At 39.9% G+C, this 72,089-nt stretch overlaps 2 protein-coding genes across 8 annotated transcripts in view; one reads left to right on the top strand and one right to left on the bottom strand.

The window, feature by feature from the left end:
• Window positions 1-13,106, bottom strand: part of FRMD8 (FERM domain containing 8) — a 16,454-nt gene extending 3,348 nt beyond the window's left edge. The window contains exons 1-9 of one of the 2 annotated variants that reach the window (XM_075187798.1): window positions 12,908-13,106; window positions 12,204-12,316; window positions 11,967-12,048; window positions 11,048-11,215; window positions 10,843-10,944; window positions 6,833-6,891; window positions 4,189-4,355; window positions 1,035-1,247; window positions 824-947 (exon numbers count right to left, since the gene is read on the bottom strand). In XM_075187798.1, the coding sequence (XP_075043899.1) occupies window positions 824-947; window positions 1,035-1,247; window positions 4,189-4,355; window positions 6,833-6,891; window positions 10,843-10,944; window positions 11,048-11,215; window positions 11,967-12,048; window positions 12,204-12,206 (918 nt within the window). In that variant the 5' untranslated portion in view covers window positions 12,207-12,316; window positions 12,908-13,106. Of the gene's footprint in view, window positions 1-823; window positions 948-1,034; window positions 1,248-4,188; window positions 4,356-6,832; window positions 6,892-10,842; window positions 10,945-11,047; window positions 11,216-11,966; window positions 12,049-12,203; window positions 12,317-12,419; window positions 12,443-12,907 lie in introns of those variants that run through there. The other variant, XM_075187800.1, reaches the window with a different exon arrangement.
• Window positions 13,107-25,132: 12,026 nt separating this feature from the next.
• On the top strand, window positions 25,133-57,710 carry SLC25A45 (solute carrier family 25 member 45). Of its 6 annotated transcripts, XM_075187804.1 has the most exons (9): window positions 30,839-30,902; window positions 32,728-32,803; window positions 40,269-40,289; window positions 40,627-40,693; window positions 42,572-42,615; window positions 46,312-46,383; window positions 47,478-47,660; window positions 48,756-49,023; window positions 57,362-57,710. In XM_075187804.1, the coding sequence occupies exons 4-9, from the start codon at window positions 40,657-40,659 to the stop codon at window positions 57,628-57,630; spliced, it is 873 nt and encodes a 290-aa protein (XP_075043905.1). In that variant the 5' UTR covers window positions 30,839-30,902; window positions 32,728-32,803; window positions 40,269-40,289; window positions 40,627-40,656; the 3' UTR covers window positions 57,631-57,710. The 6 variants fall into 6 exon arrangements, with proteins under 6 accessions (XP_075043903.1, XP_075043907.1, XP_075043906.1 ...); XM_075187802.1 differs by lacking the exons at window positions 30,839-30,902; window positions 32,728-32,803 and adding an exon at window positions 25,133-25,208; XM_075187801.1 differs by lacking the exon at window positions 32,728-32,803 and having other exon boundaries at window positions 30,838-30,902.
• The last annotated feature ends 14,379 nt before the right edge of the window (window positions 57,711-72,089 follow it).

A 72,089-nucleotide genomic window follows, 5' to 3' on the forward strand; every position in this document is an offset into this window, starting at 1 on the left:
ACTTAGATCATGACACTGCCTCCTATAAGATCGCACACTCCTTTCCTGCTGCTGTGAACATTCGATGATCTTATTGGTTACAAGTATTCTATCTTCTCCAACTTAAGGATCTCAGACAAGAAGGGGATGAAGACTAAACACTATGGGGTGCTCTAACCTAAGTCAAAAGCACTATAGAAACTGGTCTATCACCATTGTTAAGTTGTAAGGCACCAGAAGTCAAGTTCCAAATCATCGAAAATACAATCACACAAAAAAAGAGGTGGTGCAGATGTGAGACAAAGGGTAGCGAGGGCCCTGCTTGTGAATGCTTACAGTCTAGTAATTGGACACGTGTCAAAATTATTTACGGATCTACTAATTCTAAACTGAACCTTCTACATTATTCAAACATACAATAAATTGTAACAAATAGTTTATTAGCATATTTTTAAAAATAAATAATATACTTATGCCACCATTAAAATGAGGCCCATCACCAGATTGAATGTATAATAGCTGGGCAGGTAATTAATATTAATTTCAATTGACCCACCCAGCATTTGACATAGAACCAGTGCATCTCTTTGCTGATCAGTGAGAAGTCACAGAAGCACTGAGGAGTCAAACTATAATTCTCTAACTGGATGTAGCTTTACCATAGTGCGAGGGGAGACAGGGCTTCAAAGTGCTAGGAGAGGAATTTCAGATGACTGTTCATCGCCGACCCAGATCTTACACATTCTACATATATTACTCATTTACTGTATATAAAAAAAACAAACACACACACAAAAACAAAACAACTATAAAAAGAGCTCTTGAAGTCATCATATACAAGCACCTTTTCCTTTCGATCTATAACAGATACACCTTCCATATTAATAGCCACGGATACAGTCTTGCGTCCATTCCTGTTCAGGATTCCTTGGGCAGGCTTTTCAACTTCCCCCAGGAAAAAGGCACACCTGAAGACAAACAGAGAATACAGTGCTATGTAACATATAAAATACTCCATTAGTGCTCTCCCTTTTATCCACCCAAGTTCTCCTTACCCATAGTAGGGGAGTTCATGGCACTTCCTCAGATACTCCTTATAGTTCGTTGCCTCTCCCTCTCCACATATAACATTTTCTGTAACTGCTTTATATGTATTCAGCAGTGTCTGCTCGAAACTCGCCTGGCGACTTCCTCCAATCTTAAACACAGTCAGTAATCCATTCCTCTTTTTACATATGTGTGGGGGAAGAAAGTACTCCAGCTTGGGTCTGAAACAGAAGCACCAAGACAACTTTGTTTTCTTCAAAAACGCGTAAGGAAATTAGAAAAATAAATAAATAAATAGGCAATCTTCATAAAGAAATACTGATTGATGTGTTCTCTTAAAAAGACCAGTTAATCCAAATGCTAAAGGCTTTTGTTAGAAAACATATACCACTAAAAACTCCCCCCAAAAAAACACAAATACAAAACACAAAACAGTGAACAGGTTTTGAAAACACAAAGCTCAAATAAAAGGAAGGAATGAGCAATGTGTTTCCAAAACAATATAGCCCAAATAGTTCAAAAATCATGGAGAACATAACAGAAAATATATTAAAAGTCCAAATGAATACCTTCAATATTCTTACGGTATACACTTGTAAGAGTCCTCATTCAATCCACTTTCCTCTTGTATAAATATTCACTCCAGTCCATACATTTTGCCAGCAATATGTATTTCCTGTTGATCTAGGACTCGTACAAGTGTATAGCATAAGAACATTGAAGATAATCCTTTGGATTTTTAATATATTTTATTCTGTGTTCTATTCTTTACAAGTTTAGCTCTATTTGGGTTATATTGTTTTGGAAGTGCTCATTGTTTCCCTTTATGAGCTTTGATATTTTCACAGTTAAGTACAACTGTGATAGGTTTGTGTGCGGGCAGCATCTTGCGCCATTCAAAGGGCATCACCATTTTATCAAGATTATGAAAATAGTTTTAATAAGACCATTCAGAATACACTTGGTCAATTAGTTTATTTTTTTTATAAACCAGGTATTAGATGTTAAATGGAAAAACAAATGCTGCAGCCATCAAGCAGCTGAAAATGATTCATTCAGTATTAGTAGTTATTGCTCCTTAAACAGAATGAACAAGATAGTGATTGACGCTTGAAAGAAGGTCAAAGTTTACAGTTGGCACTCCTTAAATATAATAAGTCAGCTTTATAACTAACACAATGAAGGCCACCTATAAGGATAAAGAGTCCAACACTATCTGCCACTCCTTAGATTAGTTGTTTGAATAGAGGGAGCTTATTAGCACCTCTGCTCTCAATGAGTGTATGGGAGTAGTGCAAGTGGTTCACATATATATGACTGGTTCAATTGCCAACCATGACTTTCTCTGGACAACTGTGGCTGAAACAAGCATTTTCATTTGGTGTATATAGATGTGCGCACACATTAAAATAAATAAATAAAACAAATGAATAAATAAAGCAATGACAATGTGGCTCAGGGGAAGCTTGCTCAGTCTATTTTCAAATCTTGTACAATGAATGCAAGTAGCAAAAGAAAAAAACACTTATCTTAAGTGTGTAATTTAAAACACTCACATTTTTAACACACATATCTATCTATCTATAGCAGCCTCATCTTCAGGGCATTTAAAGTTTGGGCATTTGGACAGTGTCCTACAGTCAGTTGTAAAAACTGTAAAAATTGGGTTTTGACTAATGTTTTGAACCTTTTTTTGTGTTTTATGCCTTCCTTAGTGAAACAGTACCTAGAGGTAAGAGCCAACAAGGGATAAACAGGAAAATTAGAATTATTAATCAATTTTCCTTTCTCGTTCATCCAATTTGGGGGACACTGCTAACCATGGGGGTATAGAGGGTGCCGTGCTGGAATAGTAAGCACTTTTCAAACTGAAACTCGTTTGTATCCTATTACTTTCCCCATCCCTCTCTATAACCCTCCATACATATTTCCCCACTTTTTTGGGAGTAGGGCAGATTTTTTTATGTGCTGCTCATTGCAGCAAAAATTGTTTTATTGTTCTTTATTTCACAGTTAGCAAGCGACGCTTGTCGCATTGCAGTGTGAGCCACCAGACCGCGATCCTGGCCATTTCCCATGTCAACCACACTCCTTAAATTAACAACTGAATTATGCAATTCTTGGCTTAGCGGGGTGCCTTTTAATGAATCAGGGAGGATTCTTCTGCCCCATCAGATGGTACGAAGACATGAGGCATGGACAAAAGTAGACTGCGTTACAATTAAAAGAAAAAAAACCAGCATGAAGTGGACAAGGAGGGTTTTAAGTAGGAGGAAACCAGTCATAGGACAGAATAGGAGAGTGTGTATACTGAATAAACCTGTTTTTAAAGCAGTCATGGACCTGTAAAATCTGGTCAATGATATTGGAAGGAATTAAAAATTTAAAGAGTCATAATATAGGAAATTGGGACATAGACCATAAGATTCAACTAGAGATGTGACGTTTGGTGCTGCTGTTGTGATAATTCACCCAGTTTTATGGGGATAGACATAGATTTGTTGGTCTAAGATGGAGCATCTGCAGGGGTGAAAAAGCTTGAAATTTCCAATAGAGGGAGTTAGGCAAGCCTGGGGTATTTCTTGTTCACTATGGTTTAGGAGTAGGAGAGTGTCTACTTTTTGCACTTTCCAAATGCATTTCAGCAGTTGCACTTCAACATACAAACACACACAAAAGGAACAGCCTGATGTCACCACACTTACAACCAGTGGTTGAAGTGGGGGTGTTCTCCTACTGCCTTCATTGCAAAACTATCAAATTCCATTCACTTACATTCCCCATTACATTTTTTATACAGTCACTTCTAAATGTCCACTTTGACCATTGCTTATAACGAAATTAGGACAAAGGGGTATATTTTCTAAACTGTGGGTTTGAAAAAGTGGAGATGTTGCCTATAGCAAGCAATCAGATTCTAGCTATCAATTTGTAGATTATACTAAATAAATAAGCACTGCTGTCTATCCACTGTCTGAGATCAATAAAAGTTGTTCAGAAGTCGAGATGGCCAGAATACAGGTGGATCATAAAAAAAATTAGCAGTAGAAGATTTTCAATAGAGGAGATTATCAACAGTCAAGTTTCAAAATTTGTTCAACAGTTGATAAAAGGACATAAAAAGCTAAAAGATAAGATGAATACAGAAACATATTACCATACCTTAATGTAGAAGGTTTATGTTTTTCTTCATTATATGGTCCCAGCTCTAGCCGGCAAGCTAGACCACCCAAAAGTTCACAATCCTCCACATCACATGGGTACCTGCCCTCTAGGACATTGTACTTGGCTTCCTCATACAGTAGTCGCAATATTTCCTCATTAGAGATCTATATAAAAAGGGTCCAATCATCATGTAACAGTCAGATGCAAATACCCGTTTGCTATAGTTTTGGCTACAAATCTTACATGATTAACAGCATACTACAAAACACAATGGTCACTTCAGGCCATGTTCCACACAAGAATTAAATTCTCAAGAAGCCTATTTTATAAAAACAAAACAAAAAAAAACCTTGCACAATATACTAGACATTTTCTTAACTTTACAATATATTGCTGAGTTGTTCCTACAATTAGGAACATTAAGGGGGGGGGGGGGGGGGGAATTCAATTCCCCCAAGAATAACACTGCGCTAAACCCATTACAGTTATTATGTTAATTTTAACCCATTCTGCTCGCGGCTCTGAGCAAAAAGCCGGTGCTGAAGTTACCGTATTAATGGTAATTACACGCATTATTACAGTAATAGTGCACAGGCTGCGTTACTTTCAGCTGTAACGCGGCAAACTGAATTCCTCCCTATGGCTGCAAGTTTTAGGTACGGAAATATGATAATAAAATTTAAAAATGGCTAAAATATCTGTGGGAAAGGACTAAATTAGTGGTCCTTCATTTTTTGGGAGAAATAGGAATCCTAATTTTATTTCATAGTGTAGGTTATGGATATTACAAACATTTATGATACCTTTGTTTAAGAAGTACATATGACATATATATATATTTATATATAAACCAGTTACTAAAATTGTATTTTGAAAGAAATTCAGCTGTTTTAGTGAAGCAACATCCAGGTTACATTGTGGACCAAAACACAAGTGTGCTGACTCCAAAAGAAAGTATGAGACATAATATGAACAGGGGTCACAACTATAAGGCATAACATGTTTTTTTGTTGGTGCCCTTACTATTAATATTATATTAGCATGATAAATTAAGTAATAAAATATAATATATTGGCCTCTGGCACCAAAATGTTAGCAGCAGATCCTTTAAGTCCTCCAAGTTGCAAGGTGGAGCCTCTATGGCTCGAACTAAAAAATTTCCAGCACATCTCACAGATGCTCGTTCAGATTGAGATCTGGGAAATTTGGAGACCAAGTCAATACCTTGAAGTCTTTGTTATCTTCCTCAGACCATTTCCCGATCAAAAGTGTGGCATGGCGCATTATCCTTCTAAAAGAGGCCACTGCCATCAGGGAATACCATTGCCATGAAGAAGTCTACTTGGTCTGCAACAATGTTTAGGTAGGTGGTATGTGTCAAAGTAACATCCACATGAATGCCAGGACCCAAGGTTTCCCAGAAGAACACTGCCCAGAACATCACACTGCCTCCGCCGGCTGCCTTCTTCCCATAGTGCATCCTGGTGACATCTCTTCCCCAGGTAAACTACGCAAACGCTCCCAGCCGTCCACAGGATGTAAAATAAAAAGGTGATTCATCAGACCAGGTCACCTTCTTCCACTGATGCATGGTCCAGTTCTGGCGCTCATTGCAGGTGCTTTTGGTGGTGGACTGGCGTCAGCATGGGTACTCTGACCAGTCTGCGGTTACTCAGCCCCATACCCAGCAAGCTGCAATGCACTGTGTTACAACACCTTTCTAGCATAGCCAGCATTCATTTTTTCAGCAATTTGTACTACAGTAGCTTTTCTGAGGGTTTGGACCAGACTGGTTAGCCTTCAATTCCCATACATATCAATGAGCCTTGGGTATCAATGACCCTTTTGCCGGTTCATCAGCTGTCCTTGGACCACTTTTGGTAGGTACTAACCACTTATACCAGGAACACATCAACTTCAAGAACTGACTGTTCACATATATCCCTGCCTAATATAGCAAAACCACTTGACAGGTACCATAATACATGAGATAATCAATGTTATTCACTTCACTGACAAGTTAAGTGATTTTAAAGTTGCAGCTGATCTGTGTGTGTGTTTACCATAACAATTTCTAATTGTGCAGTTCTCAATTTCATGCGACTATAGCAACCACAGTCACATGATATAGTGAGCAGAGAGCTTGGAACTCTTTTGGAATTGTAAAAACTTCCCTCTGTCTTCACATTACATGCCAAGAGTTGCGAGTGTATGTGACTGGCAGCCATATTGGACTCCCCTCCAGAGAGATTTTGAAAAGGAGATAATGATTTGCAGGACAGCTAAGAAAAATGATGCAAGGTACTCAACTTCCTAAATACTACTACTACTACTACTACAAGAAAAAGAAAAAATAAATAAATGTGGGTTTGCTGGTTTAATGGTGTTTATTTGAAGAAAAAAAACAACAACAACAACATATGAGCACTCTGTTATTGAATCACTTGAACATTTCAGATACAATTTGCTTAAAAGTCACTCTTAAGCAATAATTATATTTTACCATGACATAAGACAGGTGCAAGGCAATCCTCTCTCCTGTTAATGTTAAGAAGACTTCAATAATAATAATAATAATAATAATAAATAAAAAATAATGATGTCTATGCTTTACTGAACGTACACAAGTTTCTCAACTCACCTGAAGCTCTCTGGATTTAGGAAAGAAAATATTTCTGCGAAACTGAAGGGATGGTTCATCTGAGTAAAGAAATAACAGAAGACAAAAATAAATGTTGCACAATCCTGCAGTTTCCTGTAGATGACTATAAAAAGGGTCAGGTCTTAAGAGTACACCTAATTTTATGGACTTTGCTTAGCTGCACCCTGAGTAAGAACTCCTTTTGACTGGGAGGGTTATATGCCTATTAATAGCTGCAAATATAAATAATTCAAAACCGGATATAGCATTTGAAAGTAGAATTAAATAACATGACTGGAAAAAGCAATGAAGACATAAAAACATGTTTTCAACAAGTATTTTCTTAGCAGTGACTAGAACAACTCTTATAATACTACTCTTATAATAGTAATAATATAAATATATAAATTAGGATTTGTATAACTTACAATAAATCATTTTCTCTTAGTCCATTGAAGGACACCAGGAAACATTGTGGTATAGTGTAGGGCAGTCTTTCCCAAACCAAGTCCTCAGGGACCCCTAACAATGCATGTTTTCCAGATCTCTTTACTGGAGCACAGGTGTATTCATTACTGACTGACACTTTGAAAGATCCACAGGTGGTTCTAATTATTTAACTTATTATCTGAAAATCAAGCACTGTTAGGGGTCCCTAAGGACTGGGAAACACTGGTGTATGGGACCTTGACATATAGGCACTTTAAGAATCCAAACAGTTGTTCATAGCTACTTCCCCGCGATACCCTTCTCCTGTTAAACTGATCGCCTATGTTTAACCAAATCCCACAGATATGGAGAGAAAAAAAAAAAAAGGAAAGAGAAACTAACAGAAAAGGAGGGAACAACTACCTCCTGAACCAAACAGGTTACACAAAAGGAGAACTTAGAGTTTAAAGGGGGAGTGCACCCAATGAGCTAAGTGAAAAGGATTTATCATAAGTATAAATATCCTATCTTCTCAGGAATCAATTGGGGGGAGGGCAGTGGAGGGAACGACATTGGAGACATCCCAAAGCTGCCACGACGGCATTGAACACTGAGAAGAAACAGCGTAAAGCACTTTTCTCCCAAAACTTGCATCCCTGATTTTACATTGAACATGTAAACTCAGGGGGATTAAAAAAAAAAAAAAAAAAAAGTGTGGACGGAGGACGAGGTAGCCGCCGGATATAGCTACTTTGTCGAGGCGCCATGCCGCGCCGCCCAGGAAGTACTTAGCAACCTGGTGGAGTGACCTCAAAGATTCTCAGGAACAGGCTGCCCTGCTCCACGATAAGCCTGATGGATCACAGCCGTAAGCCATCTAGCAATAGTAACCTTACCAGCCCCTTGTGGCCATCATAGAGGACCAAAAGATTCTCAGTCCTGTGAAAGTCTTGAGTACATACATAAGTGCACAAAGCTCTGACCACATCCAAAGAGCGCCCTCATCCTCAGAGGACCTTCATCTTAACCAAAGCCGAAATATCAATATCTTGATTAATAGGAATTCTGGACACCACTTTAGGTTGGTTGGAAGGTAAGGTCTGAAGAACTACCCTATGTCCATGGAAAACCAGAAGAGGAGACTTGCAGGGCATGACTGCAAGCTCTGAAACTCTCCTAGCTGTAAAAATTGTCATAAAGGAAGACAGTCTTCCAGGTTAGGAATTTCAAGTCCACAGAGTCCAAGGGTTCAAAAGAGGAATGTTGCAAAGCATTCAAAACTAAATTAAGATTCCAAGGAGCCACTGAAAGAACATACGGAGGTTGTACATGAAGTACACCCTGCAAGAACAGCTTTGAAAGAAGGCCAAAAGAACGGACACCTGAATCTTAAGATAGCTAAGGCGTAAGCCAACATCCAAGCCATCCTGTAACATAAGTAACATGGACAACCAAAAAGAAGAGGTAGGGAACCACTTCCTTTCAACACACCAGGCAATATATGTTCTCCAGATCCTATGATAATTTTAGGGCGAATCTGGCTTTTTAGTTAAAAGCGTGGTTTACACCGCACGCTCAGACAAACCCTTTACTCAATGGAGCATGGCTTCAACAACCACACATTAAAGCCACACGTTCTAAACCAGGCCTGTCCAACCTGCGGCCCTCCAGGTGTTGTGAAACTACAAACCCCAGCATGCTTTGCCAGTAGACAACCTGTTGATAGCTGGAAGGGCATGCTGGGACTTGTAGTTTAACAACATCTGGAGGGCCGCAGGTTGGACAGGCCTGTTCTAAACAGTAATGTGGAAACAGTCCTTGATTTAGCAGGTCTGGTGTGAGCAGCAGACGCCACGACTAACCAACTGCCATGGGAAGAACGTTGATGAATCAAGCGTTCCAGCTGAAACATCCTTTTATGGAAAGGAGCTAAAGTGACCACCTCGAAAGACAATACATCTTGGCCAGAACCTTCTTGCAGAAGTATACCAAAGTCTGTCTGACAGGAATATTTTGTAAGGCCTGAATTTTGTCCGGTGGCAAGAACACACTGTTCGGGTGTCAAAGAAAAAACCCCAAAAATATCATCAACTGAGACGGAACCAATTTGGACTTTTTGAAATTGAGAATCCAGACGTGGGATTCCAGGGTCTGTCCGATCACCTGAACATGGGACAGAAGCATCGCTGGCGACTTGGCCTTGACGAGAAGAGTGTCCAGATAAAGAATGATAGTCACTCCCTTGGACCTCAACAGAGCTGTCAATCTTGGTGAAGATCCGTAACGGAAGCATGTAAACAGGCATCCTTGATGTCCAAAGCCACAAAGAACTCGTCCCGTTCCATGCTGTGAATCAACGTTATAGACTCCATCTTGATCTTTGGCACCAACAGCTGCACACCACCCCTGGGTGCAGAAAACTACCCTCTGGAGTGCTGAACCATTGACTTGACGGAGAAGCGAAACCTGGCCATCTTAGCTTTTGATGGATTAACAAGATGGATAACAGTTTTTCCTCCTGCCATCTAACTAACAATACTGTCTAGCTCCACTCTAGGACACCCCCAGAATAAGGAAGACTCAAAATCGTCCAATGCCAGGCGCACAAAAAGCATCCAAAGCCAGGCTGTACAGAAGGCAACTTAGCATTGCAGTCGGCACAGGTAAACTTAGTCATAGAAGTTACCCCATCTTTAGCCCTCGAGAATTTCCCCTATTTTACATGATGAGCACAGATAGGAGAAAAAAAAAAATACAAGAAGAGAGAGAAGCAGCACACAATAAAAATAAAATAAAAATGAAAGTCTGCGGAAATGTGGCCTGGTCCTGCAGAGGAATCCGCCATTTGAAGCAGAGGGGTGAGGGTAATTGGGGCATTGGCGGAGTCACCCCCTCAGTACCTCCGATCCCCCACTTCAAGCAGCGCACAGCCATCCATGCTGTGTGTTTCAATACAGACAGCCGCTCCTCTGTCCTTTCTTTAACAAGGAAATATGAAATAAAATGAACAACTGTTAAGATTTATAAAGTGCCCACACACATGGAACCTGTACTCCATAAGCCAATGTTTCCCCGTGTTCCCCAATTGATGCCAGAGAAATATAAGTTTCAGAAGCTCAACACAACCTTAAACCTACTTCCTATAAGGAACCCTATTGAAAGACATTGCAGGAACCTTAGAACACCCCCCCCCCCCCCACCACCACCACCACCAAAAAAGTTGATATACGTTAGCTAAACTGTCACATATCAACAGTCTAAATGGTAGTTATCGTCGCTACCTTATTCCAAAACAGCAGAGTAGCGGGGAGGTGGGGCCGACAACTGCTCTATATAAACAGTTGTCAAAGGAAGCTGGGCTGTAGAACCAAGAAATTACTTTCGGCTGTAAAATTTCTATCACCTGCCATGTGATATGTAAATTCAAATAAACATGAGAAGGTTTAAAGACAATACATGCATGTATATTGTATTGCATTTGTATTTTAGACCCCAACCAGTAGCTTTATGTACAATACATAGCTGCAGAAAACAAATACTGCCAATGCCACAAAGTTAAGATCATCATTGAAACAATTTACCTTGCTGAATGTCCTCTGCTGAACAATTGGTGAAACGTGTCAAGAGATCATGCCATTGTCTGCAGACTTTGTATGGCTGATGTTTTGGTTTAAGTTGTACCTCTAGAAAAAAAAAAACAAACAAAAAAAAAACAAGTGAATGGACAAACTATTGGGATAAAAGTTTAGCTATGTAACATGCCAGTTTCATTTATATGCTTCTTACCCAGTAATGGAGAGATGAGCCATAATGCAAACACTTCCTGAGCAATATCAGGGAGATGGAGATAGTCACGTATGATCCTGTGCAACTCATGTGCTGTCAAGACTGAAAGGCCATCCACTGTAAGCGGAATTGCCTCATCATTCACTAAGTAAACAATCACATCCATGGCTGAGGAGAGAAAAGGTGCAGAAGTTTTACAAATATTACTTGCTCCTTTTTGAATAATAACTCCAATACTTTACTGGCATCAACACGCTGCAGCAACTTTGCTGGTTTTAGCTTTCCTTTGTTTCCAGAACAGTTATTTACTCAGGAAATATATTTTTTTACACTACATTCCTGCCACCTGACTTGATGGAAGTTTGTACATGCAAGTCAATGACTTTGGCTCTGTTAGTATATATTGGCACTATATAAGTAAATGATAAAAGTAATAGGCCGATAATAATGCATGTTATATACCCATTAGAAACTCTCCCCTCCCTGTTAACAGCTCCATAATTCAATAATTTAGGCTTCGATATATATGGATATATAATGGGCTCTCTGGTTACAGTTAACTTTATAAATCGCCAGTAAAAACAATTGGACCCAGTAATTTAGTTTTTATATAATATATGTGCCCTCTTAAATTCTGCCTCCACCCCCTTAACAAAGTCAATGATCTTTGTTATTTTATTTTTTATTCACTCCAATTTTTCTTTATATGTAGTCTAGCTATTTTATTAATAATGGCTTACAGTTTTAAGAGCACTAAACCTAAAGTTTTGTATTTTGGAATAGTTCTCTACAGAATTACTACATGTCAGGGATACATTTACACAAACAAGTGCATCAGAGTCAATGTGTGTTTTTTATTCGACAGTATTGCAATACTTGTTCTTAACAGATATTTGGAATATGGCAATTTTATACATACACCGTGTTCCTGAAGAAGAGACACTGCCTCGCAATAAATATTCATTTAACACCGATGGTGGCGATGTTCCACTTCCGTCCATCTGAGCAACAGTTTAAAAAAATATTTTGTCAGAATATTTACATTCATTATTTATACAACCATCCTAACATGCCCCAATACACACTCTAAGAACAAGCTCAGAAAATACCAGAAGCACACATTATGAAGCAGGGAGAGCAGGGCGAGTGTCCTTACCATATTGAGCAGATGCAACAGAACATAGATCCAGCAACCTTATGTCTTAGTAAACTGCCTCCTAGGTAAGTAAATGGTTACGTGAGCCAAGGTGGAATTCTTATGTAATGCACCTAACAAAAAAAACAAAAAACAAAAAAACAACTTATTTTGGAGTTTGAATTTGAAACGTTTTCTTAATAGGAAACTATAATCTGACTCGGTGATGATACCTACAAGTAGATTTCACAGCCTGGGGCAATACAGCCAGGAAAGAGTCCCTGGGGGCAATACAGCCAGGAAAGAGCCCCTGGGGGCAATACAGCCAGGAAAGAGCCCCTGGGGGCAATACAGCCAGGAAAGAGCCCCTGGGGGCAATACAGCCAGGAAAGAGCCCCTGGGGGCAATACAGCCAGGAAAGAGCCCCTGGGGGCAATACAGCCAGGAAAGAGTCCCTGGGGGCAATACAGCCAGGAAAGAGGGCAGAGATCCCTTGAAGTTAAATGCTGCCACTAAACAATAATAAAATACAGCAGAGAAAGAGGCCATGGTCTAGGACACAGAAATGTAATAAGACGACTTGATAATAAACTATAGATGATAGTATAAAGTAACGTTAATAGTTGTATTACAGCTCAAACATCTCATTAACTATAAACATCGCACAGATATCACCTAAGAACAGTTTGTGTAACATATATTCCAGATACAACAACACAACTCACCGTAGAAGAAATAGCCGCAGTTCCCGTTTTCTTACTCCCCAGGTCTGGAACCAGGAAGCTGACATCACGAAGCAATCGCAGTTACCAGCCAATGAACACTGTCCTCCTGCGTTGCACGCCTCACTATGAATGTGATATCTGATGTGGTTTAACCAATCGTGTCGCTGTTACTGCTCCTTTCCTTTAGTTAGCGAATGATATCGTGGAAAGAGCTGTCTGTTTAAAAAGACTCCTCTGCACATTACCTCAGTAATGACGTCTTTGTGTGCCACAAAAGAGTAAATTGCGCAATTGTTCCGAGTCCCAGCTGCCTTTCCGCCTTATCTGCCTGGAATGTGTGGAAAGTATCCAGGTTAGAGAGGCAGCTAGGAAAATAAAATGCCAAACTGTAGGTCATACGTGGTTTATAGTCCGATATGAAAGGGGCATTATTAATAAAGTAAAAGTAAAGTTATGTTGCTGAGTGCATCATGTAAAAAAGTACCGTTTCTTAAGGAGATGTTTGCTTAGTGTACGTTAACTGGACTGTGACATGATTTAATACAGACTGCATATAAATCTAAAGCAATCTAATGCAAAATGCACAGTTCTGCTTAAAAAATTGTATCTAGGTTTGTCCACTTCACTATCTGTTTTAAAGGCCAGGTACCTATTGCTATTGGCATTGATTTAGAAGTCTATGCATCAATAAGATGTGGTACAGCTAAATATGCATTGCGCATATTTCGGTACCGCTAAGATGCACCATGCGGCGAAGTGACCGCTATGATGCAATCTTTTTTTTTTTCATATTTACCGACAACGTGGAGGAAGTGCTGTGAGCACTGTACCGGATTCTGCAGAATCCCATAGGAAATGACAAAACCATCCTGAAATGGTGTTAATGCACAGCTTATCAAAGCTTGATGTATTGCAGAACATTGCAGCCCCCATAGTAATCAATGGGGACTGCGATGATGAACGGTATTTGCCTAAACGGAGATAATACCCAGAAGTGTGCACAGCTCACTAGACTACAATGTGACCTCTCGCTGAATTGAATTCCCCTATGGCTTTAAATTTAAATACCCAATGGGGCATATTCAATTAAGCCTGAATAGCATAGCTATACATTTTTTTTATTAATACAATACCACAACATTGCGGATTTCCCATAGAGTTGCGAAGGGAAATCCGCAATGTTACGATAACACAGAATGTCTTTGGATCCGTTGCGCTTGCACTTCACGCTTAATTGAATATGTCCCTATATATGAACTAGCCCTGTCAGCTGCAGGTATGCAGCATGTGTCTGAATGTATTACATTACATTTCTGTATATTCAGTATTTCATATGTTATAAATGGCTAACCTAGCAGCCCTAGTTCATATGAAGAGAAGGGTAGCTCACAGTATGGGTAACTGCAGATGATATCGGGATGTGCTCTCAGTTTTCTCAAGTTTTATGGGTAGAAGCCTGTTTTTAACTGCATACTACCTAGGTACACATGTTCTCTTCTTTTCTCTACTGATTTAATACTTAAATTAACGAGCAATATTAAATAATTTATATTATATTAAATTACCCCTTTTACATTAGTTACTTACAGGGCAAGTCTTTGTGCTCGCTTTCAAGTCTACTAAAGTTAATTACATTTTTCTTTCCAGACAATATTGTCAGTGGCGCAGAGAGGGAGGAGGAGCAGGTACAACGTACCGAGGCCTGGGGTAGGAGCCACCAACCTGTTGTGTCCATACCCCCTTCAGTAGCTATGGAAGAGGCCCTAAGAAATTGCTATATAGAAGCCCAAAATTTCTCTTGGTGGCCCTGCATATTGTACCTTCTGTTGGTTGTATATTGGTTAACGTTGCTGCATTACAACACTGGGACCATGGGTTCTGTTTGGACCAGGTAACCTTCTGTGTGAAATTTGAATTTAATATATATTTTTTTCTTTAGATATTTCAGGGTAAAATTAGAAAATAGGACTATAAGTACACAGTATTGCAGTGTTCTATGACTTCTAACATTTATAGGTGTACCTAATATATGTACTTTATTACAGATTCTGCCCACTAATTTTATAATAATATGGTGGCATGCGTACATCGGAGCTAGCTGCACATTAGCTCAGCTTTGGGCCCTACCACCCACTCCCACATTGCTTTTGCCATCTGCGCTTGGCTGCTGGTCCACTGGTCAACTCTCATTTCTGTTTTCCATATCAGTTCAGCTGCCACTGAGCTCAACTGTAATAGCTGTTACCATCGCTGTTTTTCTAATGGACCAACTAAGGCCAACTGTCAGCATCTTGGATCAAGGATTACCTACCCTAGGTAATCCACATTCATCCACATCACATCACCATGCACCTACTCGATTTATGTCCTCTATCCTGCTAACTCTCACCACACTTGTCGCCGATCGTTCTTATTTTTCCACTATCCTATTTCTTTATCCCCTATTTTTATTTCCCCTTCAATCACTACATTCTTCTTTGCTAGCCTGCACCCATGAGCTGTTTTGTTACCGGCACCCACCACACTCGCCTACTTACATAATTAGAAACAAACATCACATTCATAAATCATCTTCAAATCTTCCTCTTTCTCGCCTTGCGCCTTCCCGTGGCTGCTGGCTCTTACATTTGATCCAACCTTGAGCCCAGTGCATTCCCCATATTCTGCTAACACTCCTGGTTCCACCCCAAAACTTTCCATCCACCTTGTACTTCTAATCCATCCAGCCTTATCCACATATCTACACTACCTTCCTTCTCCTTTTTCTGTGCACTTTGGAATGTGAGACCTGTTGTTACAAATTCACATCCATCTACAATCTATTTGTTTCAAAATTCTAAACTTTCTTCCCATTACAGAAACTGGGCTTTCTTCACCTGACCCTACATCTCCTACAGGGGATTCCTCCTCAGCCACATTTAAAGATCCTTATACAGACAAGGAGGTGGAATAGGCATTCTACTTTTTACATTCTGCCCCTTTTGACTAATACGCCCAAAACCCTCCCTCTCTTTCTCTTCCATTGAAGACCGCATGATCTTGTCTATTCTCTCCACTCCACCTTCATCTGCTGGCATTTAGCTCCCACTCAGGTCCAGTTTCCAAATTCCTTGGAAACTTTGCTGCCTGGCTCAATTATTTTCTATAATTTGACCTGCCTACTCACATACTAGGTGATTTAAATGTTACCATTGACAAACCCATTGTGTCTGTTGCTACAAAACTTCTATCACTTCCTCCTTTGGTCTCTCCAAGTGGACTTCATCTCTCACCAACTGTGACACTCAATAGACATTGTCTGCTCCCGTTTCTGAAGCATCTCTAATTTCTCCAACTTGGCCGCCCCGCTCTCCCACTACAAACTCATGTGCATATGTACAGAGATCTCTGTACACGGAGGACACAGTGAACTCCCTCCATCAACGGGTATGCACGTGACTTCCCTGCACTATGCAGATGAGGACATGTGATGTGGAAGTTGGCTGCCCTGTTCTCATAAGATTGGGAGTCCGCAGGTGAAGGCTCAGCTAGCCGTTGGGACCCGGCGGGCCATCTGTTGCCAACTGCTGAACTAGCTGCTTCTGATTGGCTGATTGCAAAATCACCCCTGAAGCTCTTAGTAGCTTCTTCATTAATTGTGCATATAATATAGGATTGTGTCAGTATATTTTAAAAATAATTATTTTGAAACTTTCATTTATACGCAAGAAGAAGTATGATGTCTGCTGTATTATATCAAGCTTAATATTGAATGTGTTTTTTTGCTATCAAATCTAATGTTAACAAGTTTTTCTTGTGCTTATGATGCGTTGTTTGTATGCGTATGTGGATGCATGTATACTTGCGGTAAACCTGATATAAATCTGGCATATATGCTACTGGGGTACCTCTTGGTAAGTTAGCTCTCAATTTAAAAACACATATATGTATGGACCAAATATATGGGACTCTCACTGTTTAGAGTTAGGAACACCCATTAGCAAAAGCACCATGGAGTGGCGGGTGGCTTAAACATACATTTGCAAATGTGTGCAACTGAGACTTTTGCATTTTTATGTACAAATGTAGAAATGGCAGCTCCTTTGCTGGCTACAGCAATGTGCTGGGGGATTTTTTATCTGTGTATGCTACAAGTGCCAGATACATCTTAAAAAGCCTACATCTGGGCACATATGTTTTAATACGGTATTTTCATGGGTGGCTTTTTGAGTACAGACAGCATAGCAGAGAGTGAAGGGAAAGCACAGACAGCACATAGCAGAGAGTGAAGGGGGAGCACAGACAGCATGGCAGAGAGTGAAGGGGGAGCACAGACAGCATGACAGAGTGTGAAGAGGGGCCAAAGCAGCATGATAGAGTGTGAAGGGGGCCGAAGCAGCATGGCAGAGTGTGAAGGGGGGCCAAAGCAGCATGGAGAGTGTAGTGTGATCATAAGGAGGCACAGTATGGTGATGAAGGGGCATTGTAATGTGTGTGTGATGGCACAGTGGGCTTGTGGAAATGTAATTTGTGTGTGTGTGTGGTAGGTGGTGGCTTACTAATGGGTGCTATTTTGTTTGTGATGGTGGGGCAATTTAATTTTATAGCAGACACTATTAATTTAAGAGCGGTGGTTTGGGGGCTATTAATTGAATGTGGGGCTGAGTTTGCGGAGCAATTATTTAATGGCAGTGACGATTGCGGGAAATAGGTATATTTATTATACGTATATGCTATTAATTTATTGCTGGGACTGTCTGGAGAGAGGGAAATAGGTTTATTTATTACATGGGAATACTATTACTTTAATGTTGGGGCTGGAGGAAGGCCTAAGTATTAAATGTTGGTCCTATTGATTTAACGCCGGGGCTGGTTGGAATTTTCTAAATGTACCCATTTTTTTCCCCCAAATAGGGCCCCCAACATTCCAGGATCCAGACAAGCCGCAACTAAAGAAACCATCAGCCACAGGTTGTGAAATTGACAAGAACAGGTAGGACAGTCTGTCAAATGTTCTGAGTCTAGTGAGACAATCCCGATTTTTGGTGACTGTTCTGTCCAATCCAAGGGGCAGGTCAAGACTGTGTACTCTTTATATACACTTTTGGATGGATGTGCATAGCTTAATGCACAAATGGGTCTCAATGAGCCCAGATATCTGTATTAATTTCTTATATGGGCATGCTTTCATAATGCAACAAAGCAGCCTAAATGTAGTGGCATACTGGCGCTTGGTGCACCCAGTGTACACAGTGAGCATATATCTAGAAGTGTCTCTGGAATCCAGTTTTTACACTGGTAGCAATATGCAGTAATAAGGAGCAGATAAAAACTGGGTTGCTGTGGCTAATATGAGCAGAGTGGAAAAGACACTATTGCAGGCCCGGCGCTCCCATTAGGCAAGGTTAGGCAGTTGCTTAGGGTGCCGGGCTCTGGTGGGTGCCACAAAATTAAAATTACTTTAAAACTGTGCGGCGACTGCTGACAATACCTTCCATGGCCGCCGCACAGCTTCAGATAAATCCACGGGGAGGGGCTATGGATCGTCACCGCCGCCCTCCCCTCCAACAGCTGATGGGGCGCTCCGTCTCCTCCTCTACACTCACTGACTGTCGAGCGTGACATCATCATCTCGGCCCGACAGTGTCAGTGAGGGACGGGACCCGGCAGAGAGGAGCAGCTTTATGGAGCCAAGTTAAGGTAAGAAAGACGGGGGGGGGGGGATTTTAAAAGTGTGCCTAGGGCGCCAAGGACTCTAGCACCGGCCCTGCACTAGTGTGCCACTATCCAATAGCTCACACAGAAACAAAGTATGAAAATAAATGTCACAGTTAATGGCATTGTGGATGGGTCTGATTTCTGTGCAAAGTGATGTCTGTGTTAGTAGCATTACAGGCCTGTTTGGGGAATGGCACTCCACTTACAGTGTTTTTACCATTATTAAAAAGACCACTATATTTTTATATGCTAACTCCAGCAATGGATCACATTTCTGTATAAAAATAGCTGTCATCAATCAATACAACCAGCACAAAGAAGACAGCTGGTGACAGGACTATGTGGCAATTTTCAATGTACCTTTGGTATTATGCTGTTTTCACTGACATTTACCAGAATATCTTTAGGAATGGATGAGAGGCCACAGTGACGTGTACAAAGAACAGTTGCCACTGACTTTTCCATGATTCAGCAGCTTGAGTTGGGGAACAACTGTGCCATTTTCCACATCAAGTTTAGTATGCTCTATTTTTAGCTTCCACACAGTCAGTTGGCAAAGTTGTGACCAACCATAAATAACTTACCAATCAGTTAATCATGGGAAGTCTTGATAGTTTGTAAATTACTTTGTTGGTGTTCAGTTGTTATTTTTTCTCCATATCATAGAGCAAATATTTAATTTTGTCTTTTGAAAGTCTGAGCATTACAGTAAGCTGACATTTACTGTTTCAATAATATACAGCAATTCTCCACAACATACTTATTTTTGGGACAAAGTGGTTCACTTTTTGTGTAGGATCATTCCTGCTGTTCACTGATTCAGCTGGCTGCTAGGTACATAATTACAAGCTTTCTGCAGCTCTAAGTCTGTCAGCTCAGCTATACAATCACTTACCGCACCCATGAAGCTAATCATCGTGCTGTTTCTGATTGGTGCTGGTGCATTTATAAACTTCTTTTTGGCTTCATAGCAATGCTGGTGATAGTTCCTGTGTGGCCTAGTGTGCCCTGTATCCTGGCCTGTTCTGTTATCAGTGTTTGACCTGGATTGTTTAAAGGAATATGCTGTCCTCTCCACTCCTGACTTTTGCTTGTTAAACCGCATATATATTTCTGTCTGCCCTGACCCCTGGCTTGTTTATACTTCTGACCATGGCCTGTCATTTATCTGCATTAACCTCTGTTTGTCAGTTTGTAACACTACACCCTCTGGGTGCTCACTACCTGCTATTGTGTGCTGCTCACTCCTCTGGGCAAGTGCAAGTGTGATTCTCAGTTTACTTTATGAAACCATCAAGGTTGCTCACTACCTCCTACTGTGTTCTGTCTGATCCACTGGGCAATTGTAAATCAACAACTACTACTAGCCGAGCTTAAGTTCTGAGGGCAATTGAGTACTGTGGAACATATCTAGTTCCTCGGAAAGGGGGCTGCTAAAGGCGAACATCTTGAGAAGTGTTTCTAGTAGTTGAGGATTATATACACCTTGCTCTTAACAATATTCTAGTACTTTACAAAATAAAGATGGCCACTTCAGTTGGTCTTTGTTGGGAAGATAATTACAACACTTCCTTTCTTTACACAATGATCTAGTTATATAATTATTTGGAGATGTTTTTAAAACGTTATAATTTTATGTGTGGATGTTACGCCCAATAAATGACAATTTCATATACACTCTTTTTTTATTCTGGATATTGTTTTGCTCCGTTACATAAATAGTTCTTGCTACCAGCCAGGCTTGACACTACCTTTAGGCAGCTGCCCAGGGCACCGGGCTCTGGGGGGCGCCACTGATGTTGGGCACTATTGTGTAATGCTATGCGGCGGGCCACTTCACAGCTTCAGATCCACGGAGGGTGGGGCGATCGACCACACTGTTGATGGGATGCACTGTCCCTCTTCCCCCTCGCTGATTGTCCCAACAGTGTCAGTGAGAAGCCCGGCAGAGAGGAGCTGAAGAAAAGAAAGCAGGTAAGTAAAAAAATGGTGTGTGTGTGTGGGGGTGATGCAGGAGGGGGACATTCTGATGCAGAGCAGACTGTGCTGCAAGGGTAACCCAGTGTGATGAAGAGAGCAGCAGTGTGATGTAGGGACATGTTGGGGTGATCTATTCGGATTAGTTGTCATTTTCATTTGGACCAATAAAGGAAAGAAGATGCCCATTGCTTTTAACAAGTGCCTAACAGTACTCAAATCATCACAAAAAATTGTCTGTTGTCAGCTTATTGCAAAAGTCCTACTGGCTGATTTTACTGTTTCTGTGACGGCATGGGTTAAACATCCTGTAACTGCTTAAGTCATAAACCATGTGGAACCATGTGCTAGAAGTGCTTGCAAATTGTCCTGTGGTATTGTGCACCGAAATTGATTGTGTGCAAAGATCATTATGATTAGTCATATGTATTTTATATAGGAAAATAAGTACAATGGGTTATGAGCCAGAAATACCCTCCTAACCATTGTCCTTGCCCTGTGCCCTCACCCCATTTTCCTCTTCGCAGCTTATATCTTTGCCACCCTCTGGTCCTGCATGTCACCTCCCCATTCTCCCCTTGCATCACCAACCCCTCTCTGCCCCCCCACCCCCCTGTCAAGCCCCATCTCCACTTCTCTTCCACATACAGTTCACCCCTCTGTCCACCCCTTCCACTCCGGACTCGCTTCTTTCCCTCATCACCACTCTTTCTTGCCCCAAACAACCTGTCTACAACTGCAGTCACACCTTTTTCTCTGCTCTTGACTTCATTGCCCCACATGTCACTATTCGCTTTCATCCATCCCCACACCAAGCCTGGCACACCTCACTTACCTCTACCTACAAAAATGTTCTCGTATCGATGAACGCCTCTGGAGAAAGTTGCACTATCATGCAGATTTCTTCCACTTTAAATTTATTCTCTTCTCTTACAGTTCTACTTTAAGGCTTTCATTTCCTCTTCACCCCTTTCAACTTCCTCCTCTGCCCTCCTCCCCTCCCTCTCTCCCTGTTCTTGACTTTGCCACCAACTTTACCTCTAGAATCGAGGCCATATGTCACATCATCTCCTCCCATCAGTCCTATCTGACCCCACCCTCTCCCTCCTGTTTACCCACCATGTCTTCTCTATTTATGGAGACATGATATACACCCTTCTCTAGCCACTGCCACCCTCCCCCTCTTTCCCACCTACCATCTCCCTATTTTCTGCAGATGAAGTCTGCACCCTTCTCTCCTCCTGTCCCCCTCCACCAGCCTCCTCCACTCCTTCTCTTATGAGGCCTGCTCCTATCTTGCTCACCTCATCCTCAACCTATCCCTCTCCTCTAGGACCTTCCACTCCTCCTTCTAACATGCCTTTGTCCCCTTATATAAAACTGTCTACCACTCCTTTACTCCCCCATATTCATTCCCTCCCCAAATCATGCATCTCCCACCTATTGAACATCTCCAGGATGCAGACCTTTCTTACTTTGGAAACAACCAAAATTCTCATTGGCTCCCTCATAATCTTCCGATGAAACTACTGTAACCTCCTCATCTTTGGCCTACCCTACTTCAGCCTCTTCCCTCTTCAGTCTATTCTAAATGCTGCTGTCTGCCTAATTTTCCTCTACCATGCCCTATTATATTAGTCACCAGTCTCCAAGGTTTTAAATATGCCCTCAGAACTAATTTTTTTATTTTTTTTTATTTAAACATATCCTCCTCCAAACTCCTCGGCCTTTGCTATTATCTCTATTCCTCACTCAGTGCCGCCATATTTGTATCGTCGCTTTACCTCTACGAAGTAAACTATTACTATCAGGATGCTCTTTCCTTGTGTATTCCTTCCTACCATTACACATTTAGGCCTGTCTCCCCAACCCTGTTTCTCAAGACAGGCCTACCTTATTTGATTGCTACTTATCACTTTTGCTCACTGTTGTGTTAATAGCTGAATCTGCAAATATATGTTCTCTATTTATACTCTGTTAATTCGTTGTTGACTGGTCATTGTAGAATTCTGTATTGCATAATTATGTATTATTTGTAGTTATCTGTATATTATGTAACACTGTTAAATGTGTACTCTGTTCAGCTCCTATGTATGGATTTCCTGCAATTTAACCTGATTCTTCAAAATCTTGCTGAAGAAACTGCCGGCAAGATGGTTCTTTCAGTCATATCTGGTGCAACTACCCCAAAAATCATAACCTAATATGGAATATCACAGACTTGATGCTTTCAAACTGCCACTCCTATACTCTTCTGTGCAGTAGCGGCTATATGGAAGCAAAGCGGGTTCCACCCTATCACTGTTGTAATTAATAGAACATGCAGATATATCACTTGAACTTATGAGTACAATATATGACCACCACATTAAATTCCAATATATCTGGGCACCCTGGCTTAACTATTATGAGGCCCCTGTTTAAACTGATCTCTTGCGCCCTTATTTATTTATTTTGACCTGATATAGTGGATCTCTGGATAACTGAGCCGATAGATCCAACCTAGACACCACTCCATACGTACCTATACTACCATTTCCCCCTAACCACCCCAACCCACTTTTCAATGTTTTTGTTTATCCCAGATGATGATGCTTGACAGTTATTAAGAAATTGGATGTTACTTACTTTTGTACATATATTTGTAATAGATCATAAACTTGTTAAAACCACACTGTATCCTGGTATGTAATAAGCTGTTGTACTGAAAAGTTATTATTTCCCCCCACTTTACGTTCTTTACCCCTTCCTTCCTTCAAATAATTTTTGTTGCAAAAAAGTTTAATAAAAAAATATATATATTGTAAGCATATAAACACAGGAAGCCCTGCGTGAGCCACATTTTAGGTAGCGACTGTGATTGGACTGTCATAATATCCCTTGCTTCCTCGGGAGTCGAATAATTGATTATGGAGGTTTTGCTTCATTTTTCTCTTGTGTCCCTTTCATATGCTTTTCTATGGCTGGTTTTACATAGCACCAGAATCATTTAAAAAACAAACTTAAAACATTCTAGCAAATGAGAAATGCAGCAAAGATAAAAAAAGGTTTGTCTGCCAAATTGTAGGCAATTGACATTTGAATTAAAAGAATTGTTTGCTTTCATGTGTGTATCAATGATTGAAATGCAAAAATCTAAGATATATCTGTGAACCTGAGGCCTGAATGTATTGCACAATGTTCTGTTTATACACAGATCAGGGTGAGCTGGTTATGACAACCACTATTTACCGAACGATTTAGTTACAGATGGTTATGTTAACAGCTGTTGGAACAGCACTCACTGAAAATGACAGTTAATAGACGTCAATGCTACTATTTATGTTTTAGGCTGGAAAATAATATACACATGCCAACAGTATATTTAAATTTCTCTAGTCTAGATTTCCGGACTGCAAGAATATATTGCACTAGAATTTTTTTTTATACTTTTTAAATAATTTTTTTATATATTTTTTTAATTATTTTTGTATAATTGTTTTGTTATTTTTTTTATGATTTTTAAATTTTTTTAAAATAACTATGGACTTAGCAGAACAAAGCACAGGACACAGCACCACTGGACTCAGCAGGACAGAGCACAGGACACAGCACCACTGGACTCAGCACAGGACAGAGCACAGGACAAAAGCACCACTGGACTGATCAGCAGGACAGAGCACAGGACAAACTAACCACTGGATTAAGCAGGACAGAGTCACAGGACATAGGAGCACCACTAAACTACAACCTCCCTCTTCCCTGATCTGAGCCCGAATGAAGATGGCGGCCGCAAGCGGCGAATTTATGCAATCCGAGTCTTGCGAGATTTGACGCGAGACTTGGACGTCATAGCCTCGGTTTGATTTTTTTTGGGCGCCGGAAATACCCGAACAGTGCTCGGATCCCGTCGGATCCGCACTGTTCGGGTGGGCATCTTTAGTGAGGAGTGATATAAATGTTGTATCCTTTACATATCACTTAAGCTTATTTTTACCTTGTGATTTCCTCCCATAAAAAACCTAACCCTAACATCCCTGCAAAAACTCTGGGCATGGTGAGCTTTTAAGGAATGAGTTGACTTTGCAGGAGTTCACTCTTTTCTGCAACTCTGTCGATTATGCCATCCACATCAAGACTCATGAGAATGTCTTTGTCAACATTGATTTTTAGTGAAATGTATTTTGCACTTGTGATTTGGGGAGCACATACAGGCTCATTATGGCAAGTTTTGTGTACTTTCTTGTCCACAATATGGTTAATGTTGGTACAAAGAGATCTAAATGTTTATTCTTAAATTGACACTTCTGTCTGATTTATGGTATTTTGGTTACAATAGTTCTATTTTTTATCATGTGGTCGAAAGTTGGTCAAAACTTCCCTAACTGAGGTCTTGTAACATGTATTTACAAGGGGGAATTCAATTTCCCCCGAAGTACCGCTGCGCTAAAACTATTACCGTTATTACAGTAGTTGCAGCTCAGGGAGCTATGAGCAAAAAGCTGGGGTTAGAACTACCGTAATAACTGACAGTAGAGCTGGGTTTTGACATTAATTTGTTGTAGTCCCTCTCAGAGCCATAACAATGCCAGCGAGAGAGCTGCTCCAACTTTCAGTACTCACTGTCATTGGTGGCTAGTGGGCAGCAGTAAGTATAAAAAAGAATGTAGTGAAGTTGTATTCAGGCGCCTCTGGGATGATCGTCCAGCACCAGCTAGCGAGCTGTCAGTGTCGCCAACATGACAACTGTGAGGGGCGTTGGTGCACTGCCTTGGCTTATTGGGAGAACAAGCAGGCCCAGATAGAGATAACAATTACCCCTGCGTAAAAGATGTTGTGGAACTATAAAGGGGGTTCAACAGAGTATCACATGTTGAAAACAACTAAAACAACTCTGCTTTATTCATATGCAGACTCTTTATGCATGTAATAGGCATATATATATATATATATGTAGCAGACAAGATGTAAACACTGGCGCTCAACACAGTATTGTATAAATAACTAAATCAATTCAATCCCACATATACACCTCTTCCATGTAAGGAGGCAGCCTTCCTTCAAAACACTGGCTGGTAAGGCCGAAATAGAATGGCATAGGTACAACAGAATGAAGGCGCAATGGTGATGTTAACAGATATTACTGAACAAGGTGGGTAAATAATAAATAAGCATATGGATTCAGTACAAATCTCTGGGTTGGTATTCAACAAGATATACAATTCATCCAGTCTTAATCCAAATTGGATTTGTACTGAATCCATATGCTTATTTATTATTTACCCACCTTGTTCAGTAATATCTGTTAACATCACCATTGCGCCTTCATTCTGTTGTACCTATGCCATATATATATATATATATATATATATATATATATATATAGAATACCAAACAGATGGGGGCACTTCCATAGTGCGTTATCCAAATAACAAGAGGGTGACCCCTCCTGATGAAATCTGTTTAGATGAAACGTTTCATCTAAACAGATTTCATCAGGAGGGGTCACCCTCTTGTTATTTGGATAAAGCACTATGGAAGCGCCCCCATCTGTTTGGTATTCTAGGAATTGATTGACCCATGGAGATCGGGTTAGTGAAGGGGAAGACGCGCAGACCAGTGACTGCTAGTGCTGACAACGTTCGTGGGAACAGTGCTTATGAAGGATTATTTAACACGGACATTACTTAAACATTCATACATTTTTACCCTGCTGAGGTGTTTGAGCGCACTGTATTTGTTGTATTTAGAATATATATATATATATATATATATATATATATATAAGTATATAACATGTTTCATATTGATACAATACAGTTAAGATTAGTGTGCTTAGCTGTAATGAGAGATTAGTGTGTGTGTATGCCTGCAGGCAAGGTTCTCAATGTAGTGAGCCAAGAAAGGAAATTACACTTATCTGTCTGTAGCTTCTTGTAGGGTGTTAGCGTAGTGGTGCTTACATTCTAAGTGGAAGATGGCACAGCTGAACCAAGAGGAGCAAGTATGACTCAGAGTGGAGATAGGGACAGTTGTGAGGGTGCATTAGTATGAATAGTATCATCGGGGACAGGGGTGCCAAGAGGGGGGTGGGACGGGAACAAATTAACCGGACCTGGGCTGCCTGGAGGCCTCGGGGCCCCACAGGAGCACTATAGTATTAAAAACAAAACAAAAAATGAAAGTACCTCCTTGCGCCCGCAGGTGGCGCACACGCCCCCGCGAGCGGAGGGGTGGGGTGTGGAAGTGGTCCATGGACAGTGTGTAATGAATGTCATCAGACACTGCCCAGCAGCCTGCAGATTGATCCTGGATCTCCAAATCTCGTGAGATTTCGTAATTTTGCGAGATTTGAAGCTCCTAGCTTGTTCTGTAGGACGTTTTCTGTCAGCAGCATTGGTAAGTACAGTGGGATGGAGGGATTATAATATGTCTTGGGGAGTTATAATGTGTTTGGGGGTGTCAGGGGAGTTATAATTTGTCTTGGGGGGTAGTAATATGTCTTTGAGGGGTTGTCATAATGTGTTGGGGGCTTGTAATATGTCTTGGGGGGGTCGTAATGTGCCTGACGGGTGGCATGATAATATAACTGTAGGGTTGCATGATATCTCTGGGGGTGGCGTGATAGGTGATGTGTCCGGGGGGTAGCATGATGTGTCTAGGGGGTAGTGTGATGTGTCTGGTGAGTGAAGTGGTGTGTCTGGGGGTGGCGTGATGGGTGATGTGGCAGGTGGTGGTGTGATGCGTGATGTAGCTGAGGGGTGGCGTGATGTGGCGGGGGAGGGCGTGAGAAATTTAATATTTTATTATAATGTATATTATATACTGCATGATCTGTGTTATATACTGTGTTTACTTATTGCTCAAACCTCTGTGGGGTGCATGGAAAAATGAGCAGAGATTTCTACCTTAATAGCCGGCAATGTGCGCTGCGTGATGTCTACATGTCATATCGCCAGCAATTGAATTTACACCAATATGTTATGTCTAAAGAAGTGCAGCCACGCCCATGTTGACCACGCCCCAACATTATTCGGCCACGCACCCTTGCTGCTCGTCTGTGGGTGAGGGGCCCAAAAAATTTGCTGTACAAGGGCCCGAAATTTCTCTTGGCGATGGCCATGATTGGGGATAAGGTAAGCTGTATAAAAGAGATGGGTTTTCAGAGAACATTTAAAGATTTGACGGCTGTGGGAAAGCATAATTGGGCATGGTAGGGAATTCTATAAGTGGATAGCAGCACGGGAGAAGTCTTGTAGGCGGGGGTAAGAGGTGGTTACCAGAAATGAGGCAAGGTGCAGGCCAGAGGTCGACCTAAGGGGGCGGGAGGGAGAGTATTTTGATATGAGATTTGAGATGTAAAAAGGGGTGGTGTTGTTGAGGGCTTTTTAGGTAAGGGTGAGTATTTTGAATTGGATTCTGGAGGACACAGGGATCCAGTGTAGGGATTTGAAAAGTGGTGCAGCAGATGTGGAATGGTGAGAGGGCAAGATCAGTCTTGCAGCAGCATTTAGGATGGATTGAAGTGAGAATAAATGGATATCGGGAATACCAGATAGCAGGAGGTTGCAGTATTCAAGACAGGAGATGATGAAAGAATGGTTTTGATTACATGTTGAGTAAGAAAAGGGTGTATTCTGGTAATATTTTTAAAGTGGAGTCGACAGTGCTGGGAGAGAGTCTGGATGTGAGGAATAAAGCAGAGGGTAGAGTCAAGTGTGACACCAAGGCAGTGGACTTGGGGGACTGAGGAAATTGTACTGTTATTGACAATGAGGGAGATTTGAGGGGAGTTAGTGATTCTGGCAGAAGGGAAGATAAGTTCTGTTTTGGATATGTTGCGATTTAGGTAGCGTTGGGACATGTTGAGATTGCAAATAGACAGTTAATTACACGAGGTAGTACAGAAGGGGATGAGATATAGATTTGGATGTTATCAGCGAAGAGATGGTACTGGAGGCCGAATGAGTGAATTAGTTCCCCAAGAGAAGAGGTGTATAGTAAAAATAGAAAAGGGCCAAGAGCAGAGCATTGTGGGACCCCAACAGAAAGTGGGAGTGGAGGGGAGAATGTGCTAGAGGTAGAAACACTAACGGAGTGGTTCGATAACTAGGTAGTGGACCAGGAAAGAATTGTGTAATGAAAGCCAGTGGGGTGAAGGGTGTGTAGAAGAAGAGAGTGATCAACAGTGTCAAAAGCAGCAGACAGGTCCAGGAGAATGAGTATGGAGAAACTTGAGAAACTTCTTATTTCAGTCTCCTGGACAAAACCATGTTACAATGCAAGGGGTGCAAATTAGTATTCTGTTTTGCACAAAAGTTAAATACTGACTGTTTTTTGCAGCAACCCTCTCTATCAGAGTCTCTTCCATGCAAAATGGGGTTCTCTTTAGTGATATGGGGTTCTCCGATTAGGGACTCCTCCCCTCTGTATATGCAGACACACTACTGCATGCAGCAATCCCTATTTCTCTTTTGGGATCCTTCCTTTATGGGCTCCCCTACTCTTGCTTCGGGGACAATAGTGATTGTCTCTAGGCAGCAGCCACTACTCACCTGCTCCTGGGCAACAACTGGGGACCCTGGAGCATCCACCTCCATTGTCCAAGGTCCCCAGTTTTCACATCAGCTCTGCTGGTCCTGTCTTTTTCTCAGTGGAGGGAATTCAATTCCCCCCAGAGTATTGCCATGCTAAACCTATTACCATTATTATGGTAAATTCATACTTGCCAACTCTCCCGGAATGTCCGGGAGACTCCCGCATTTCGCGTGAGTCTCACGGACTCCCGGGAGAGTGTGGGCAGTATTAGGTCCAAAACGCCGCGATTCACCGGGAATCGTGGCGTTTGGCCCCGGCTATAAAATGACATGTTTTGCGTTAATTACATCACGGGGGCGGGTCCAAAATGACACGATTTTTGGAGCCCCGCCCCCTGCACGCCCACCTTCTCCGGCAGGCTCCCGGATCATACTTGCCATAATGGGCAAGCATGGGTAAATTTAACCCAGCTTTCTGCTCAGGGAGCTGCAAGGAAAAAGCCGGTGTTGAAACTACCGTAATAATGGTATTTAAGCGCACTATTTACGTAATAATGGGAATAGTGCGCAGGCCGCGTTACTTTTTACAGTAACACGGCAAATTGAATTCTCCCCTGTGTGTCTCTCTCCCCCCTTGCTGACAGCCCCTCCTTCTTCTCACTCAGTCTCTCAAAGACTAGGCTGGGTTATCACCATAGCAACCAGCAGGGGCGGGGGGCATATGCCCCCAGGGTGGAAAGTTAAATTGTATTTTGGGCCGCATGGTGGCCCAGTTGTAATGCGATGGAGACAGCCTTTGTGTTCTGTGCAGGGGCTGTCACATCGCATAGTACTCACTGCACTCAACACATCATTCAGCAGCATAACCTGGATGCATATACTCATACCTTTTCTATACTTTGTATTACCGTACTTAACATAACTAAAATAACGACACAGAGACTGGAATACGTGGCAAAATTAGGTCACAGTTTATTACTTATAATGAAAATTGGTGGCGGAGAAAGTGCACTGCGGGACAGCAAACGACTGATAACTATAACCAAATGGAAATGGCCAGATTTCATGCTTGACCTGCGCTAAATCTGGCGGCAGGTGATCACACCCTCTCTCGACTCACAATGACCTGCTTCTAAGCAGGCAAGGGATCCCTCACACAAAAAGGATCACGAGTCACTTTACCTCGAAAGGGGCAGTGACCTGAGGCCAATCAGCGATAGTGCCGTATTCATCAGCCGCTGTTCGCAGTGCCCGTCCCACCAACTGTGCCTGCTCTGAGACGCGGGAAAAAGCGTTGATTAAAACACAATGAACCAAATACGGACAACTTTAATACTACGGTGGGTGGGCGGGATCTCGTGGATCTGACTGTAACATCTAACTTCCCTGGGGATATATATGAGGTGCCCCAGCCCTACACTTCTACCCTTATTGATCGGCCTGGCCCAGGGATAATTTAACCCCCGAAGGTAAGTGTAAAGCTAATGACAAGTGCACAGGTCTTCTGCTTAAATGCTTTCGTCTTTAGGGACTCTCTTGTCATCATTCATAGAATATTGCACTACATGCTGTAGTACAATATTCTGTGAATGGATGATACAGCTGCAATGAGTACTATGCGATGTGACAGCCCCTGCAGAGACCACAAAGGCTGTCTCCATTGCATCTCACTTGTAAGGCAGCAGCTAGATCCCCTTCACCCTGTGACATCAGCAGGTCATGTGACTGCTGCAGTCACATGGTGCACAGAGCAGGAGCTGCTGCTGGAAATCTCATGTTCCTGTGCTGTCACTGATGGAGAAAAAGTAAGAAAAAAAGGGTTAAAGTGATGGGGAGGGGGCATGTGTGTGTAAAGCATGTGACAGAGGGGGCATGTGTGTGTAAAACATGTGGGCAGAGGGATGTGTGTGTGTAAAGCATGTGACAGAGGGGACATGTGTGTGTGTAAAGCATGTGGGCAGAGGGATATGTGTGTGTAAAGCATGTGGGCAGAGGGTGTGTGTGTGTGTGTGTAAAGCATGTGACAGAGGGGGTATGTGTGTGTAAAGCATGTGACAGAGGGGGTATGTGTGTGTAAAGCATGTGGGCAGAGGGGTTATGTGTGTGTAAAGCATGTGGGCAGAGGGGTTATGTGTGTGTAAAGCATGTGGCAGAGGGGATATGTGTGTGTAAAGCATGTGGGCAGAGGGGTTATGTGTGTGTAAAGCATGTGGCAGAGGGGATATGTGTGTGTAAAGCATGTGGGCAGAGGGGGTGTGTGTGTGTGTAAAGTGTTATGAATATTGTTTTATGAAACATTTAACATGGTGTTTTCAAATGTTAATGTAGTTTTATTTGAATAAATACAAGTAATTTCACACCACTGCCTCTATTATATCTAAATATAACAGACTTATAACATCTGTACCTGGTACCATTCATTGGTAATCTGCCCAATCATAATAGACTTAATATAGCATTTGATTATACAAGAACTAGTGTTGACCATCACAATATGATTATTTAATAGCACATTACCCCGGCTGGGTCATATCATAAGAAGCAATCCCTATACATATTGTAATGTACACAGGAGTTTTTACATACTGTCCAGTTACCACCTGACAAGTTTAAACCTTAATACAATTTGTATTACACATTTTGATAGCGCTGGATCAATCTTATATCATCATCATTTATTTATATAGCACCACGCTGTACAGAGAACTCACTCACATCACTCCCAGCCCCATTGGGGCTTGCAGTCATATGTGTTTATGTGAAATTTGATAGGTGTGGACCACATATAGACCTGCAGCTGCTTTAGTTATACAAAGACAAATGTCTAAGGGTGTATATTTACTAAACTGCAGGTTTCAAAAAGTGGAGATGTTACCTATAGCAACCAATCAGATTCTAGTTATCATTTATATAGTACATTCTACAAAATGACCAGCTTGAATCTGGTCACTATACCACTTTTTCAAACCCTCTGTTTAGTAAATTCTAAGTGTAATTCTGTGTGCACAAATACAGTGTATGGAGTATGTTAATATAATGTGTGTGAGGGGGGTACGTTAATATAATGTGTGAGGGAAGGAGGGTCTTAATATAGTGTGGGAGGTAGGCTATTAATTTAATGGTGGACTGTGGGTCGGAGTTAATTATTTAATAGTGGGTGATATTAATTTATTTGTGGAGTGATGGTGGGGCTATTTAATTTAATAGTGGGGCCTATTAGTTTAAGGTGAGGTGAGGACCTTTAATTTAATGCTGGGGTGGTTTGGGGCTATTAATTGAATATGGGGCTGCGTTTGGGGAGGAGTGCTATTTATTAAATGTGAATATGAATTATTTAATGCAGGGGATGGTTGTGGAAAATGGTTATAATAAACGACAATGCTATTTAATTTATTGCTGGGGCTGTTTGGTTGAAGGAAAATAGGTTTATTTTTTAAAAGAGAATACTGTTAATTTAATGTTCAGGCTAGTTGTATGGAAATAGATCTATTTATCATATGTGAATAAGATTATTTTAATGTCAGGGCTGGAGGGGGGACTAATTATAAAACGTGGGTGATATACTGATTTAATGCCGATGAGCGTTGAAGTTTTCTACATTTTATGTATCCATTCTTTTATACCAAATAGGGCCTCCAAGGATCCAGACAAGCAGCAACTGAGCTAAAGACCCAGCAGCCACAGGTGGTGAAAGTGACAAGAACAGGTGGGAGAGAGCAGGACATTCTGCCAACTGTCCTGAGTCTGGTGGGACAGACCCTAATTTGGGTGACTTTCTCGCTTAGTTAGGATTTGTCCGACTACAGGACAGTTGGGAGGTATATCCCGCTTCACACTGTACTGCTCCTAAAGGCAGAGCTGCGTGCACCTAACAGTAATACACACAGTATTTCCTGTGTAGTTGTCTAAAATAATAACCATGTTACATCATAGGGGCCCCCCTGTCTATAATCCCCTGTGCCCCCCAAGAGCCTTAATCCAGTTCTGGGCCAGGGTGTCAGATTGAAACCTAGTGCTCTGCTCCTACTACCAGTACCACATCTCATATCATTTGTTTTAGGTTAACCGTAAAACAAATAATAACCCTACTAGAATATAGGGCGAAGCAAAAACAAGCCTTTTGCTGGCAAAAACTTCTGGTCTTTAAATTAAAAGAGCGTTTTGCATTTTGATAAATCAATAACATGTGTTCAGTACTGTAATAGAACATTATTATATAATCTATTGCTATAATATGATATATACCGCATAATAATCAGCCAGGTATGAAAGAAAAGTACGGTAGGAAGAATTAACATATAAAATAAAATGCAATATAAAGTGAGGTTTGTTTTTGTTGCATTATTTGTTTTCATTATTTAAGATTTATCATTTAAAATAATGGCTGGGTTAAGCAACACTAAAATAAACTCTTTTTTATTGATAAATATATATTGTACCAAAAACCACCCTTTAAGGATGGGCCGCTACTTATGGGCCAGTTCTGTGTGCTTGCCCCCCGGGCTAAAATCTGCCAGCCAGCCCCTGGCAACCAGCTTGTGTCACTTTTCATAAACACCTACTTTACCCTCTAGGTGACACGTCCTGTATTCACTGCGGCGCAGGGTTTACTAAAACGCCACTAGGGGGCCTTACAATTATTTTTATTCTTCTTTGTTTATAGGACGCCAAAAGGTTTCTGCAGTGCTGTACAGAATACAAACAGTGGACCATACAGGATTATACAGTACAGAACAATAAGCGAATAATAACTGGGGGTAAATGTATCAAATAGTGATTTTTGCAAATCCCTGATATCCGGCGACTTTTCATGGTAAATTTAAAGTGGCAATGGCTTTAAAGGCAAAACTTGCCTTTAAAACTATTGTCGCTTTAAATTTCCCATGCATAGTCGCCGGGTTTCAGTGATTTGCAAAAATAGCTGCTACAGTGAAGTTGGAGAAGACGAATAGATATAGATACAGGAGGAAAGAAGGCCCTGCTCGTAAGAGCTTACATCCTAAAGGGAGGTAAATACAAGGGAAGAAAAGAAGTTCATTATTATAGGTGCACTGACAACTCCTTATGAAGGATGTAGTTATGTTTCAGAAGGAACATTCCTAACTCAATATTTAACTTTTATTATTAATTGTAAAATTAGTGAAATATAAAAACAGGTGTGTATGGTAAAACAAAAAGTGACGATTAAAACTGCTGTCTGCACCACTTCATGTCTCCTTTATAATCTAGAGAGCTTTATAAGGAGTTGTCAGTGCACCTATAATAATGAACTTTTTTTCCCCTTGTATTTTTATTATTTAAGTTTTAGGTGGCACCCCCATACATGTATTGAAGATACAAATAATTGCAGTTTATATACGCTATAATCAATATTGTAATAAAGGGGTTATCAGCTCTCAGCATCTGGTGCGACAGTCCTCCTCTTCCTTCTACATATCCAAAAGGGAGGGCAAGCAGACAGCAGGCACAATGGGGAGTCAGTGGAGGAGATCTAGCGCAAGAGGAGCGAGTAACGGGACAAGGGAAGAGAGAGGTGAGGAGAACAAGCACGGAGTGATTGTTAGGAGCATGGCTGGTAGGCTCTAAGGAACAAAGGAGTTTTAAGTGCCCGTTTGAATGTGCACAGATTAGGGGACAGTCGGATAGAGCGTGGGAAGTCGTTCCAGTGGAGAGGGGCAGCCCGGGAGAAATCTAAATATATGCGTACCAGACAGAGTAATAGTAGGCTTATCTGTGATAAATCCTGAATATCATCCTCTGAATAGAGATATATATATCCTTAGGTGGCTTGGATATTAGCTTGTGCAGGTTCAAGTTTGAGATTCCTACATTGGAAAAAAAAAATTTTTTCCCAATGTAGGTATTGTGTAAAATACATATTCTAGAATTGCAATTATCATCAGCTATTTATATAGCACCACTAATTCCAAAGCGCTGTACAGAGAGCTCATTCACATCAGTCCCTGCCCCATTGGAGCTTACACTCTAAATTCCGTAACACAGAGACTAGGGTCAATTTGATAGCAGCCAATTAACCTACTAGTATGTTTTTGGAATGTGGGAGGAAACCGGGGTATCCGAAGGAAATCCACGCAAACACGGGGAGAACATACAAACTCCACACTCCAGTGCTGTGAAGCAGAGGGGCTAATCACTAAGCCACTGTGCTGCCCCACTTCTGTATAACTTGCAATAGGGAATGAGTTCCGTATTTACATAGACACTAGTTTGCCATACTTTTTAGTTCAGAGATACAGTAGTTTTGAAACTTTCATATCTTTTTCAAATCTGATGATTGTGTTGAGTACAAAGATCTTGATATGAGTAGAGGATTTAGAGTTAAGTCATTCCACTGGCACCATTCACTTTATTTGCAAAACTATGCCAGATGGGTTATTCATTCTATGAATCAGGTAAAAAATTAACTAATCCAATGTAACATTATCTGTCAAGTTCATTGGAAGGAATAGATTCATGGATTTGGAGAGGCGAATATGCCCACACCTTGCTGTATTAACCCTCTCACGTTGTGGAAAACTATAGGATCTTAGGACCTTAGGAAATCGGATATGCACTTTTCTATGCTCATGGCCCAGGGAAGTGAAAGTGCTTACTAACAATATAGCTAATGAACTTATGAAAGTAAGTGGATAGTTCTGCCTTTCATTCATATAGTAAATATATGTAATGCAGGTATTAGACTGCATTGGTGTACACAATGTTTCTCAACAAATTTTGTATTCTTTATTCCATAATGGTTAAAATCAGGTCTTGCATAACCTGATCTCTGACAAAAAGTCAGACATACCTTCCAAAATACAGACTTTCCACCTAACCAGTTGTGTAAATATCTTTAATTTTACAATCTCTTTTATCTTAAAGTTCACCTTTGTCATTAACCTCTGCTTCAAACACAGCCTGACACATTTAGACTTATGAACCTATTGACCACCCTTTACCTATATTTTCAAGATCACCTGATACTGCTGTTGTTTGTGTCAAAGACCGTGAACATACTCAATGCAAACTTGTGAGTGGGAATTTATCAGGCATTGAACATGCTCAATGCAAATCCTTGACTCCACAGTGAGCTGTGTCTGATCCCTATGAATACCACTCCTATTTTATATGACTTCTGACAAATACACTGCCAGACTACTATGGTTCTTACAGAATTTCAGTTCCACTTCCTAACCTTTTGCTGTAGATTTTAATTTATTAGCCTTTATTTATATAGCATCTACATATTACGTAATGCTTTACAGAGAATCTTTAATCATTTAAATCAATCCCGGCCCCAGTGGAGCTTAGAATCGATATTCTATACCACAAAACATGCACACTAGGATTCATTTATTGAGTAGCCAATTAACATTCTAGTATGTTTCTGGAGTATGGTTGGAAACCGGACCACCAGGAGGAAACCTATGCAAACACAGGGAGAACATGAACCTTTGTCTTTGTCTGATTACCTTTTTGTTTTTGATTTCCTGACTTTGGCTCTGCTCTTTGCATCTTCGACTTCTGCTTGATGGGCCACATTATCTGTCAGTGACCAGGATATTAAGGTGGTGCAAATTACGGTCACCCCCAAGTACCCTCTCAAACTGTCTTTCTCTGGAGCTATCTCCCAGGTGTGGCCGGAACTTATAGGAAACTGGTAGTGCCAACATTTTTAATTGAAGATAGGTGAACTCCAGTGGTTGAAAGTGGCAAAACCCCTGTGTTCTTGGTTAAACTGATAAAGGTAATTCTGTAGAAACTAGAGAGATATGTACTCTGGCGAAGATGAAATCCATCTCTCACCTCTTTAGGAAAAGATTTTTGCATATCACTGACTTGCGCCTCCTTACATCAGGAGAGGCACAACGGGGAAGAGAAGGGGCGTTACAGCGTTTTCCAAATAAAGTAAAAACGTGTTTACATACTTGCTGTCTACTAAGAGGTTGAGATAGCAGCAGATATGCCTACCAGGATGCGTGTTTGTTGCGGGTCCTCGATCCCTGGCGTAAGATCTGTGCTGCCGACGATGGGAAATCTCACGTTTTATTTATTGTTTTCACCTGCTCTTGCCAAGAAAAAAAGAATGTCCCTCCTACTCTGCTGGACAGATGTATCATGATAATTAGCCTCTTCTGCTTAAACTATATAGTCTATGATGATATGATTTGAGTTATGATCCTCTAAACCAACTACATTTAGCAGCTTGGAGGTGAAAATCGCTGGCGTTGTGCATCTGTTTCAAAACCACAAGAAAAATCTAATTTTTATATTTTCCCTCCATGGATGCTACAGCAGTGGACAAACACTTAAGCTGGGTTCATTTTCCACTAAATACAGAGCAGCGCAATGTGAACCATAGGAGCATTTTAAAATGTCTATAAAAATGTACCACTATCCTGTGACCATGTACACACATGTGTACTAGTTGTATAGTCAAATATAGCAAATCCAATGAACACAAATTCTACTATTAGGGCCAAAATGTGAAATGAGGTGAATATTTAAAGTAACAATTATGAAAATGTTCTACCTTTCAGCTGCATTTATTATCTACGGATTGCTTAATAACATGGGTCAAAGAGCAATGCAAGATAGCAACCAGATATCAACAGTATACTGAAGTTGGATTAAAGTTAATATATGATTGATACATAGCATTAGGTAAGTGCATACTTGCCAACTCTCCCGTAATTTCCGGGAGATTCCCGCATTTTGCGAGAGTCTCATGGACTCCTGGGAGAGTGTGGCAATCTCCCGCATTTGGCAGAATTCTGCCCACTTCCTTGTGAAGTGGGCAGAATTAGGTCCGAAAGCCGCGATTCACCGGGAATTGCTGTGTTTGGCCCCGCCCCCTACTGTCAAATGACAGTAAGGGTCGGGGCCCCGCCCCCCATGACGTAATGTTTGCGTCATTACGTCACAGGGGTGGGGCCAAAATGAACCAAGTTTTGGAGCCCCCCCCCCCCCCCCCCCCCCCCCGCAGGCTCCCGGAAGCCAAGTTCAGCAAGTTGTCAAGTATGGATAAGTGGTAGTAGAGGAATGTGTGTAGCCTTCTTTTACCAATGTTTTATCTACCTTGTTTCAAAGTCATAACAAACAAGTGAGGTGAATGTGACATGAATACTATGTAGTTTAAGACTCATTGATTCACAATGCCCTAGTGTAGCACAATGTTTAAATATAGTCTTCTGTCTGGTTACTGAAATCCATCTTTTCTATCCAGAAGCAGGTCTAAAAATATCCCTGCCTTTTGTCTGGCAGTTTTCTTGAGATTTGGGGTATATTCATTAAACTGCGGGTTTGAAAAAGTGGAGATGTTGCCTATAGCGACCAATCAGATTCTAGCTGTCATTTTGTAGAATGTTCTAAATAAATGATAATTAGAATCTGATTGGTCACTATAGGCAACATCTCTATTTTTCAAACCCGCAGTTTACCCCTTTGACTAAACCGCCAGTGGTTTAGGTGTTTTCAAACTGACATACATTGCTGGCGATTTCCGTTTTAACCCTTCGGATAATACAACTGGCAGTTTGGAATTGAAAATCGCAGGAGATGTGCGGCTGGTTCAAAACCCCCAGGAAAAACATTTTTTTTATACATTTCTTCCCATGGATGCACCCGCAGTACAGAAGCTGTATTTATATTGCTACGTGTTTATTGTATGGTCCTGTATGTACTGTTTTGTTGTATATGACCCCTGCACAACTTTTGTGGCGCCCTATAAATAAAAAAGAAGAAGACTTTTCAGGAAACACCTGGTTGGACCTGTTTTTGATAAACTTATCTAAACCCACATTATTAGTATTATTATTATCCTTTATTTGTTAGGTTCCACAAGGCTTCCGCAGCGCCGCATATAGTACAAACAGTAGACTATACAGGGTATAACAGTACAGAACAATAAACAAAAAGTACCAGTACTTCAGAAACTCCAGGCAGACTGATGCAATAAACATGGAGCAGAAGAACAGGTATGGAGACAGGAGGGAAGAGGGCCCTGCTCATTCGAGCTTACATCCTAAGGGATGTATACATAATTTTTTGTATATTTTTATGGCCTCTAATCTGCTCATCACATTTAAGGAGATACTTGCAGTAATTGACCAGGAAAGTTAGACAGAATGAGGATGTTCAGGGAGATAGTGGAGGGTATATAACTGGTTTTGAGATGTTCATATGGTGCCCTATACAACCCTGGGCCTGAATGCACAGCTACTTTCAGACTTGAATTGACTGATTGCTGTCATAACCAGCAGTTGGCATTTATCGCATATTGAGTCTCATTTACAGTTTGACACACTTGTGCTTCAAATGTATTCGTAAAAATTATATTACAAAAGTTGCGATCTTGTGTATTTTAAATCAAGATCAAAATGCGTCCAACTCAAAACACAGCAGTATTTTTATGTCAGGCGTATGTGAAGAGAACAAATACATTTAATTACGCCCAACGATTGCACAGAGATGCAACTTGACAGTGTTAGCTATAAATGCAAAAGTCACATTTTCCATATAGAATTCAATTAAATACAAATACTGGGACAAGCAATAGGAATCTTATTTCATGCAGTAGTCCAAATGGGAATGAAAATATGAAATCCAAATACAACCATAACTTGACATAGCCACAATGCTAATGAATGCAGTACTATCAGTTATAGGGGTCAATACAGAAACAGCCAATCAGAAGCGGCTAGATACTGCTGCTAGTGCCATCATCACATAGCTTTATATCAGGCCTCTGGTACCAAAATATATGTGTCCTGGGGCTGTATCTAAGTTTCATGAGATCACATCTCCAGGGGGCATGCTACACTTATATATACACAGCGTTACTGTACTCGACTTATGCTTGATCACCCCTTATCTGCTTCTCCAGGTGTAAGTGTAAGATACAGTGAAGACTAAATATGGATGCATTTTGCTATGTATATACAGCATGGAAATGCATGCATTTATACATCCATACGGACTTATGACCACCTCTAAATGAATTTCCTTGTGCGTAAAACCTCTCTAATAAAAGATAAATCATTTAGTATTCTACAAGATACTGCAACATGTTTTAATAAAGGATGGGGATTATAGATAGTATATAATTTATGTTAATCTGTGGACGATCATATGCCATTTGTTTAAACAATTGTTTTTCCATTACTTAACAGGGTGATTCATAACTTAACAGGGTGAGTTGATAATTTAATTATTTCTTAAACTGATTAGTCTCCACCTTCTTTTCCAGTTTAAACTTGGGCCTGTGTACCCCAAAATAACCGTTCTGAAATTGTAATTAAACATCTAAGATTTTGTGTATATTTTATTTTGAAATCTATTGTAAGACAATCATAAGAATGTTTCATCTTATTTTAATAATTGATCCTCTTCAACCTATTTTATTAAATGTTTTAACCTGAAATGCAATTTTAGCAACTGCCCACCTACTAGTTAAACGTTACAATTGCTGCACACAACTCAAAGTTCGAGTTGTTCGTTTGAGCTCTAAAACATTTTATCTTATTTAAGCAAAATCCACGTGTGTCTAGAGTGTCTGTAATGTCTTCTGCTGAATTTGTCGCGGGTTGGATTTCAGGTAATTTTTAAAATACATAATAGTACATTTCACCTGTCTGTGGTATGTGTGTTATAAAGTAGTGCTTCTCCCAGAGATCTGTGTATTCATTCAACAGAATACCTTTGCACTATTGAGAGATGTCAGCCTGTGTATTGAAATAGAGGGACTTTATAGTCATAAACACTTCAGAAGGAGAGGGATGGGCATGGTTATGAATCTGTAGGTGCTAAGATAAGTTTCACATGTGTAAGACTTTGTTTACTTGTGCGGTACATAGATAAGGGAATCATTCTTATATAAGAAGTTGTTTGGGATGTATGTGATGTTTCTATAGTGGTAGAAGAGGAATAGAGTACTGTGGTGTATTTATATTAAGCAGGGTGATTTGTACATTGTATGACTTATGTAGAGTCGGACGCAATTTATGCAGAAAATATAACCGTAAATTGCGTTACTTGAAAAGACATACTTTTCTTTCTTATGTTTAACCCTGCCAGTGCTTAATATCCAGAGTTATAACATTGCAATATAAACCATTTATAATATTATTATAAATAACACAGACTGTTAAATAAAAGCATACAGTTAATTACATGCAACTTATATAAAAGTAATGAAAATGAAGAGTATGGCCCCACAGCCAATTGTTGTATATATCCGATACATAACATCATATTCAGTAAACCATGCTCAAAATCTGTAGCATCCTCAATTGGTAATTAACAACATATATTGGTTACTAGGAAGATGATTTTCTTTCACCTTAAATGTAGAAGACAGAATTGGAGAAAGGGGACCAAGATCATTTGGTAAGGAACATCTTGGTCCCGTCAGGCTAGCTGCCTGTGTAAAGTAAAAAGTTCTCATCACTCTTACTGTAGTGCAGGGCTCCCTGTCACAGATGCTGTTATGAATGTTTCAAAAGAAGACTTGCAGCTCATATGTTATTAGATGAAATCCGGAACGCAGTCTGTGCAGATGGGCTTTATAAAATGGGTCTAATATGTTTTCTTGATTAGTTTCAGTACTACTTGTACTTTCATCAGAAGAAACATTATTGCAATCTTATCGACCTGGATATTAAGCCCTGGTAGGATTAACTATTTGATTAACTGTTGGGGTTCTTGCCAACAAAGGATAATGCAATCCTTTTTCCAGCTGCTGATAACTTATGTGATAATTGGATTAACCCCATAAGCACCAAAGGCTTTTTTTCCGACACTTTTCTTTCTATTCAGAGCTGCACATATTTTAAGATACATGCGACTCTGCATGGTATGCAAAATGTGTACACTTCAGTAAGATACACTTAAAGCGTATTATATGTTAAAAGCGCATGATACACTTTAAGCGTATCATATGCACGGGCAGTAGGCACTAGAAATAAATGGAAAAAAATGAGGGAGCAGGCCCCATTCCTGTTAAGCAAAACCAGCTCTAGTGTTGCTAGTCTATTGCATGTGATCCCCCCGAAATTGACGATGCCAGCCTGGGTTGGTGGCACTTTAGCAGGAAGACCTCTGCCATAGTACCAAACCGGCCCTTGACCAGTCAGTACAGGGATAAATTCCCTAAGAGGGATGGGCCTATAAAAAACATGCAGGCCTCCCTAGGAATAACCAGCTCTGTGCTAATAGCATTAGCATTATCACACCCCCTGTGACGATGGGTGTACTGTAGGCTAATAAAGTAAAATATAGATTGAAGTAAACATTTTGTTTGTGGTGCACTATAGGTCCCAGCATGTCTAGGTCACATTTAGGTATTTGTGCATGCTAGCGCTTGTAGTAGTAGCTCCAGAATTCCCATGACTGCATGACTCCATGACGTTTCTTATGAAAAACAATATCATACGATAATAATCATATTCATTTTCCTTCTTTTTCTATTTTCCAGGAGCTCTTGGGCTTGTTGTTGGACATCCCATAGACACAGTTAAGGTGAACAACACGGGTCTAATGGATGAGTAAAATGTAGAGGTGCTTACTAACCCCCTTGAAGTGGTTTTGTTTTTGAATCTGGATTAGCTTCGTGTTTTGTTTTCGTTTTGATTTTGAATCTGTATTTTTTTAAGAAAAATTGCTAAAATATGCTAAAATCACATAATTTTGCTTGTTTTTTGATCCTACATTATTATTAACCTCAATAACACTAATTCAAAGTCACTTGCAGTCAATTTTGACCACATCACAGGTCACAATATTATTTTAATACACTTTCAAACAAAGATTGCAGCAGTTCTTGCCAGTGATAAGAAGAAGGCCATTGTCATGCCTAGGCATAAGAGCAAAAAATCCACCTATTAATTGTAGATTTTTTTTTACCTAAATTCTGACAACAGTTGTCTAGCCATTTGTAGCATTGTAAAGCCACAGTCAGTAGAGGTAGGGACCTTAACCATCTAGGATCCTCATCCATGTTACGTCATTTGAAGCGAGTTCATGGAAAGCTCTTGGGAAAATCAAAAACTTATGCTAAAAAATAACAGCAAGCAGTCCAGCATCAGCTAGGTCCCTTATCTTAGCTAGATCCCAGCACCTGCAATCTACACCCCCAACACCTTCATCATCAATATCCTCACAAGTGATGGGAGTTAGTCCTGCATCCAAGTTTCTAAGGCTAGATCACTCCTCCCCTATCTAGGACTTCTCAGAAGAATCCTTGTGTGTTAGGCCCACTGCTGCTTCTCCTGCTGCTGGGGGTGGATCTTCAACCCGCAAGAACACTACTAGTAGTTTACAACAATTGATTGTTAAACAATCCTTTGCAAGAGGAAGAAAGTATGAAAGCTGTCACCCAGTCGCAAAGTGGATCACAGACGCCATGGGGACGATCTTAGTATTGGATCTGCGACTGATATCCACTATTAATGCAGCTGGTGTTAGACAATTACTTGAGGTCTTGTGTCCCCGATACCAAATTCCATCACGACACCATTTTACTAGAAAAGCTATTCCTCACCTCTACCAGAAGGTTCGTAAAAATGTATATCGGGCTACAAAATACCATTCTACCCACTGTACACTTAACCACAGATATGGGGACAAGCGTAACTTTGCAAACTAAAGATTATATGACTGTGACAGCCCACTGGGTCGGTGATTTGCCGTCACCAGCAGGAACAGCAGCAGCATGTACCCAAGTACGTCACATTTTTCTGAGGCAGGCTACTCTGTGTATCATCTGCTTCACTAAGAGGCATATTATTGTTATTATTATTATTATTATCGTAGATTTGTAAGGCACCACAGTGCTCCACAGCGCCGTACAGTAAGGAAGACAAGGATATACATAAAACAAGATATACGTAAAAAACAAGGACAAGGCAGACAAAATGAATGGAAATGTGAAAACAAAGGGTATAGAGGACCCTGCTCATTAGAGAGCTTACATTCTAAAGGGAAGAGGGCACAGCTGAAACTAGAGGAGCAAGTGTGGCTCATAGTGGAGATTGGGATAGTTATGAGGGTGCATTAGTGTGAATAGTGTTATCAAGGATAAGGTCACCTCTAAAAATGAGATGAGTTTTCAAAGAGCATGTAAAGATTTGAAGGCTGGGGGAAAGTCTGAATGAGCGTGGTTGGGAATTCTATAAGAGAGGAGCAGCACGGGAGAAGTCTTGAAGGTGGGAGTGAGAGGTGGTTATCAGACACGAGACAAGGCGCAGGTCAGAGGTAATACCGCTAATAACCTGTTTTAAAAACTAAGGGATGTCATTGCAACATGGCTTATCCTGCTTGGACTCTCCTGAGGATATGTGATTTCAGATAATGCCACCAATATTGTTTGATCATTAAAGCGGGGGGGGGGGGGGGGGATTCCATCACATTCCTATTTTGCTCACACAATCAACTTGGTGGTATAGAACTTTTTAAAAAATTACAATGACATGCAGGAGATGCTGTCTGTGTCCAGAAATATTTATGTTCATTTTCGGGATTGTGCAACAGCATGTAGGAGTATGCAGCAGGTGCAAGAAGACTAGAATTTAAGGGGGAATGCACTTTAGTCCAGCGAAGTAGTCACCTGTGAAGAGAGTTCAGACACGGTTAGCTTGAGTCAAGTGATTGCTCTAGTTAGAGTTTTTGAGAAGCAGCTAGAGAAATTGAAGGAGGAAATTAAGCGAAGCAAATCCGCTAACTATATTGTAATTGTAGTTTAAGTACTTAATTCGCTTGACCAGGATCCAAGAGTTATCAACATCTTGTAATGACGTCTCCTTCACTTTTTCTGGCAACTGTTTTTAGGAAAAAACTTAGCTTTCCTAAGACACCCAGTGGTGATGGAAATGAGTCAGAACAACATTTTGACATTTGGTCTGGTCTAAAAGAATTGCCCAAACATCGTGACAGCTCTGGCATAATATGAACTACAACCTCCACGAGGAGGGCCATTATCGGCAATTACATCAAAGTGCACAGACTTCTGTGATGGTGGATCCCAGCGGGGATGAATTAGTATTGTTTGAGGAAGATGTACACAATGATGAAGGTGAATATGATGACAGTGTAGATTGCAGGTGCTGAAATCTAGCTAAGAGAAGGGAGCTACCTGATACTGGTATGCTTGGTAATATTTTGGGTAGAATGGCATCTTGCCAATTTCATGTTTTCCTACAGTAAACTTTCACCTTTTTTAGAGAGGTTTTTTTTTTCTTTAAAAAGGTACAATCTTTTAATTTACATTTTTCTTTCCATGACTTAAAACCACTATGCACTTGAACATAGGATTTAGCACATGAGGTAGAGGGATTAGTATCATCATGACTGAGACTGGAGAGTGACAACAACAATGTCACCCCTCCTGTTTCTGTGTGAGCTATGGCACAGTACAATGTCACTGGAGACTTTTAAGACCACTGACAGCCCTATTATTACAATTTCTGTTTCAGCACTGAACCCTGCCACCTCTCCTGTTTCTGAGTGAGCAGTAAAATGTAACTGCAGATTTAGACCAAGCTAGCCAGCCCTATAATTTCTAATTCAGCAATCACACTTAGCTCCTCTTTGTGTGTAACCTATATAACACCGTACAATTTGACTGCAAATTCAGAAGACAAGCCTGCTAGCCCTCGTATTTGTATTTCAGCAAAGACTCTTAGCAATGAGCACTCCTCTTAGTGTGTTAACTATATAACACCGTACAATTTGAATGCAGAATTACACCAACCCTGCCAGCACTAGTATTTGTATTTTTCTGCAATGAGAATTAGCAGTGGAGCTCTCCTGAGTGTCACTGTAGACATTGTTGAACACTCCTACCCCTCCTCTTTCAATTCTATCTAATTGGCTGACCAACTGCTCTAAACAGTGTGCTACCCCTTCTGTGTCCCTCTTTCAAATGGCGCTAGATCGCAGTGGAGGGCGGTATTTATAGATTTCAAAACTCCCGAGATCTGATGACGTAACGCGAAAGTACCGAGCCGGCTCGGCTCCGTACTTGGTTCCCTTAAGTTCGGGTGTGTTCAGTTCTCGAGGAACTGAGCCTGGGCATCTCTAGTAAAATGAATGGTCGATGCTTTTTAACAAATTAACGTACTTCCAGGGATGGTTTATTACTAAAATAATGGCATATGTTTTCAATGACAAGCCATGCAGCATTAACAGGATAATGTGATGAATGTTGTTATGTTGCAGGTTCGTTTACAGACACAGTCTAGGTATCGTGGAATTGTAGACTGCATAGTGAAGACTTACAAAAATGAAACAGTAAGAGTTTTATTGCTGTATTGTATATTTTAATTGAAGAGGTTGGTGTGCCTATCATGTCATTAAACAACAGACAATGATAGAAATATAAGTAATATGTTGTATAATCCTATATCTGCACTTTAAATTTACATTTTAAAGACCTGTTACTTTATTTGTAGCTAAAGATAAGACTGGTGAAGTCTTTATGTACCTATTACTTAGCCTTCACTTTATAACTACTGTACTGGAGTGCTGTGAAATACATTTTAGATTATTTTAATGTTTTTTATCAGTTGCCATATTCACCTGCCAATTGTGCATGCGTTAATGCAAGGGTGTTTTAAGGGGATGGTGGTTGGGGAAGCCTAGCACCTTCGACACACACCTTCTCGCTGTGTCCTGATTCCAAGGGGTATATGTTGCCTATAGCAATCAATCAAATTATATCTGTCATTTTGTAGAATGTACTAAATTAAAGATAACTTATGGGCCTGATTCATTAAGGATCTTAACTTAAGAAACTTATTTCAGTCTCCTGGACAAAACCATGTTACAATGCAAGGGGTGCAAATTAGTATTCTGTTTTGCACATAAGTTAAATACTGACTGTTATTTTCATGTAGCACACAAATACTAGATAGCTTATTTGTACACTGAAATTGAAAGTTGATAGGTGTGTGCTACATGAAAAAACAGTCAGTATTTAACTTATGTGCAAAACAGAATACTAATTTGCACCCCTTGCATTGTAACATGGTTTTGTCCAGGAGACTGAAATAAGAAGTTTCTTAAGTTAAGTTCCTTAATGAATCAGGCCCTAGAATCTGATTTGTTGATATAGGCAACATCTCCACTTTTTCAAACCTGCAGTTTAGTAAATATAAACCCAAATATTGGAATATTCAGTGGTATATATTATATTTGTTCTGAAAGTACTCTTGTACTGAAGCTTCTGTTTACATGTCCTGTTTAAAGACATATTCGTACTGAGCTGTCAGTTGAGCTGCCCGGCTGTTTTAGAACTTTATAAATAAAAAGACAAAAGTTTGAATTATTTTTGCTGCTTGTTCATTTACATTTGACCTTGTTTTGACTTTCTGTCTATATTATAGATTCTGGGATTTTTTAAAGGCATGAGTTTTCCTGTGGGCAGTGTGGCAATCAGCAATTCCCTAATATTTGGATCATATAGCAATGCATTACACTATTTAACTGGCACAAAATGTAAAGACTGGAAAAACCCACCTCAAAACCACCATGTTTTCCTGGCCGGCTGCTTTTCAGGCTTGGTTCAAGTAAGTTTTAAATTGCTTATGTCAACTTACTAGCAATGGGGATTGGTCATCTTTTTTTTCTCATACTCAGGTCCACTGTCTTATAGACATACCATATACTGTATACTCCAACAAATGGCCATCCTCCATCGCTACGTTATAGCCAATGTTATGGAGGTCCAAATATCCTACAAGAGCAAAATATATTTCTTTTTATCAACTGAATGTGTGTGTGATATGGAATGCATGAATATACTTCGTTCTTAGCAACATCTATGCTAATGTTAGAGCATGGTAATGTATGCTGTAACAGTTGAGATCACAGATGGAATGTTTACAGAAGGGGAGGATGTGCATCCTGGGGCACTCTAAGGACCAAAAGATTTTTATTTTTATTAAAACATATTACATTCTTTATTGGTATACATTAAAATGTCAATATTATAACTTTTCTGTGTAGTGTTAAAAAGAAAGTATGTAATAGAGACCGGAATAAGCTTATAAACTGTTAAAATAGCAACTAAATATTGCTATACGCTCTGTAGGCTCTGAGATATTAAAGCATAGTTGCCAACATTAGCAACTTGTGCCCCGGGAGGTCCGGGACACAGGTGGGTGTGTAGGGGCGGGACTCAAAGAATTGTGTCGTTAGCCCCACCCCCAAAGCAGTCATCACTTTTTTGGCCAATAAATATGGGAGGCGGGGTCACAATGACGCGTACACGACACCAATAAGCTCCCGTCCTCCGTTTAATTTGCAGAGCCGGACGGGAATCGGGAGAATTGGATTCTACTAATGGGATCACTACATAGTTGTAGACTGGGAATCTTTGTGCTATAGGCAGAGTGGGGTATTCTGGTAGAGTAACCTTCCCCTACCTTACATACCAAAAACACAGTATTATAAACTGAAATGTGTTTGCGCTGCCTCCTCTGTGAGATAAAGCTGGTGCTGCAGATTCTATAGCTAATCGGTTTATCTGTCTCTAAGTCTCCTAAACACACATTACCCATCAGTCACACATGTGCAATTATTGATTTTGAACATGTTGTATTGCATTGTAAGGTGATATTTCTAATGGAGCACTAACTTCTTCTAACTTCTTACAACTGCAGGTATATTTCACAGCCCCAGTTGACCTGATTAAAGTGAGGTTGCAGAACCAAACTCAATCATTCAGAACCCATGCAAAGCCGGGTAATCCACAGGCTCATTATCGTGGCCCAGTTTACTGTGCAGTGAGCATATTCAAAGAAGAGGGCATTACTGGTCTTTACAGGGGGTCTACTGCATTGGTTCTCCGGGATGTGCCCACTGTTGGCTTATATTTCTTAACTTATGAAGTTCTTTGTAAATGGATGACGAATGATGGTAAAATGCCAGGTAAGAGTTTCTGAGAGCTTACAATAACAACAGAATGTTTACTGTTTAAGATGAAAGCTTCTGGTATTACAATCTGTGTCTACTTTTACTTTTTGGAAATGCACATTTTGGGCATATTGAAACCTCACTTTAAAGTACATCCTATTTCCACTTTAGAAACCCCATTCATTAATTTAAACATTTCAAATACTGCTTAAATAAATCATGAAAGTAAGGGGCTTCATTTATTACATGTATCATTTTGTGTATTTGAAAGTTTATTTTTAACATTGTGTGGGAAGAGCACACTTCTGGTGAAACACACAAATACAACTTCTTGCTTTTACTTAGTTTTAATTAGAGATGTTCACTGACCCCAGTGTTTTGGTTTTGGATCTGGATTACATTGTGTTTTGGTTTTGTCAAAACCGCCCTCGCGTGTTTTGGTTTTGGATCCTGATTTTTTGCTAAAATCCCATAATTTGGCTCTTTATTTATCCCTACATTATTATTAACCTCAATAACATTAATTTCCAATAATTTCCAGTCAATTTTTGTCAAGTGACAAGAACACTGCTACCCCTCCTTTTTCTGTGTGAGCAATGTCACTGGAGAATGGAGAGTGACAAGAACACTGCTACCCCTGTTTCTGTATGAGCAATGGATGTTCTGGGGAGGGAGGTACTTATGGAATCCAAAACCCGCGAGATGAGACAATGCAACAATGACGTTTTGCCTCGATTCAAATCCGAGGATGTGCGAAAGTAACAAGCTGGCTCGTGAGGCTACTCGGATCCCCTAATTTCCGGTGGGCTCGGTTTTCAGAAAACCGAGCCTGAGCATCTCTAGTTTTAATGTCAGGATGGTAATGTATTTGACACCATAAAAATTCCACAGTTTCTAGTGACCCTAAACACTAAATAAACAGAACCCAGCTCTCTAGACACTGGCCAGCTTTTGTAGCATCGGTCACCCTGAACAGAGAAGCAAACAGGTTGTTATACCTGGCACTTCTCCCACAGCCCTAGCTTGATGGGCAGGTTGTACTCCCACTTTCCATTTAAAAAGGGCTATCATTAGCTGCTCTGTTTGCTCTGAATTAGACTCAGACACACCCTGTCAGCCTTCTGTGGGAAACTACCCTTCCAAACTATGTAAGTTAAATCAGACTTTATACTATTATTTTGTCACACATATGTCCTCCTTGCAGCCTTTCTATGTAGATTGCCAGCTAAACAACTCCCTTTGTTACAACTGGTTGAAATGTAAATATAAATTTTCTTTCTCAAGTGCACCTGGATGTTGCAAAAGGCATCACATTACAAATACAGATGAAGCCTTGTTTCCTCTGTCTTTGAGGATGTGTAAAATTCATGTAATTGAAAAATGTTAAATTTTCTATTGTATCAGCTAATAGGGGATATCTATATATTATTCTCAAATTTCTTGAATTTCATTTAAATAACATTGTCCCACAGAAAAAAAACAATGTTTGCATGTTTGATTGGACAGTGACAAGAACACTGCTACCCGTTTCTGTGTAAGCAATGGCACTTAGCAATGTCACTGGAGACTGGAGAGTGACTAGAACACTGCTACCCCTATTTCTGTGTGAGCAATGGCACTTAGCAATGTCACTGGAGACTGGAGAGTGACACGAACACTGCTACACTGATACCCCTCCTGTTTCTGTATGAGCAATGGCACTGAGCAATGGCACTGGAGACTGGAGAGTGCAGGAACACTGCTACCCCTGTTTCTGTGTGAGCAATGTCACTGGACAGTGACAGGAACACTGCTACCCCTGTTTCTGTATGAGCAATGGCACTTAGCAATGTCACTGAAGACTGGAGAGTGACTAGAACACTGGGCCTGATTCATTAAGGATCTTAAATGAAGAGGATACTTATTTCAGTCTCCTGGACAAAACCATGTTACAATTGAAGGGGTGCAAATGTGTGTTCTGGTTTGCACATAAGTTAAATACTGACTGTTTTTTCATGTAGCACACATATCAACTTTAAATTTCAGTGTACAAATAAGCTATCAAGTTTTTGTGTGTTACATGAAAAAACAGTTAGTGTTAAACCCTTGTGCAAAACAGAACACACATTTGCACCCCTTCCATTATAACATGGTTTTGTCCAGGAGACTGAAATAAGTATCCTCTTCATTTAAGATCCTTAATGAATCAGGCCCACTGTTACTCCTATTTCTGTGTGAGCAATGGCACTGAGCAATGTCACTGGAGACTGGAGAGTGACACGAACACTGCTACCCCTGTTTCTGTGTGAGTAATGGTGCTGGATCTTCTGGGGAGGGAGGTACTTATGGAATCCAAAACCCGCGAGATCCGACAACGCAAGGTTGACGTTTTGCCTCAATTCAGACCCGAGGACGCGCGAAAGTACAGACCTGGCTCGTTACCCTACTCGGATCCCCTAAGTTTGGGTGGGTTCGGTTTTCAGAAAACCGAGCCCAAGGATCTCTAGTAAGAACATGCTGCAGCTCTCACAGTGACCAGCCCAGAATGGCATAGTCTTTTGCTGGGGGATGGCATGTTTGTTGTCCCACTGCTATAGCGGTAACCAGCCCAGGTTGTAACACTAGTGTTGGTAATTTATTTTAAACACAATAAAAATACGTCAGTCATCATCGTCAAATGTTGCATCTACATTTTGTATATTGGTACACTCAGTGGTGGAAGTAGGGGTGCACGCAGTGGTATGGCATACTGCCACTTCTCCTACTGCCTTAATTGTAAAGCTATCAAATTCCATTCACTTACATTTCCATTTAAAGTTTTCATACCACCACTTCTAAATTTACACTGACTGCAATTTTTGGCCATAGGTTTATGCCTACATTTCAATTGCAAAATTATTGCCTACTCCAAAAGAGGCTCACAATGTGCACAGGAAGAAGATCTGTGTGTAGAAGCCCTAACACATATGCTGATGAATATCTATTCTCTGTGTTTCGTTTATTTGTTCTTGGTGTATTGTCATTTGATCGGGTATGAATAGAACATATTTTTAGAATCCTCCCACAACATGTTTAATCATAAAACAACTTGAATATGGGACAGGGACACATTTGGAGCAGCATCAAGCAGTCTCCAGATATAATAATATATGAATTATGAAGGTGGGTGGGTGCTTCATCTGCTACTTCATCTGCTACTTAGTGTCTTGGTAACACTCAGTTTGTAAAAAGTAGGTCTTTCAGTTGACCTATACATGTCAATAAATCAACACTGATTGACAGAATTGATGTACATGAATTAAAAAATGTGATTGTAAAACCACCATAATTATAAAAGACTCAGATTGTATGGATAATTTGTATAGACCCTTAGGTCCTCATAAGAGACTTTTTATCTATCAGTTCATAATCTACAAATAGCAGAGAGCAGTGCCACTAGCACAAGTGATGCCAGTCACCATGGTGGGGATCACATAATGAAGTAAAACTCCACTTTATGAGCAAGTGGGTAAAAGATTTACGTTTTATAATGTCCATTGGCAGATGATGACATTGACACAAAATCAAATGGAACCTGCCAAGTTTATTAACTACATACTACTTAAAGAGCGTTCACAAAACTTATTTAGTACCATTTAGTCTTCTACGTTTACTTCCATCCTACTCCTCTTTAGGAGTGACAGAGTGAATCGCATTATACAAATATATAGTGGCTTTACTTATGACCTCAACAAGGCACTAGCCATTATGCTTTGTAGTATCCCCCATACATCTATAACAAATAGCGGGATAGTCTTTCCCCTTGGTGACAAAGTGTCACGAACGCCCAGCCAGTCCCAGATACGGCAATCTGAACAGCGGGCCATGACTGGTGTTATCTCTGTTAATTAACAATGAACCTTTTCTGCCACCGAAAAGGATTTATTACGGTGTCCTTACGTTCACCAGAACCACTTATTAATGTTTCACACTTAAATCACATACATATGTAGCATGAGCCTACCTGGGCTTCGTAAGTTCATAAAGAATCACTGAGAGTACGCTAGATAAAATATGTTTAATCTAAAAAATGTTTCCAAGGCTTATTTACAAAAAGGTAATAAACAGACATACAATAGATTTTGCACAAATGAGTTTCAGAAAATAAAATAGGAAATAAAACCAGAATCCTTACTTACAAGTTCAGGAATTGGTGTGTGAGGATACACATTGAGAATAATGGCACATTTCAGTCTTGACAGACTCTTCTCAAGAAATGGACAATTTGATGTCTAAGAGCAGAAGATTTTAAACCCTTTTTTCCCCATAACTCTCACCCCCCACCTTTGGAGTTTAGCTGTCAATAAAGACAGATTGATTTCCCATATGTCACAGGGCTTCAAAGTGAGCTAGGGATGTCTGGAGATGGAGTGTTCACCAGACCTTGAGTTCTCACCTCTGCTCCTTCTTGCCTGGCTAGATGGTTTACAACTTTGGGTTCAAACTCCCCCAAGACCCTTATCTATTCCGGGCCTGGCTAGTTTCAAAAGATTACTGCTGCTTGCATAAATTCAAACTCATGTCATCTAGCAAAGCACACATTGAGATTATATTACAAGGTTACATACAATATACATTGTCATACATTAAATCAACGTAAAATAGCAATCATTAGATATACTACCTAGTCGCCACACAAAGCAACAGACATTAGAAACCCCTGATTGCTGGATTGATATAACAATGAGATAAAAGTCACTCTTCTTGCAGATAGATACAGTGAAATCAAGTATCAACTAAAGTTTGGGCTGTGATAAATTGAATGCTATGCTAACAGACTTAAAAATTGTCTTCACTTCCATCGTGTTTGACAATTGTGAATAAAGTATCAGGGATTCCCGGGATCCGTGAGTCTTGACTCTTTGATTTAGGTTTGCCTTTATGGATGGTTACTTACATCTGTACTTCTATCTCCCATTTTCCCATACCCCTCTCCTGTGAGTTATTTTTCATGTTGACTTTTTGTTATCGACCCCTTGAAGGTGAATATATTGTCTACTTAACGTCTACAAAATTTCCAAATTGAAATATGATATGTGCCCATATTCTGGGGTGATATTTCAATATGGTCATTAGAACACATCATTTTTTAATCAAGTTGCCAATATCATTACATAGTGTTACTCACTGCAAGATGATAATGGATGAATAATAAACTTAACTGCAAAATGACTTTTACATATGAACTTGCCTAAGCTTTTAGTAAAGGGATACAGATGAAACTTTTCAATATCATAGATAAAAGCTTCTAAAAAAGAAATAGAGTTAGTAGTTCATTCAATATAATAGACAGTGATTGTAGTGGGCTGGTACACGGTGGTATGCCCAGCGCCGGTGCTAGGGTCCTTGGCGCCCTAGGCACAGTGTGAAAATCGCCCCCCCCCCCCTTTAAAAATCGGCGCTGCGCTTCCCTCCCCTCAGCTCCCCATGTCTTTCTTTAACTTACCTGCATGAAGCTGCTCCTCTCTGCTCTGTCTTCTCCCCTCCACTCACAGACACTGTCGGGCCGTGATGATGACATCATCACGGCCTGTCACTGTCAGTGAGCGGAGGGGAGAAGACAGAGCAGAGAGGAGCAGCTTCATGCAGGTAAGATTCATAGCCCCTTCCCTCCTCTCCTCCCCGTGGATTTCTGTTTTAAATGACAATAGTCATTTTTTTAAAATTTCGAGGCGCCCTGCAGAGCCCGGGCCTGGGTATGCCATACTGCCACTTATCCTACTGCTTTCATTGTAAAACCATCAAATTCCATTCACTTATCATTTTCCATACCGGCACTTTTAAATTTCCACTGCAACCACTGGCAATAGGTATAAAGTATATTAAAAATATCATCTTAAACTCTTCTCATTCAAATATGCATTATGTAAGTGTTAAGTAATCACTTAATAAACAAATGAATGAGAATATATTGTATCAATTGATTACAATCAATAAGAGTATATAAAGCAAAGGACCAGAGTATACCAGTAATATCAAACACTCATAAGCAGAAATAATATAATCAGAAGTTGAAGTATAACCAATTTCAGAAGTCCTTAATACATCTCCACTGCTAGTGAAGATCTGTAGAGCATAACATTAATTTAATTGTATGTGTTCCAGAGTGAAAGGATTTCCTGATAATGCAGCTACTTACCCACAGATTATAGTTCGGTGCTCACTCATTAAGGCCACATGTCCACGTTCCATAATAAGTTTTGAGTAGCGTCAAAGAGATTTACGTTTACTTTCTGGGTAGATGTTGTTTAATCAGGCATAGTGTAGCACAAATAGGGACTTCATACTCATCACTTTTGTAAGGATGACAGATTTTATGATACCAGTGGCGCACGCGGGGGGGGTTTCTGGGTCTCCAGAAACCCCTCCCCTCCGCTAAAAAAGTGCCCTATATAGCGACACTGTACTATACAGCAGCCGTGGCGCTGTCAAAGAAGCGTCCGCGGCGGTGCTGTATTGTATACAGCACAGCCGCGAATGCTTCTTTGACAGCGCCGCGGCTGCTGTATAGTACAGTGCCGCCTAAACTGAGCTGCTGCGCATGCGCGGCAGCTCTCTCGCTTTTTTTTTTTTTTCCGGTGGAGGGGAAACCCCCCCTGAAAAATGCTCCGTGCGCCCCTGGATGCCATCTTTTATCAGGCATTTAAACCTACTTAAAATGTTATAATTAGATGTCATACCTATTTTCTGTACAAGAGTCTACAAATGAGTCTACAAACAACTTGAGTTAATTACAACTATACAATTGATTTTAGTCATATTTCTTTCTATTAATCCTGCACAGCAATATTATCAGTTTTGATTTGTTTATAATTATAGTGGATGATAAAAAATAGTGGACTTGCTGTTTTCAAACTGAATCTGCTACTTAGTGACTAGTCCTGAATAGATGGGGAAGCACCCACCTATATCATTACTAAATGCTATATGACCTAGAGGCGGACTGCCATGCTGCCTAGTGTGTCACTGTTTCTTGATGTTTTATGGTGAAATATGTAAGAGTGACAACTTTTGTTTTAATCTATTTTGACCACTGTCTTGATTCACTAATAGATGTTTACTGCAAACTATGCCAGAAAACATAATACTCAATTTGGTTAAAGTTTGTTGTTTGAAACGTGGGAAAGGGAATACGAAACTAGGCCAACTATTTTACTGAAGTGCATTAGGGAAAAATGTGATTTTTTGTCAATACAGTGCCATTTGAATCACTTCCAATCTACACTAGCTGATAGAGGTCATCTTCCAAAAACATTTCCCAGCCTGCTTGATAATAACCTTATTGAGTTGGATAGGATGATTATCTGGCATCTTGCTAAATTTAGGGACACCCCCATTCAGGCGCGGGCTGGGAGAGGGATGGCCGGGGGGCACACAGACGGCCGGATCATTTGACAGGGGATGCGGCCGCCTGTGCGCTGACACGGCCGCATCTGATGTCATCAGATGCGGCCGCGGGGGGAAAACTATGTTTTTTGCATCCGGGGGGCGGCCGGCCGGCCTACCCCCTGGCCCTAATAGCCGTCTGACCCAGCGGCCCGGGGTGCCGTTGCCCCCCCTGCCCCCCGGGCCAGCCCACCCCTGCCCCCATTGCGATTTTGGGGCAACTGTCTGAAGTCGCATGAAATATCACAGAGGTTGTTGTTAGCAGTAAAGAGTAATGAGTAAAAACAAGAGTCAGCAGGAAAACATTTTTACCATTATTAATTTATTTATTTTCTACCATATTGTTCATTTTGCTATCTTTGTGTCTTAGCAAGGCTTGGTTTCCATATGCAACACTTATAAAATAATTAGTTACCAACTAGCACAATCAAAATAAGACCTTAACTAGTTTCTTGATCGCTACTAAATGTAACAGCACATTACTAGGAAGAAATCGAACCAAACATGCAGAACAAGTACAATTGATGCCTATTATGCCATTTCTAAACCATGTCATGCTTACTGTTACATTTGTGCTCTCTTTACTCTTATCCTTATTTATGTCTTCAGCATTAATGATCTATAATAATGTGTTTTTCAGTTAGCTCTCACAACTAGAGACCTTATCTATTTTCTATATATGCATCTTAATTATGTGTTACAATGTCTATGCTCTCTTCCAAATAATACTACGGTATGTTTAAGAACAAAGTATGATGACATTACTGCATATTTAGTAAGCAGCACTAAAACTCTAAAGATAATTTCTACAGTATACCACTAAATGACAGCACCAAGAGTTTTGGTTGCACAATAGACAATGTTACAACTATTCAGTATAATAAAATATATATATTACGTGACATAGCAACTATTTGAGTTTAAGCAGTTATGCTTTTCTTGTGTCTAGATACATGGACTATGCTCTTTGCTGGTGGCTGTGCAGGAACTGTGGGATGGGCAGCTGCAAACCCAATGGATGTTATGAAGTCTCGCTTACAGATGGACGGGATGTATGGTGTCCAATATCGGGGAATATTTGACTGTGTTTCCAAGAGCATTAAACAAGAAGGGGTCAGCGTGCTCTTGAAAGGTCTCACAGTCAATAGTCTACGTGCCTTTCCTGTCAATGCTGTGACTTTCCTTAGCTATGAAAAGCTTCTTCAGACCTTACGATGAATAAAAGATCAATTGTGCCTAGGGATACAGTAAAAAACTTTAAGTGAATGAATTTATTAAAAAAAAACAATGTTTTGTTATTTGGTTCCCTGGCATTAATTTTTTTTAATTTGGGGTGCATGCTAATGTGTAGATACAAACATATAAAAAACAAAATACGTCAGCCCTCAACAATTTGTAAATATGAACATTATTCACATTATATTCCATAAATAAATCTCTTTATTTATGAAAGTTATGACGTTTAACAGCAAACAAATAGGCATGGCATTACAACATTCACATAGGCATGGTGCATAGGACATATGTATAATAGACTGGTTCAGCTTAAGATGTATATACAATAGTAGGTGGTACAACAGGTTAGTCCAGTGGCCTGATAAATGAAGAGCTGGGGTGAGGCTTATGCCATGCAGCTAATCTAATACGCCTCTGCCATGGGGCAAGGGTACGAGAGGAGGGGGGATTCCACCTGTTGTATATGCCTGCAGTATAACACTCAAATATTACAGACCTTTCACATATATATTTTGTGAAAGATTTTGGTATGGTTAGTGGTCAAAGGGTTGGAGAGAGCAGAATAAAGGGGAATGTAAGCTCTGGTGAAATAATTGGAGACTATATTATAGTTAGAAGAAAAGCAAAGGTCAAATACAAAGATAGTCTCGAAACAAAGCAATTCTGCAAAAAAATCTTCATGTATAAAAATTCAACTAATCTCCAGGTACATTCCAAAAAGCAACACATTGTCAAATACATTGTTAGGCGAAAACACGAATGGTTTCTATCAGTGCAAAGAGACCAGAACTTCAAGCGTTAAACCATGCATAGTATCAACATTTCTAGGCACTACATACAAAATAAATGAAAAGTTGACCTATAAGACAAAAGCAATCATACACATGCTACATTGTTCACGTGGCCTCCAATACGTAGGCTGGACAATTAGTAATCTGATTACAAGAATTTTGGAACATATCAGGAACAGAGAAAAATCACGTCACCAATCAAAGCGTTTGAGAGCATTATAGAATCAAACACAGTCACAATCCTTCCTCTCTATCCTTTGTAGGTATTAATATCACAAGAAGAATCCAGGTGGATTAATCAACTAGGAACTGTTTCTCCTAAAGGTTTCAATATAGGTTTTGAATTAGGAAACTTGTAAAGAATTAAATGCAAGATATAAAGAACCATAGGAAAAGGAATAAACATATTATAAAAACAACAAAGGTAATAGCATTTCAATTAAATGTACACCACGTTTAAAGGGTATTTATATCATATAGATACTGAGAACTTAGGGATCTTAGAGGATAATATGAGAAAATGAATCAAGATGACATATTTCCTCCCTATATCCACTTTTTCTTTTTTCCATATTTTTAAGAAGGTTCAATTAGTATACACTGAAACGCGACAAATTATAAATCATTTATAACATAATTTCCTGTAGAAATGTAATCTCAAATTTTTCACAATATGTTCTTCAAAAATGTTCACAGAATGCTGTCAATAAATAAAAGGCTTATATTCTAACAAGAGGGCCATGCATTCAGACATTGGAAAAAGGACAAGACCAATATAAAGGCTATATATATCTGAGATAGCAGCATATATAACTACAAGGATCCTGCTATATTAGTGTCATTCTAATTTCAACAAAAAACGTATGAGGTACAATTCGTAACTAACCCTTTACGACTTGGAGATATGAATACATTGCAGTTTACATCAGTGAATGTCAAATCAGACTTTTTACTTTACAAATAAGACTTTTATAAAAAAGACAATGGTTTTCCATCACACAGTTTTCAACTCAGAAAAGTGTGTTCTCTTTGAAACATATCTTCATGACAGCTTCCAGATGTCAGAGATTGAATAACTGTTGTTAATCGCTGTATATTACCCATTTATTACTTTAACATCTATGAATGCATACTACTTACATAGAATTTGTTTTGCACTTGTAGTCATCGTTATTTTTCATTTTTGTGTTTTTATTCCAAAATAATAAAAGAAAATGATTTAAGCATCATAAAAATACCCCTATCTCTGTGTAGATGATACACAATCACATATGCGTGTTCAACTTGCAGAAGTGTCACTTACCTTTAATATACTTTTAGGAGACATATTTATCACTTTTGTATAGGCACGCTGAAAGTCTAAACATAGGGTACACAAATAACTGCAAGGTGTACAAAATTTAGACACAAATAGAAAACAATATAAAATTGGCAATAGTATCCAAATGAACAAAATGTCTGCATAAGTAACACAATATTATGTACCGTATATACTCGAGTATAAGTCGACCCGAATATAAGCCGAGGCACCTAATTTTACTACATAAAACTGGGAAAACTTATTGACTCGAGTATAAGCCTAGGGTGGAAAAGAGCGCTAATTTAAAAACCTAAATAAAAATGATAGGTTCAATCTATGAAATCATTTTTAGCTAGATGACAAGGAACATTCATAAATGATTATAAAATCAGAGAGAGAGAGAGAGAGAGAGAGTCAGAAAATATATAAGGATATTATGCCTCCTCTCAACAAGCATGCAAGGTCTTCTAAGCAACTGACTGAGGACTTCAAAACAACGGTAACTCAGAGTTACAAGGCAGAGAAAAGCTATACAAATATAGCAAAATGCTTCCAGTTAGGAATTTACCCTGTCAGAACCATCATTAAGAAGTAGAAGAGGTACTGGTGCTGTTTAAATCAAGGCACAACCTGGAGACCCAGAAGATGTGATCGAACGGCTTGTAAATCCACCCCGCAGTGGAACGCATATGCGTTCCAACAACAGGAAGTTCGGCATTTGGAACGCAAGTTTGCGTTCCAAATGCCGAACTTCCTGTGTTGGAACGCATATGCAGAAGTTGAAGCCGAGGGACCGGACACCAGGTAAGTTCACCCGTGTATAAGCCGAGTGCCCTTTTTCAGCATACAAAAGTATGCTGAAAAACTCGGCTTATACACGAGTATATACGGTATATCATTTTTTGGTAGTGATCTCTCCTTGTTTTGTAACCAAGGGTTGTATTTATTAATTAGCGGGTCTTTTCCATTAATTACCATCTGTCATTGCAACAATCACAGATGATTTTTCAGGTGAATTTATTAAAAATTCATCCCAGGACAGTGCATCTAATAGGAGGCTGTCCTGGTAATGACTTTACTTACCTTAAAACTGTGGTGGGCTGTCTCTCCCCAATGGTCAGTATCACAAATTGCCGTTGTGCATGCACTGACACGCATGCGTATAGCCACTTTGCGATAGTAACCGAAGGGAAGAGTAGGAAGGCTGCGGTGAGGGATCTGAAGATCCTTCTACCACAATGCTCTTCCCATAGAGTAGAATGGCTTACACCAGATGGCGTTAGCCAACAGACACAGACTCTGAAAAACTAAGCTCTGAAAAGCAAATCACTTTCCCATAAGAGAAAAACCTTCTCCCGTTGTGAATACGCTTATATTAAGATGATTTATCAGAAGCATGTAGCAAAATCTCTCCACTGCAATCGCCAACAAATGATTTTCTCCTAGTTTCAGCAAGATTCCAAACTTTTTTTTCCATTTATTATGTATCTAGTGTCCTGTAGAGTGATGGGAAATAAAAGAAATCTGAAAATGTCATTGGCCATTCCATCCTATGGGAAGAGCATTGCAGTAAAAAGATCTTTAGATCCCTCTCCGCAGCCTTCCTGCTCTCCCCTTGCATTAATTTACTTAAATGACATAAGACATGCACTGTCCCTAAATGACATTTGTAGTAATTTGCCCTGTTAATTCATCTGTCATCAGGGAGATGATAATTTACAGGGCAAAAATCTGAATGTAAATAAATAGGTCCCATGATCCTGGTTTCATCACATGTAACATTTTTATGTTGAGGGTGTGAGCTGATAACTGGGAGTTTTTCCCAAGCACCTAATTGTGAAAATCAGTGCAACTTTTGGAGCGAGATTACTGAAATTTGATAGGATTAAATCGTATCTTACATTGGATGCATCTTGAGCTTTCCAGTTGTTCGATGGAGAATTGCATATCTAGACAAGCTTTGTCCAGTGTAGTAAACATAAAATTGCCACATGTAATAAAGGCATTCCCAATGTCCCCTTTATCTCTGGATTAATTTTACTTTCATACATAAATGAGGCTACAATGAACAATATTTTAGTAAATAAACAAACATTTTATTTAAAGAAAGAAGTGTTTCTAATGTGGTGGAATGTTTGACTTTCCATGTGATGTTTAAACTTTGGAACAGTTTGGGGCATATTCAATTGTCCGCGTTACTCGCAAAAGTAACGCAGCGTTGAAAGTATTATCGTTATTACGGTAATGCTATCCCTGAGCTGCGAGCAGAAAGCCGGAGTTAAAGGTACCGTAATAACGGTAATTACGCGCACTATTACCGTAATAATGGTAATAGTGCGCAAGCCACGTTACTTTTGCGAGTAACGCGAACAATTGAATATGCCCCTTAGATTCTAGCTTTTTTACCCACCTCTTCGCACTAGACACACTTCTAGTTTACAGAATTGTGCACTATCTAAGCAAATGGGTACAAAAGCAAGGCATTTTGTACTGCTCTTTGAGGGCCCGATGCTGAGTTAGAAGCAAAGCACAAAAAAAAAAAAAAGAGTAAATTTGCTCCTGGACAAACCATGTTACAATGCAAGGGGTGCAAATTATTTTTTTTGTGCATGCAAGGAAAATACTAGCTGATTTTGCATGTAGCACAGGTATACTGGACAGCTTTATTTTTACACTGAAATGTAAAGTTGATCGAGGACATGCCACCTCCCAACTATAAATCTGTCTCCACATTTTAAATGTATCTCCTCTTCCAGTGCAGCATGGTTTTACCAAGATGCAAACTTGCTGCTTTGTTTGCTTTGCTCCTAACACAGCATCAGGCCCTGAATGTGTTTAATAAACTAGTGGAAACACAGGCAAATGAATGAAGGTATAATCCTCAATAGGTAAGCATATGATTTCTCCTTTCACACATGACATTTTAGTAGGTAAGTTGAAATGAATTAAGGGAGTAGTGCAAAATAGATAGTAAATGGTGGGTGTGCTCTGTTCATTTATTAGTGGGGGCTATTTAAAATAATAGCGGCATCATGGTGGTGCCTATTAATTTAAGGTGGGGTGATGGGACTATAAATTTATAGTGCTGGCTATAGACAGAGGACTACAGCTGGCTCCCCGAAGATGGCACAAAACAGGAGCTTCAGCACAGGTAAGTGCTATATACACTGATAGTATAAATAAAGCAGTTATAGATGGTATAGGGTCTATTTTGCAAATTTAACCCCTGGAAAAAAAAGCTAAAAAACTGTAGGAACTGCCTGTGTAAACTTCTGACTTGCGCAAATGCTGCCCTCTTTATGGACCTCATTTAGAGTCGGACGCAAAGTCCGTTTAAGAAGTGTAGGAGTGGGAGTCTGCATCAGCTTGGTAGGGTATTACGAGCAGCATGCAACCCCAGACGCGTCCTACTCTTAATACCCTACCGAGCTGCGAGCAGTTCCTGCAGCTAGCTAATGCTTGCGCCACCTAATTCCTGCCGCACAGCTTTAGCCCTGTTTTGACGTGTGTTGCGCCTGCGCCTCACTGCGACTAGGATGTATTTACACGGTCACACCTTCACAATTCCGCCTTCCTCCCATTCTCTGGTAGTGAGTCGCAAGTGGTAATTGCGTCCAAGATGCAGGCGGATTTGGTGCTTTCTGCACATGCGTGGTAGTGTTTTTTTGTTGGATGTGCCAAAAACGGACTTTGCGTCTGACTCTAAATGAGGTCCTATATGTATATCCATGCGGGGTGCACTGCAGGCAGCGGATATTTTCCACTTAAATGACTTCTACTTAAAGATATGTTCAGTAAAAATACTTTAATTTGTGTTATAGCTATACTGAAAGTTATGTTATAAAATTATAGTGGCACATAAAATGTTTACACAGTTTCTAGTACATAACATTTACGTCTCCCAACCATAGCCGGCACCCAGAGAACTGCCCCATGTAGCAATATTTCCCCGTGCTCATGTAGTTCTTTAACACAGAACCAGAAAATGAATTCTATCCGTCACTTTAAAATGGCAGCGGAATGTGTTTTCTAAGTAATATCCTCTAAAGGTATAGGGATATATATATATATATATATATATATATATATATATATATATATATATACATATATAGACACACAATATAATCAAAACAAAATATTGAACAAGGGATGGGCGCCAATAGTGTGCTATTAAGCGCCTATCCCTTGTTCTGTATTTTTGTATTTTGCTTTGCTACATTTGGACTTACCATCTGGTTTATTGGGAGTGAGGCAGCCACCTGTACACGTGGAATGTTTTTTATTTGTTATTTTTATTTATGTTTTTTTCATGTATTTTACTAAATATTTTCATTTTAGGTATTTATAACCGACTTATTAAGTAGAGCGCGTGTGTGTGTGTATATATTGTATGTGTATATGTATATATATATATATATATATATATATATATATATATTTGTATATATATATATATATATATATATATATATATATATATATATATATATATAGTGTGTGTATATATATATATATATATATATATATATATATATATATATATATATATATAGTATGTGTATGTATATATGTATTGTGTGTATGTATATTGTATGTATATTGTATGTTTATATATACACATGGTATGTATATATATATATATTTGTATATATGCATTATTAATACCAAGCATCCCCCCTTATATAACACCTAGCACCCCCAGGCTCGTGATAGATCCCATCTGCCGCTCGCTCACTGTCCGGTTCGGTGGCGGTTTGCCGGTCACTTCGCGCAGATATTACCATGTCGCGCAAGAGAAGCCTGTGCCTCAGGAGATGCCCCAGTCGTACTGGCAACTTCTTTCCATCTGGCAGAATTAAAGGTCTCCTCCGCACAGTGAACCACAGTCGCAGAGTGCATGCCGAGGCCGCCGTGTACCTGGCTGCGGTACTTCTATATTTAACTTCAGACATTTTGGACATCGCCGGTCGCCATGCTGCCGGCAAGAGAAAGTTTATCACTTCGTCGGATCTGCAATTCGCCATACGCAACGACGAGGAGCTGGCAAAGCTGTTCTCCGGAGTGATCATCGCTCACACCCTGCTTGATTAACATCAAATGTGAACGTTGTAACGCCTGTAATACTAACCACCGCCTGGGCGTTTTCTGTTTTCCGAATGGAAATTATTTATAGAAGAAAAGGACTACACGTTCAAAGGGACTAATTGTAATAAAATACAGCTTTAATTACTTTTCACAGAATATTCGTCATGATGCATCAGATGTTATTTCATTAAACCGCATTTCATTCATAGCAATAACGATAAAATAATCATAAACCTTCTGACACACAGTAATATATGAAAAAAATATGCTTAGAAGTTTATTTTTCAGTTTACTTATTGTTATTGCCAGATTGCTTTTTAATGTAGTGCTACAGCCCCAGGGGATGTATAGATATACTACTACTGCCAGAGTAAGGCAGCACCTGATGGCTGGAGTGACTGACACTTTGGGGGTATTCAGATAATAGCGATGTAGCGTTGTTTTAGCATTTTTAAAATATGCAACCGGATTTGTCGCAATTCAATTCTTTGGTCTATTCCCGCCCTCTTGTTGCCAAAACATTGGAAAATGTTGATGCCACATGGGAAGAGATATTGCCTTTTCCCACCTCCGCTATTCCCCACCTCTGCTTCACCCACCTAATCTCAACTGCCATTTGGCAGTTGATATTACCCTTTTGTGCATTACACTACTTTGCTCTTTTCGTATTCTCTAATTGAAAGGTTTTTTTTTCTATCCTTAAGCTGGGTACACACTACAGAAATTTCAACCAACTTTTTATGCCGAGCGATTTTACATGCGATCGATGGTCCGATCGCTCGGTCCATGGACTGCATACACACTAGCCTTGTTTAGGACGATCAAGGGAAGAGCGGACGTCCCTTTAGCGACTTTTTACAGCCATGTTGCCGTGAGCAATGACTGTAATTTCGTACTCACTGTTGTGGATCGGTCGGAAGTTTATACACACTACACAGCGGAAACGAGATTGGAACAAAAATATTAAACGGTACGACCAACCAAATGAGGCGACAATCGTCCATTTGGGCAGACTTTCGACCATCGTGTCACTGCACACACTGACCCGACTTTTGAATGAGCGGTCGTATGTAGGCTGATTATTGGATGAAAACTGTGTAGTGTGTACCCAGCTTTACACTTCACCCCACCCCTCCCCAATCACCACACCTCTATTTTTTCTTTGTATGATAAACACACTTGTAACACTACATACATTACATTGCATACACTCTAAACACACCCCAAACAAATGACAGTTCCCTAATATACACATATTGCGGATCGGGTACACAGATTGTTGGGAGGGGCTGGGAATGACCCAGCGGTTTTGGTGCATGTTGGCACCAATGACCGAGTTAGAGGAAGAAGGGGTGTCCTAAAGAATGATTTCAGGGACATAGGTCGCAAACTTAAGGCAAGGACATCCAAGGTAGTATTTTCGGAAATACTACCTGTGCCACGCGCTAGTCCAGGGAGGCAGCGGGAGATTAGGGAGGTTAATGCGTGGCTAAAAGATTGGTGTAAGAAGGAGGGTTTTGGATTCTTAGAGCACTGGGCTGATTTCTCGGTCAGTTGCCATCTTTATTGTCGTGATGGATTGCACCTGAATGAGGAGGGGGCTGCAGTGCTAGGGGAGAGGATGGTTAGAAGGTTGGAGGAGATTTTAAACTAGGCTCCGGGGTGGAGGGGCAAGCAAGTATTTATGGGATAGACATTGAGAGTAGTAAGGAGGAATTTAAAAAGAGTAAAGGGGGTGGAGAGGGGGGTAAGGGAAGCATACCTGATAAGGAGCGGCCCTTTTTAAAGCAAAAATAAATACCTAAGGGAGGCAATAGACTTAAGTGTATGCTTGCAAATGCAAGAAGCCTGACAGGTAAAATGGGGGAGTTAGAACTAGTAGCAATGAATGAGCAGTATGATATTATAGGTATTACTGAGACCTGGTGGGATGATACACATGACTGGGCAGTCAACTTGGAAGGCTATTCTCTCTTCAGGAGGGATAGGGTAAATAAAAGGGGAGGAGGAGTATGTCTTTATATTAAGCCAGAATTAAAACCAAGTATTCAGGAAGTTATATACGAGAATATTGGTGATAATATAGAGGCATTGTGGGTGGAAATATCCAGCGGAGGAAAAAGTTCAGAGAAGTTTCTGATAGGGATATGCTATAAACCGCCAGATATTAGTAAGATTGAGGAAGCCCAACTTCTACAGCAAATTGAAAAGGCTACACAACTAGGTAACATTTTAATTATGGGGGATTTTAATTATCCAGACATTGATTGGAGTACTGAGACCTGCGGTACAGCTAGGGGAAATAGGTTTCTGAGCACGCTAAAAGACCATTACATGTCCCAATTAGTAGAGGAACCAACTAGGAACCGGACTATACTGGACCTAGTAATAACAAACAATGTAGACGTAATATCAAATATTCAAGTAAAGGAGCACTTGGGAAACAGTGATCATAATATGGTCTCATTTGAAATTAGTTTCCAGAAACAACAGTATAAGGGATCAACTAGGACTTTAAACTTTAAAAAGGCAAATTTTAATATGCTAAAGGAGTCTATAAAGAGCATAGACTGGGACAAAGCCTTTGAAGGAAATAATACGGAAGAAATGTGGGCTTTTCTTTAAAATGTTGTTGGAAACATACACGTATAAGTTCATTCCTATGGGAAATAAATGTAAAAGAATTAAGTCTAAACCAATGTGGTTAAATAAAAAGGTAAGGGAAGAAATGCAAAGGAAGAAGCGTGCATTTAAATTGTTTAAGTCTGTAGGGTTAGAGGAGTCCTTCCATAGGTACAAGGAATGTAATAAAACATGCAAAAAGGAAATTAGATTGGCTAAATTAGAAAATGAAAGGCACGTTGCAAAAGGAAGTAAGACAAACCCCAAAAAGTTTTTTAAGTATATAAATGGCAAAAGGATTAAAAAAGATAATATAGGACCCCTAAGAAGTGAGATGGGTGAATTGATAAATGATACTAGGGAAAAAGCAGAGGTATTAAACACGTTCTTTTCTTCAGTATTTACCAGAGAGGAACAAATGGCAGGAGTAATACATAAAAATGGAAATGAAACCATGCCATTAATTAATACTTGGTTGTCAGAGGAAGAAGTCCAAAGGCGACTGAAGAATATTAAGATAAATAAAGCTCCAGGTCCAGATGGCATACACCCAAGGGTCCTTATGGAGTTAAACTCGGAAATAGCTAGACCGCTATTCTTAATTTTCAGAGATTCAATAGACCTGTAAGCCTGACATCAATAGTGGGGAAACTACTGGAAGGTATTTTAAGGGACAGTATTCAGGATTACTTGGTACGCAATAAAATTATTAGTGGGAATCAACATGGATTTGTGAGGGATAGGTCATGTCAAACTAATCTAATTAGTTTCTACGAGGAAGTTAGTGGGAACTTAGACCAGGGCAGGACAGTAGATGTGGTCTACTTAGATTTTGCAAAGGCCTTTGATACAGTGCCACACAAGAGGTTGGTTTACAAAATAAGGGAACTGGGTCTAGGAATCAAAATTTGTACTTGGATCGAAAACTGGTTAGAGAATAGGGAACAGAGAGTTGTGATAAATGGAACATTTTCTAATTGGTCAAAAGTCTTAAGTGGAGTACCTCAAGGTTCCGTGCTGGGACCACTCCTTTTTAATATATTTATTAATGACCTTGGTGATGGTTAAGAGAGTAAAGTTTCTATTTTTGCAGATGACACTAAACTCTGTAAGGTAATAAAATCAGAGCAAGATGTAGCTTCTCTACAGAGGGACTTAAATAAACTGGAGGATTGGGCGGCCAAATGGAATATGAGGTTTAACACAGATAAATGTAAGGTTATGCATTCAGGGATCAAAAACAAGAACGCAATCTATAAATTAAATGGAATTAATTTAGGAGAATCTATAATGGAAAAGGATTTGGGAGTGCTCGTAGACAGTAGACTTAGCAATAGTGCAGCAGCTGCAAGGGCAAACAAAGTATTGGCATGCATAAAAAGGGGCATAGATGCAAGGGAAGACAGTGTAATTTTGCCACTGTATAAATCGTTGGTAAGACCTCATCTTGAATATGCAGTACAGTTCTGGGCACCACTCTATAAAAAAGATAATTTGGAACTAGAAAGGGTTCAGAGAAGGGCGACAAAATTGATAAAGGGTATGGAGTCATTAAGTTATGAGGAAAGGTTAGCCAGTTTAGGCATGTTTACTTTAGAAAAGAGGCGTCTAAGGGGAGATATGATTACTATGTACAAATACATTAGGGGTCAATACGGAGAGCTTTCATGGGAACTTTTTACCCCAAGGACCATACACAGGACACGTGGTCATCCCCTAAGGTTAGAGGAGAGGAAATTTCACAACCAGCAAAGGAAGGGGTTCTTTACAGTAAGGGCAGTCAAGATATGCAATTCATTGCCAGGGAAGGTTGTGATGGCAGATTCAATAGATATGTTTAAGAAAGGGTTAGACAAATTTTTAGCGGAAAGGTGTATCTAGGGATACGACCGTTAATTTAAAATAAAGGATAGTAGTGGATATAGGGTAAAAATTGGATTGCAATATTGAGTCTGGGGGGATTTTCAAAATTGAAACAGATTGGCGGTTGCTTACTCTGGATTAATTTCAAATATAAGTGCAGGATCGCAGGAGATCCAAAATAGGTTGAACTTGATGGACTGGTGTCTCTTTTCAACCTCATCAACTATGTTACTATGTTACTATGTTACCTGTAATAATCTATATATATATATATATATATATATATATATATATATATATACACACCAATCAGCACATTAATAGCACATGCCTAATATTGTGTAGGTCCCCCTTGTGCTGCCAAAATAGGTCTGACCCATCAATGCATGGACTCCACAAGACCTCTGAAGGTGTCCTGCAGTAACTGGCACCAAATCGTTGACAACAGATCCTTTAAGTCCTGTAAGTTGCAATGGTGGGACCTTCATGGCTCGGACTTGTTTTTCCAACACATCCCATAGTTGCTCGATCGGATTGATATCTGGGGAATTTGGAGGTGTTGAACTCTGTCATGTTCCCCAGACCATTCCTGAATAATTTTTGCAGTGTGGCAGGGCACATTATCCTGCTGAAAGAGGCCACTGCCATCAGGAAATACCATTGGTTTGAAGGGGCGCACTTGGTCTGCAACAATGTTTAGGTAGGTGGTATGTGTCAAAGTAACATCCACATGAATGCCAGGATCCAAGATTTTCCAGAAGAACATTGCCCAGAGCATCACACTGCCTCCGCCAGCTTGCCTTCTTACCATAGTGCATCCGCGTGCTATCTCTTCCCCAGGTAAATGATACACATGCACTCAGCCATCCATATGATGTAAAAGAAAACGTGATTCATCAGACCAGGCCACCTTCGTCCATTGCTTTATGGTCCAGTTCTGGTGCTCACGGGCCTACTAAAGGTGCTTTCGGCAGTAGACAGGGGTCAGCATGGGCATTGACGGTCTGCAGCTACTCTGCCTTATACGCAGCAAGCTGCAATGCACTGTGTGTTCTGACCCTTTCTATCATAGGAAAAGGAAAACAGTTTATTCAATGTAGTGCACATGAGATCCTCCTAATTTCTGATACTCCAGGATTGTCCGGCTCTTTATGATTACAAACAACTTTATTAGAATTAACTTAAAGCTTCCTTAATTAATAAAATCAGAGAAATAGTGGGATTGTGTATAGATGAGTAAATCAAAGGTGAAATTGAAATAGCTGGATACACCAGCATTTATATTTCAGTTCCTATAATTAGCTGAGGTGTAAGTTACTTACTGAATCAACAGTTGTAGGTTGTCTTATTAAGAGGTAATTAGCTTGTTATTTTGCTACTGTTACTGTTAATGCATCAAATTGCTCAGCCTAAGGTGAGGAGTTATGAAATCCGATTGGACCTTACATTCATTAGTATGAGTGACTAGTAAGTTCTGTGATGGCTATTTCATCACACTTAAATTACACTATCCCTTATTGGTACTTTATTATGGGTTTAAATAGGAGATATTTCCCCCTTAAAGTAGATTGTATCTTTCACTCACGTTCCTCTTAGTGGACACATTTGTTACTCATCTGTTATTTTTAACCCATAGCATCTATACATGTAACACTTGTAATTTCACTGTTCTGGCTATTTGAAAGAAATGGTATGCAAAGGGGGCAAGTGGCATCAAAACCCCTGAAAATAATCTTCAAAGACTGGGAACTAAAGCATCTGGATCCAGTGATTGTTGAAGGCATGGTAGGAGCTATTGACACTAAGGAACGTCCACTTTTAAAGTAAAGTAAATCTCTAAAATTGTCTTTTGTTTGTAATATGTGTGAATGAATTTGACAATATTGACAAGCGTAAGTTTGTTTTGGCATAGAAACACGTTCAAAGCACCCAGTTCCAAAGACACCAACGGAAAAACCTGCCAAGCATTGCCGTAAGTGTAAAAAAAAACCAAACATGCGTATTTATATTTGAAGCCTTTAATATTTTTCTCTTCATCACTTAACTTCCCAAAAAATAAAAAACAATAGCAAGTAATTTAATTTTGTGGCAAATCATTTTTTTATTTTATAGTTGGAAAATACAGTTCAGAATCTGAGCCTGATTCATCAAGGAACTTAAATTAAGAAGTTTCTTATTTCAGTCTCCTGGACAAAACCATGTTACAATGCAAGGGGTGAAAATTAGTATTCTGTTTTGCACATAAGTTAAATACTGACTGTTTTTTCATGTAACACACAAATATCAACTTTCAGTGTACAAATAACCTATCACGTATTTGTGTGCTACATAAAAAAAAACAGTCAGTATTTAACTTATGTGCAAAACAGAATACTAATTTTCACCCCTTGCATTGTAACATGGTTTTGTCCAGGAGACTTAAATAAGAGAATAGAAAATGGAAGAGCGCAAAGCAACAAGCGTAATAATAGTAAACAATTTATTAATATAAATATTCAAATGGATTGATAACAGGATAAAACATAGCCAATATATTGATATCAATATTGATATGATCGCTGGCAGCTGTTAATTCATAGACTTAAACCAAGTCAGACAGAATCAGGATGAATGGCCAAAAAAATTGGTATAATATGGTACCATATATAGAAAAAAAGAACACAGGCGTACAAATGTCCATACAGCGGACTGAAGAATTTATATTATTGTTGATGTTCAAATACTCAAAGGGCTCAATCAATATCAGATATAAGAGAGACCTGTGTCAGTGTCCAAAT

This window comes from Mixophyes fleayi, chromosome 10 (genome assembly GCF_038048845.1).
Source record: "Mixophyes fleayi isolate aMixFle1 chromosome 10, aMixFle1.hap1, whole genome shotgun sequence".
NCBI lineage: Eukaryota > Metazoa > Chordata > Amphibia > Anura > Limnodynastidae > Mixophyes > Mixophyes fleayi.

Excerpts from the sequence above, each read along its gene's own strand:
- SLC25A45 (XM_075187802.1), top strand. The coding sequence starts at position 40,657 with ATGTCTTCTGCTGAATTTGTCGCGGGTTGGATTTCAG. Across the intron at positions 47,661-48,755 it reads GCTTTTCAGGCTTGGTTCAA|GTATATTTCACAGCCCCAGT; the intron begins GTAAGTTTTAAA and ends TTACAACTGCAG. Across the intron at positions 49,024-57,361 it reads GAATGATGGTAAAATGCCAG|ATACATGGACTATGCTCTTT; the intron begins GTAAGAGTTTCT and ends TCTTGTGTCTAG.